This window comes from Nicotiana sylvestris, chromosome 11, assembly GCF_000393655.2.
Source record: "Nicotiana sylvestris chromosome 11, ASM39365v2, whole genome shotgun sequence".
NCBI classification, from domain to species: domain Eukaryota; kingdom Viridiplantae; phylum Streptophyta; class Magnoliopsida; order Solanales; family Solanaceae; genus Nicotiana; species Nicotiana sylvestris.
In genome coordinates this window covers 76,144,821-76,216,909 of record NC_091067.1, presented here as the reverse complement: position 1 = coordinate 76,216,909, position 72,089 = coordinate 76,144,821, and the positions used below count along the sequence as shown (strand labels likewise).

General features: G+C 40.4%; 2 protein-coding genes across 2 annotated transcripts; one reads left to right on the top strand and one right to left on the bottom strand.

Moving 5' to 3' along the window:
• The first annotated feature begins 28,906 nt into the window (after nucleotides 1-28,906).
• Nucleotides 28,907-31,174, top strand: LOC138881191 (uncharacterized). Its single transcript, XM_070161398.1, has 2 exons — nucleotides 28,907-29,162; nucleotides 31,101-31,174. Exons 1-2 carry the CDS (start codon nucleotides 28,907-28,909, stop codon nucleotides 31,172-31,174), a joined length of 330 nt encoding a protein of 109 aa, XP_070017499.1.
• Nucleotides 31,175-42,232: 11,058 nt separating this feature from the next.
• LOC138881190 (uncharacterized) lies at nucleotides 42,233-43,994 on the bottom strand. The gene is made up of 2 exons (XM_070161397.1): nucleotides 43,752-43,994; nucleotides 42,233-43,039 (listed from the first exon to the last, which is right to left on the bottom strand). The coding sequence occupies exons 1-2, from the start codon at nucleotides 43,992-43,994 to the stop codon at nucleotides 42,233-42,235; spliced, it is 1,050 nt and encodes a 349-aa protein (XP_070017498.1).
• Nucleotides 43,995-72,089: the final 28,095 nt, after the last annotated feature.

Genomic DNA, 72,089 nt, shown 5'->3' with positions numbered 1-72,089 from the left:
TCCCTTCGAATCCCGGTGAAGCGGCTCGAATTTCAGATCTAAGAATTTCTGGCCAAAACCCTAACCCAAAATATTGGTGATTTTAGACCATAATATCCTTAACCATGTGTTATCTTGTAAAAACACATGGTTAGGGATGTTATGTGCAAAAATCGGGAAAGATTCGGATGATAGCAGCTGGCCGGAGTTTCTCGTGCTTCAGTGAGTTTTCTTGTTTCTTTCACTTACATAGTTGAAGTGTCAGTTATAGTTTTGATTTCATTAAAGTATTCTGTTAATTTTACGATTTATTTTGTGTATTAGTATAGTTTAAATCTTCTAGTTTAAATCTTCTTTGTTCCTTGCTCCTTGATCAGTAAAGCATCTTCACATTTTTAATTTAGTTTGATGCATGTGTCATTTATTAGTTAATCACAATTTTAATTGCAGAATCGGCATAATTAATTAGTTTGGATTCAGTACCATCTTGTCCATTAATGTTGACTGATCCTGTTTTTTTTTTAAGTTGTTTGGGTTTGGGTGATTGAATAATTGAGATTGGTTAGTTCAATTGGGTAATTTCTAAGTTCTAATTAATCAGTCTTAGTTAGTTTTGAATTAATTCAGGGGATTGGTTATAGTTGTTGAGAATATAGGTAGAATCAGTAACTTTGAGAAGCTTTCGGGGGTAGTTTAGGCAGGGAAAATGGCAGTTTCTTTGGGAATAGTAATTTCAAAGTGAGGGTAAGGGTAGTATAGGTATTTTAGGGGGTAGGAGAGCATCCTAGGGCCTTCTAGAAGGGTATTTTAGTGTAGATTTCAGCCAACTTAGGATATTAGCTTGGGAAACAAGTAAAGAAATGAGGGGCTAAACTGAAAATATGGGAGGGACTAAAAAGAGAATCCAAATACTAATTAACCCTTGGGTATCACCTATAAAAGGGCATGAAGTGCCTTGAGGAGGGGGAGGGAATTTTTAGCGGAAAAAAAAATTCCAATAAATATTCTTCAGTCCCCAGATCTGAAATTCACAAAAGATTAGTTGATTTGCATGATTAGTTCAAGTTCTGTTAGCTGAAGTTCAGCACTTTTCCTGGGTTAATTTCAAGTGGTTTCTAAGTTCAAACAAGTCGGATTTGGAATCATCTATCTGGATTTCTAATGGTTGACATTCCTGAGTGTGTTTTAGGTTAATTCATTGAGTTTGCTCTGCATTTCAACTCATTTCTTCTGAACTGTTGAACCTGGGCGGACTGTATTACTCCTTCACTGACTGTCACTGGGTTATTACTTTAGTTTCTGAGCTACTGCTGAGTTGTTACTGCTGCTAATTTCCCCTTCTCTATTTACATTCCAATTTCCAGGTACACTTTCAAAATCACCTTGATGTAATCACAATGTGGGATAAAATGCAATCACCTTGGTCAATCTGTGCTCGTTGGATGTATATAGCTGTAATTAGTTGACTGGTAAGTGATTATACATATCTGATTCGTTTGGATTGAATCATATTAGGGATTGTTAGTTCAAACCATTTCCAGACTGTTCAGACTGTTGCATTCCATGTCTATGTACTTGTAGCTTTCAGTTTGTTTAAGTTTAGCAGTTTGTTAAAGTTAAATTTGCAAAGTTACAACTTATTTTGAGTTCAATACGCGTGATTGGTTCAATTTTGGTTTTAATCTGAATTGCATATTCAATAGCTTTGTACTGTGCCAGTTTTCATTTGGGCCTGGCGTATTAATAGGCAGCCCAGGTCCGTCGTGGTCGAGTAGGGACTTGAATTGGGCCTAAGTGCATTAAAAACCTGAAGCAATTAGTTAAACCGAAGGGTGCCCCAAGGGCTCGATCCTTGGGCTTCACAGATGCATGTCGTTGGGTTTAAAATTTTGGCCTGCGTTAGTCCCAATGCTTGGAGCTGTAGGAGTTTGAGCTCACAACATGTGCAATTATATGATTTGGGCCTTCTAGGCTCAAGACCAATTTTCTGCATTTTCTTTCTGGATATTTGAACTCGGATTTGAAAGGTATGGCCTTAACCAATCAGGATTCTTAGAAACAAATTAAGTAGATAACAATAGAATTATCAAAATGTTTAAGTTTGGAAAGGTTGTTTAGTAAATTCCACAACCTTCCCCAATAATAATAATACGTTAGAATCTTTAGGCACGATTTAATTAAATAACTTTCTTAAATTCGGGCGCGCATTGATGCGGCCTAAATCCCAATCTCAAAGAAGTTGAGGTGTGTTGACAACTACGGGCGCATTGATTGCGGCGCGGTTCGAATCGTATTTTAATGACGTTGGACTTCTTTTAAAAATAATTATAAAAGGCACATAAGCTAGCATGTATTAAGATCAGATAAAATTAAATACAACAGTTAAGCAACCGTGCTAGAACCACGGAACTCAGGAATGCCTAACTCCTTCTCCCGGGTTAACAGAATTCCTTACTCGGATTTCTGGTTCGCAGATTGTAACAGAGTCATATTTTTCCTCGGTTCGGGGTTCAACCGGTGAATTAGGACACCATTAATCTCTCAAGTGGTGACTCTGAATAATTAATAATTAAATCCCGTTCCGATTGTCCTTTAAATGGAAAAACGTCTTTACACCCTTACGGGTGTAGTGAAAAGGAGGTATGACAGCTCTGGCGACTCTGCTGGGGATCGAACCCAGAATCTCTGGTTCAGGGTTCAGAATTCGAGCTTAGATAAATTGTTGTATTTAATTGTATCTGATTTTCCTACATGTTTTGCGCTGAATGTGCTAAATGTTACCGCTTTGATATTATCTGAATTGTATATAAACTGTGCCGACACCTTTCTCTCTTCACCTCCGGGGATGTGCTTACTGGTTGAGACTCCCTATTCTGTTAGTGTCATACCTTGAAGTAAGAAAGAGGTCGGACAAGTTACGAAGCCGGATGGCCTTTTGGTTCCCAGTAAGTTGCCCCCTCCTCGACTCGAGTTGTCCGCTCGGGTACACAGTCTAGAACACTGACCCAAGTTTTGAACATAGAATAACGTGACTTCATGCCGGATCCCTAGTAGGAACGCTTATTTGCATCACGTTGCATTTGACTTAGGGGACTCAACACAGGGGTTGGGTCCGTCCAGGACTAGCAACCTGAAATAAAAAAGATCATCCTGATGCATTCTCTTATGCTGAGCATTTATTTGTTCCGAACCTGCATGTTGACCGGTTTCTAAATTTCAAAAATGTTGGAAATTTGAGGAAAGAAAAAAAAAGAAAAGAAAAAGAGCGAGAAATAACAGGTAGGGAGTTAAAAACCCAATGCCCAAACACTGTCGAAACTCTGCCGAAATTTTGAGAAAATGAAATAGGAAAATGCTTTATTTCTAAGAGTCTGTTTTACTAGCAGCAAAAGAAAAATAGAAAAAAAGAGTTTTTTATTCTTAAGTTTGGAAAGTAGGTTGTTTATTGTTTGTTGAAAAAGAAAAATTGAAAATGGAAAAGAGTATTGTTTTAAAATAGTTCGGTTAATGGGTCCGAACTACGCCGGTTTGATTCTCACAGGGTGTGGGATACGTAGGCAACCCTCATCAGGTCCAACCTTTCCTTTGCAAAAATAGCAAAAAAAATGTCAAAATTTTTATTTTTCGTCATAACAAAGTTCGGTGATGCTGTTTTGTCAAAAATTGCCAAATGTTCCCAAACGGAACGCCGGAAGGCTGACCTTGCATAAATGGCCACCTTTGGTCATGTTTTCATTTTTCGACCCTCACAGCCTTAAGTTTTCGTCCTCGAGGCGTTGAAAGGCCGTGTTGCAATACCGGGTCTTTTATCTTAAAAAAAACAAGTAAAGAGTTGTAAATAAGTCAAGTAGAGCCATCTTGTCATAAATAGCCGAATGTCCCCAAAAGGGACGCTGGAAGGCTGACTTTGCAAAAACGGCCATCTTGGTCAATTTTTGATTTGTGACTGGTTGATTTTCGCATCTTGGTTCCCGAAGTACTGAAAGGCCGCGTTTGAGAGTCGAGTTCTTCACTTGTAAAATTTGAAAATATATAGGTAATTTTGAGTCAAGCTATAGATAGTTTTTTTTTGAGTCAAATAAAAGTTTTTCTTTTGCTTAAACGCTTTAATAAATGTGCAGGATGAGTACGATGATAAATGAGCCCTTTTCAATAATGACCAAAATCCCTTTTGAGTTGCAATTATGGTGGAATGATTTAGGCAAAGAGGGGCAAGACGAAGTGAAAAAATATTTGAAAGATCTTCCAGATTTATTAGACATTCAGCCTCGGGGGGATATTATCAGGGCATTGGTCGCCTATTGGGATTCGGCACATAATGTATTTCATTTCTCAGACTTTGAGCTAACCCCGACATTGGAAGAAATAGCGGGCTACATTGGAAGTGATCAAGCTCCGTTGAGGTTCAAATACTTAATTGCTCCCAGGGCCATTACCATACACCGGTTTTTGGATTCCTTGAAAATACCCCGAACGATTCATCATCCAGACTTTGCAAAGGGTTTCTGCAGTTTTCGCTTCATATATGATAGATATGGTCACGTGGGTGGGTTCAATAATCCAGACTTTAAGCTATGCAACAGAAGTAACCGACAAAAATGGGAGGAACACAGACGGGTGGCTTTTATGATAGCCTTTTTGGGCCTCATAGTATTCCCAAGGAAAGATGGTACTATTGATTTGAAAGTAGCGGGGGTCGTCAGTACTTTGCAAACCATGGGGAAAAGCACTTTAGCACCTATGATCGTGGCTGACATCTTCCGGGCTCTCACAGCTTGCAAAGCCGGGGGCAAATTTTTTGAGGGATGTAACTTGTTGTTACAAATGTTGATGACTGAGCATTTGTGCCCACGCTCTTAGCTATTGAGTTATGCTTCATTTGAGAAAACTTGTATAGGAGAATTTTACACAAGAATCAAAGGGGATAGTCTACCTAAAGGAGTCACGGCCTGGACATCATTATTTCGGACCCTCACTGCTAGTCAGATATAGTGGGTGCTCGGATGGTTTCCTATCGAAGAAGTCATATATATGCCAGCAGCCCGGCTGCATTTTCTGTTGATGGGACTCAAAAGCATCCAGCCCTATGCACCATATCGGGTTCTGAGGCAACTCGGGAGGTATCAAGTAGTACCGAGAGATGAAGATCTGAGTACCCAAGTGGTCGAAATTAGTCCTGATGGTCGGTTCCCCGAAGAAGAGGTTCGCCAAATCTGGAGTGAGTGTCAACATTTGATGGCGAACACTTGTGTGTCAGATAGGGCTAAAGGGGAAGTTGCCCCGGGGTATCATGATTGGTTCAGAGGTGACGTGGCATGCGGGAGACCGGCTAAAAGACCTCATCTCAAAGATTTTGCCAAGTCGTCCCAAGAGCAGTGGGACTGGTTAGCAAAGGAAGAAGGCTATCGAGTTGGGATTGGTAAACTGAAGCAGCAAGTTAAGAGTCTGAAATTCGTGAACAGTGTACAGGTTGTCGCGGATCAAGGTGAAAAAAACAGACTGGCTCGAGAAAACGAAGTGCTTAGGGCCCAAATTCGGCAATTGAAGATAACCGTCGATAAGCAACCGAGGAGCCGATCCGATGAGCAATTGATTAAAAGATTGGAAAACGAAGTCAGGGAATGGCGGGATGAATTAGATAAATCAGAAAATATCATGGCAGAGCTTAAAGCACAGTGGGCTACCAGAACAGAGGAGCGTCACCAGTACTTGAATCAGTTGAAAAGGGACTATGAGAAAATTGTTGCCGACTTAAAGAGAAAAGTGGTTGCTCTTGAGGGTAAAATGGTTAGGCCGGCTAGAGATTTTGGAATTGAAAGTGGACATTGTTACGACTTGTTGGCCCAAATGGAGGTAGAAGTGCAGCAGTTGCAAGATCAACACCTGCAGGACTCTTGAGCTTTAAAGACATGCAGTGATCAGATAAGACGATTGCTTATAGAAAAGAAGAACACAAAAGACATGATTAGAGCCATTGCTCATGCCATTTTCAGGAGATGCCGGGTTTGTGAAGACATGACCCCCACTACTTTTATCTCTGCAGTGGTGATCTATGTGAAACGAACCATGAATGAATTAGAGCAGCTTGAAAGGGATCTGGATCCTAGGCCCGCGGCGAGGCCGAACGACGCCCCACTAACACCTAAGTTTGAAGCACTAGAGTATGCATAGGCCATATCTGTAGTTTTCTACCTTTTTAGTCTGTCTTTCGTATGTCCGTTATCTTTTCAGGTCAAGTATGTTTGCAGTCTTAGAGTCTGTGTTTGCTTTTAATTTGCGTCTGTTAGTTTCATTCTGGAAAAGGTTTAGTTTGTAATAGTTTGTTTTAGTAATGAAAAATGAAATTTTTAAAAATAATTCTTATTTCCACTCGTTATTTTTGCATTTATTGTTCACGAACTATGCTTGGTCTGATTCGTGCGGGGTCACGATACGTAGGCAATCTCCATAGGATTCGACCGTAATCGTAACAACAAAACGAAAGAAAGAAAGAGAGAAAGAAAGAAGAGAACGGAAAAACAAAAGAGAAAGCAAAAAATGAGCGGAAACACAAAAGAAAAAGAAATAAAAAAAAGCACAAAAAAATGTGAAAGAAAGGTAAAAAGAAACAAGGAACGAAGTGCCGCGATGACGCATGCAATCGAGCAGACACATAATTGAAATGATTAACTGTATAGGTGCATTCATACCAACGTGCGGTTGTCAAATCTGTTAAAACTTAATCGCTGACAAAGTGGTTGTCTAAATGTGTGAGTCCAGGCAGGTGGTTAGTTGATTGGCAATTCTGGCAACTCACCCGTACAACACCCGGTCGAAAGATAAAGTAAACATGACAGTTCAGGACTCGGAAATTAGCATCGTAGACCCTTCAAATGAAGTTGTGGTAACAGATATGGGTGCTATGAAAGAAGAGATGAGGAAACTAAAAGCACAAATGGCCGAAATGCATCGGGCATGGTCTCAGGGACATCCGGCACCACTATACCCCGCTAATCCATCTTACATCCCACCCCTGGCTCAAGCTCAGGAACCCACCACTCCCCACGCATCTTTAGACTTCCCCTATCATGCCCAGGGCTATGGTACCACCTCATACGCTCCCCCAGCTCCACCCCCAAACAGAACCCTTCCCCACCCATGGTTCCAGTCTTTGTGGCACCTCCCCCAGCCCCATTACATAGATCGTCCAGTGAACCGCTATTCCAAGATCACAACACCCAATATTACCCTCCCGAACCCACTTTCAAAGCGCCTGAGCCATATACTTATTCTCCCCATTTTGAAATCCTTGGAGAAGTTGAGAAACCGGTTAAGAATGCAGAACAAGAGGAAGTGATTCGTAAAGTCAAAAGCCTGGAGCAATCCTTCAGGAACATGCATGGTTTAGGCAACCAAGTCAGCGTTGCATACAAAGATTTGTGCCCTTTCCCCGATGTTCAGTTGCCTGCGAGGTTTAAAATGCCGAAGTTTAACTTGTATGAGGGGCACGGTGACCCAGTAGCCCATCTGCGTGGCTTTTGTAGCAAAATGAGAGGTACTAGGGGAGAGGATGAATTGTTCATAGCCTATTTCGGTCAAAGCTTGAGCGGGTCCACGCTGGAATGGTACACGAGACAGGACCACGGCCGATGGTATACATGGGATGATTTGGCACAAGCATTCATTGGCTATTTTCAGTATAACCTTGAGATAGTCCCTGACCGTCTGTCATTGTTGAAGCTGGAAAAGAAGCCTGGGGAAAGTTTTAGAGAGTTTGGTTTCCGCTGGAGGGAACAAGCAGCAAGGGTTGATCCTCCAATGAGGGAGAGTGAGATGGTAGATTACTTCTTGCAAACACTGTAGCCTACCTATTTTGGTCATCTAGTGACATTTGTCGGAAAGTCGTTTACTGAAGTGGTAAAGATGGGAGCCATGATTGAAGAGGGATTGAAATCTAACAAGATCCTGAGCTACTCGACATTGAAAGCAACCACCCAGGCCATCCAAAGCGGTACTGGTGGTGTGCTTGGAAAGAAGAAGAAGGAAGAAGTTGCTACGGTTGAAGCTAGTGCTTGGTCCAGGCCCAATAACCCTCCACCCTACTACAACCAACCCAGACCCCACCACCCAAACTACCAATATACCGCATATGGCCCACCGCAACACTACTATCCACCACCAGAACCACACTTTTCTATCCACCACGCCCAGACCTACACTCAGCCTCCGGTACACTCGCAATGGCGTGCACCGACTCCCCAAAACACACATCCACCCCCACAAAACACCTATCCACCTCCCAGGGCAAACAGGCCAGGAACCAGCTTCCGCCCAAACCAAGCTTTTAGAAGTGAGAAGGCCCCAAACAGAAAAACATTTACTCCGCTGGGAGAATCTTACACCGCTCTCTTCCATAGATTGAAACAGTTGGGAATGTTGACCCCAATTGAGTCCAAAGCACCAAACCCCCTTCCCAGAAACCTGGACCATTCTGTTAGCTGCGAGTATTACTCAGGGATGCCGGGGCTCGATACTGAAAAATGTTGGAAGTTGAAAATGCGGTACAAGAACTCATTGATAATCACCGTATTGAAGTACAGGCTCCAGAGGCCCCAAACATCAATCAAAATCCGTTACCAGCGCATTATGAAGCCAATATGATCGAACTGATACATAAGGGGACAGAGCCTAAAAAAACCTCGCAGACGGTTATGGTGATCTGTTCTACGGAAGCCAAGGTCAAAGAAAAGACAGTTAGCGCAAAGCCAGTGGTTCAGCTAAAAGCAATAAAAGATAAGCCAGTGTTGGTAATGGGAAAAGGACCATTTGTTGCTGCAAAAAAGCCAGAGTCAGTCAAGTTAGTGGTATCGGGGTCATCATCTGCGCCCGTGGTTGTTGTGAAAGGGGCCTACATAGAACCAGTTGTCATAAAATCGGTAGTCCAATTACCCGTGGTTGATAGCAAAGCCGTACCGTGGAAATATGACAAGGTAGTGGTGACATACAAAGGAAAGGAAATTGAGGAAGAGAGTTGTGAAGCACAAGGGCTAACTCGGTCGGGACGTTGTTTTGCTCCCGAAGAGTTGAGAAAGGCTAGGGGCGCTAAAGACAATCCAGTGCTAGTCAAAAAGGCTGTGACGGAAGAAGAGGCAGAAGAATTTCTAAAAAAGATGAAAGTGCAAGATTATTCCATTGTTGAACAATTGAGAAAAACACCGGCTCAGATCTCGTTGTTGTCATTATTGATCCATTCTGACGAGCATTGCCGAGCTTTGATGAAGATATTGAATGAAGCTCATGTGCCCGACAAAATTTCAGTGAACCATCTGGAGACAATTGCCAACAAGATCTTTGAGGTAAACAGGGTAGCATTTTCTGATGATGAATTGCCTGTGGAAGGCACATAACACAACAAAGCTCTCTACTTGATGGTCAAGTGTGAAGATTCAATGGTTACTCGGGCGTTGATCGATAATGGGTCAAGTACTAATATTTGTACGTTGTCCACATTGAACAAGTTGAAGATTGATGATGATAGAATTCGCAAAAATAACATTTGTGTTCAAGGGTTTGACGGAGGGGGAACAAACATAGTAGGGGATATTATACTCGAATTGACTATTGGCCCAGTCGAGTTCACTATGGAATTTCAGGTGTTGGATGCTGCAGTGTCCTACAATCTTTTGTTGGGTCGACCATGGATCCACGCGGCCAAAGCAGTGCCTTCCACACTGCACCAAATGGTCAAGTTCGAGTGGGACAGACAAGAAATTGTGTTATATGGGGAAGATCCCACATGCGCCATGAATGATGCCATTGTGCCCTTTATAGAAACTGAAGATGATAAGGGACCATGGGTTTATCAGGTCTTCGACACGGTCCCGGTGAGCAGAGTGCCCGAGGGTAAAAGCATTCCATGTCCCAGGGTGGCAGCTGCGACCGTCATGGTAGTATCAGAAATGCTGAGTAATGGGTTCGTGCCAGGAAAAGGTCTGGGGGCTGAACTTCAGGGCATTGCTCAACCTGTTTCTCTGCCCAAAAATCTAAACACCTTCGGACTAGGGTTCAAACCAACATCGGCAGATGTTAGAAGGGCTCGTAAGTTGAAAAAGAAAGCTTGGGTTCTTCCCAAACTGATTCCACGCTTGTCCAGGTCCTTCGTCAGGCCGGGTAGCAAGAAGCAGTCATTGGCAAAGGTGTCAGGTCCACTGATTGGGGCAGAGGGGAACTTGGATAAGGTGTTCGAGAGAGTATTTGCTGAAGTGAACATGGTTGAGGCCGGGGAAGGGTCAAGCGGAGCAGATATACAGTACATCGGACCACATGCTAACATCAACAATTGGGAAGCTACTCCTCTTCCAATTCGGAGGGAGTCGTGGTAGTGGGTTTTGTTTTCCTTTTGTCACCTGGATTATTCCAGAGTTTGTAATCCAGTTGCTATGTTCCGTCCGTTTGGATGAGTTAAAACCATGTTATCTTTACATTCAATGAAATGCAATTTTCTTCGTTCCTAATTTTGTTTCCATTTTTCTTTTCTTTTGTACAGTTCTTTTTATGCTGATATCAATGATATGACATGCATGCGGAATCTTTGGCCCAGTTTTAAAAGCCAATCTAGCTCAGAAATAAAAATACAAGAAATCGAGTGTGATGATGGGGTGGATTGTAACAACGATGAAGCTTATGAGGAAATTAGTAAAGAATTAAGTCACTTTGAAGAAAAACCCAAACCCAACCTAAATGACACAGAAGCAGTTAATCTAGGGGACCAATTCAATGTGCGGGAAACTAAAGTAAGTGTTCATCTGGAGCCACAACTCAAGGAGGAGATAATTAGAGTATTACATGAGTACAAAGATGTTTTTGCATGGTCGTATGATGATATGCCAGGTCTAAGCACCGATTTGGTGGTTCACAAATTGCCCACTGATCCGGCATTCCCGCCTGTCAAGCAGAAGTTGAGGAAATTCAAAACGGACATAAGTGTGAAGATCAAAGAGGAAATTACCAAGCAATTTGACGCAAAGGTCAGTCAGGTTACACGATATCCCACTTGGTTAGCTAATGTTGTGCCTGTGCCGAAGAAAGATGGCAAGACCAGGGTGTGTGTCGATTATCGGGATCTTAACAAGGCAAGTCCAAAAGACAATTTCCCACTGCCCAACATCCATATACTAATTGACAATTGTGTCAAGCATGATATTGGTTCTTTTGTGGATTGTTACGCGGGTTATCATCAGATTCTAATGGACGAGGAAGATGCAGAAAAGACGACATTCATCACGTTGTGGGGAACGTATTGTTATCGGGTCATGCCGTTCGGTTTGAAAAATACTGGGGCAACTTATATGAGGGCCATGACAACCATATTCCATGATATGATACACAAAGAAATCGAGGTGTACGTGGATGATGTGATCGTGAAGTCTAGACAGCAATCCGACCATGTCAGAGATTTGAGAAAGTTCTTTCAAAGGCTTCGCAGGTACAATCTTAAGCTCAATCCTGCAAAATGTGCTTTCGGGGTGCCATCTGGGAAGTTGTTGGGGTTTATAGTCAGCCGGCGGGGTATTGAATTAGACCCGTCGAAGATCAAAGCTATTCAGGAATTGCCACCTCCAAGAAACAAAATCGAGGTGATGAGTTTGTTAGGAAGATTGAACTATATCAGCAGGTTCATTGCTCAGCTCACGACAACTTGTGAGCCGATTTTCAAATTATCGAAGAAAGATGCTGCGGTCAAATGGACTGATGAATGTCAGGAGGCTTTTAATAAGATAAAGGGGTATTTGTCGAACCCACCTGTGTTGGTCCCTCCAGAGCCAGGGAGGCCTTTGATTCTATATATGACGATTTTGGATAATTTATTCGGCTGGGTACTGGGGCAACACGATGTTACGGGTAGAAAGGAGCAGTCTATCTACTATCTCAGCAAGAAGTTCACAACTTACGAGGTTAAGTATACTCATCTGGAGAGGACATGTTGCGCCCTAACTTGGGTGGCATAGAAGTTGAAACATTATTTGTCATCCTACACTACTTACCTCATATCTCGCTTGGACCCGTTGAAGTATATTTTTCAGAAGCCCATGCCCACAGGGAGGCTTGAAAAGTGGCATATCCTGCTTACAGAGTTCGACATTATCTATGTGACACGAACTGCGATGAAAGCACAGGCACTAGCCGATCATTTGGCTGAGAACCCCATCGATGAAGATTATGAACTTTTGAAAACTTATTTCCCTGATGAAGAGGTGATGCACGTTAATGAATTGGAACAAGCCGAGAAGCCTATATGGAAACTTTTCTTTGATGGGGCTACAAATATGAAAGGCGTGGGAATAGGAGCGGTACTTATTTCTGAAACAGGTCAGCATTACCCTGTTACAGCTCGACTTTGTTTCTACTGTACGAACAACATGGAAGAATATGAGGCATGTATATTGAGATTAGCTGTATATATGGTGTACGGGAAGTCTTGGTCATGGGTGACTCGGACCTACTGGTACACCAAATTCAAGGAGAATGGGAAACACGGGATTTGAAGCTTATACCGTACCGGCAGTGTCTGCATGAGCTTTGTCAGCAGTTTCAGGCTATAGAATTTAGGCACATTCCAAGGGTTCATAATGAGGTCGCCGACGCTTTGGCTACTTTGGCATCGATGTTGCATCATCCAGACAAGGCTTATGTTGATCCGTTGCAGATTCAGGTCCGTGATCAGCATGCTTATTGTAATATGATAGAAGAGGAAATCGACATCGATCTGTGGTTCCATGATATCAAAGAGTACATCAGGATGGGAGTATATCTGGTACAGGCCACCGGTAATCAAAAAAGAATGATTCGGCGATTAACAAGTGGGTTTTTCTTTAGTGGAGGAGTGTTGTACAAAAGAACTCCAGACCTCGGGTTGTTGAGATGCATGGACGCAAGACAGGCCACATCTATCATGACTGAGGTACATTCCGAAGTTTGTGGACCGCATATGAGTAGGTACGTTCTAGCAAAAAAGATTCTCCGAGCAGGTTATTATTGGCTCACTATGGAGTGGGATTGTATCAGTTTTGTGCGTAAATGTCATCAGTGCCAAGTGCATGGAGATTTGATTCACTCTACACCATCAGAACTACATACGATGTCCGCACCATGGCCTTTTGTTGCGTGGGGCATGGATGTTATTGGGCCAATTGATCCAGCAGCGTCAAATGAGCACAGGTTTATTTTGGTAGCTATAGACTATTTTACCAAATGGGTGGAAGCTAAAACGTTCAAGTCTGTGACTAAGAAAGTTGTGGTCGACTTCGTGCACTCAAATATCATCTGTCGGTTTGGGATTCCGAAGGTAATCATCACAGATAATGGAGCTAATCTTAATAGCCATTTGATGAAAGAGACATGTGAGCAGTTTAAGATTACCCATAGGCATTCTAATCCATACCGTCCCAAGGCAAATGGTGCGGTTGAAGCAGCCAATAAGAATATAAATAAAATACTCCGGAACATGGTTGAAGGGTCTAAACAGTGGCATAAGAAATTACCTTTTGCATTGTTAGGATACCGCACCACCATTCGTACCTCAGTAGGGGCGACTCCTTATTCATTGGTGTATGGCACCGAGGCAGTAATACCTGCGGAGGTGGAAATCATGTCTCTGTGAATCGTTGCGGAGGCTGAGATCGATGATGACGAATGGTTGAAAAGCCGCCTTGAGCAGTTGAGTTTGATTGACGAGAAAAGATTGGCATCAGTGTGTCATGGTCAACTGTACCAACGAAGAATGGCAAGAGCATACAACAAGAAAGTGTGTCGAAGGAAATTTGAAGTCGGACAGTTAGTACTGAGGCGGATTTTGCCTCATTGGGCTGAAGCAAAAGAAAAATTTGCCCCAAACTGGCAGGGACCATTTTTGGTAACCAGAGTGTTGTCTAACGGGGCATTGTATTTGACAGATGTAGAAGGGAAATATATAGAAATGGCCATCAATTCCGATACAGTCAAGAGATATTATATATGATTTCTTTATTTCTGAATGTATTTGTTTGTATTTGGCGTATCTTAAAGATTGAAATGACGAAGGCGTTTTGTCCTGCTAACCAAACACTTTTATCCCTTGTCATCCCCTTTGAGCCTTACTTATTTTTCATACCCCTCTTTCGGAATCAATGACACTATCAAGGAACACAGGTGCCGAACAAAAAAAAAGAGAAAAGCAAGGGAAAAGAAAAGAAAAGAAAAGAAAAGAAAGAAGAAGGAAAAAGAAGTAAAAAAAACAAAAAGAATAAAAATGAAAGGTGAAGGAAAAGAGAAAGAGAAGGAAAAGAAGAAGAAAAGAAAAAAAAACACAACAACAAAGGTAACTATGATACAGTGAACTACGTTTGACTTGATCCCGAAAGGCTACGTAGGCAGCCTTACTCCGAGGTTCAGTCATACCAAAATAAAAATCCAAAAATCCCCAAGCAAGAAACTGGGGCAGAAGTTGTGATTGTTGTGAAAAATTGGATTCCGAGAGTTGTAATTTAAACCCATTTGAATTGTTTTGAGCCTTTTATACCTTTATTTCTAACCCAATCCAAAAGCCTACATTACGGTCCAAAGAAAGACCTTCTGGTCAATTTCTAAGAAATGCCAGGTCGAACAGGTAGCGGTAATTCGTAGCAGTGGCAACACTCTGGTTCAAGCAAGAAAAAACAAAAGTAAAAATGAGAAAGTCTTATTGGTGAAAACCTTCACGGGCACCGTAAGGTGACGGGAGCTGAGAGAAAATAAAATGAGAGAGTCTTGGTGGTGAAAACCTTCACGGGCACCTCAAGGCGAAAGTGAGTTGAGAGATGGCAAACTGAGAAAGGTCTGTTAATGGAAACCGTTGCGTGGTACTGCAGGAAAACAAGGTTAAGGTCTGGGTAATTCAAACAATTGATGGAAGTTCTGAGAAATGAGGTATGGCAATTGAGAGATGTTTTAGTTGGATCGATTGGGTCGATTAGTCCGAAATGCATGTCATGACCATTGGCGTCAGCTATTCCGGTCAAATAAGTTTCTTTTCTTCACTTCATTTTTAGTAGTCATCCGGTTTTGGATTCTTCTTATCCCTAATCCGTAAAACCATTGCATTTCATTCTCTTTTGGGGGTTTTGTTTGTCTAAATGTTCTAATGTCAGTTATGTTCAAAGGCAAGTGGGAAGCGATCTCAAGGCTCACTACCAGCTTCCGGAATTGTAAAGTACAACGTGGTCAGAGCATGTCAAAAACAACATGATGTAAAATGGAATACAGGGAATTAACGGAAGTTTCATCGGTAAACTGATTGGGAGATGTCGTGGGAAATGCAAAGGTTCAAACAAAAGGGTCAGAAAAGCGAAATAATAGCATGGGTACAAAACATTTAGGTTGCCAGAGGTTGGGGAATTTAAAAGTTGGTTAGAAAGTCAAGCGGTTCAGGGTCAGTGCATGGAGGTCAGTCAACACAAGGCAATGCAGGGGAAGGATTTTTCAGCAAGAATGCCACCAACTAACCACCATTTTAAACTAACAGAATTTTCTTTGATTGGAACAGGGGCAGAGTTGGTTGTTCAGGAGGAATTCTCCATAAAGGGAAAGCAAGCGGTAATCAAGTTTGACCGCAAAGTGCGGTTTGATTAAATACGAGATAATCATGAATAGCGCAGGGGAATATAATTTGGTTGCAAAGTTTACATGTTTAGGATAAAATGCAAGTTGTCAGGACCTTCCTGGATAATAGGACATAATTCAAATAACCGGATAAGATAACATGGTATAGTGAGAAGTGACACCTTAGGTTCATAATTATTTGGAGTGGACGGGATCTTCCTGGATAAAAGGATGTAGTTTAAACCCTTGTAGATAACATGATATAGTGAGAGTAATATTTTAGGTTTGTAATTATGAGGAGTTGTCAGGGCTTCCCTGGATAATAGGATTTGGCTTTCAATTCTTAGTAATATGTGATAATATGATTCAGTTTAACACTCACTCATACACCCAGCTTCCAAACTGGGGCAGAAAAATTTCCGTTGGTTGATTATTTTGTTGAAGTCAGGAGTCCGCCTGAAGAACGGAGATATACAGTTTAAATTTTAAAAGTCAGGAGTCCGCCTGGAGAACAGAGACACGCATTTTGAATTTCGGTAGTCAGGAGTCCGCCTGGAGAATAGAGACATACAATTCAATTTTAGCAATCAGGAGCCCGCCTGAAGAACAGAGGTGACACAATTCAGATTTTAGTTTTCAATCAATTTCTTTGTGTATTCAAAGTCAGGAGCCCGCCTGGAGAATGGAGGTGTTAAATTTTTAAGTAGTCGAAGTCAGGAGCCCGCCTGAAGAATGAAAGTGTTAAATATTTTAAGCAGTCCAAGTCAGGAGCCCGCCTGAAGAATAGAGGTGTTAAATTTTTAAGTAGTCAAAGTCAGGATCCCGCCTGGAGAATGGAGGTGTTAAATATTTTAAGCAGTCCAAGTCAGGAGCCCGCCTGAAGAATGAAGGTGTTAAATTTTTAAGTAGTCGAAGTCAGGAGCCCACCGGGAGAATGGAAGTGCTAAATTTTTAGGTAGTTGCAGTCAGGAGCCCGCCTGGAGAGAACAGAGGTATACAATTCAAGTTTCAGAAAGAAGGAGCCCGCCTGTACAACAGAGGTATTTCAAGTCAAGCTTTAGTCAAGTTCCTATTAATATCCGGTAACGTGTGCCCAGTTTCCAAACTGGGGCAGAAAGTTTTCTTCGTTTTGTATATTTCTGTGAAGTCACCCGCCTGGATAATAGAGGAGTATTTTCAAGTTCAAGTTCAGCAATCAGGAGACCACCTGGATAACAGAGGAATACATTCGAGTTCAAGATTACTCAAGTTCAGCAGTTTGGAGAGAGGGAACATCATCTCAATTGACCAGTTGAAATAGCAACAAGGAATTTTATCGAGAAAATGCAAGACAATGAGGCAACAGGAAAACACAAGACAACAAGGCAACAAGGAAGTACAAGAGTAAAGTTTGAAGAATCTAGATAGGACTTTTGTAATTCATAGAGCATAGTTAGTTCAGCTTCTTTTATCTTTGACGTGGTGTAATAAGGGAAGTCAGCAAGCAGCAACAACAACAATCACAGTGAAATCACAGCTCCTGGTTGTCCCAACTACCAGACATTCCCGAACTACACTGACCTGATTCCTGTTTAGCCCAGGATATGTAGGCAACCTCTGAAGCAGGGTGCGGTCAAGCTTTTCAAAAATGCTTCACACAGAATTTCCAAACGGGCAAAAATCGCTCGTATTTGCTCACTTATCTTTGCCCGAAAACATTTCATGTTTTCAAGCAAAGAGGGGCAGCTGTGAGCACGTGATTTTTGCCCTATCTATGAATAATTCCCAAAAATTCCAACAGAATAATTTTTCTTTATTTTTACAATTTTTTGTGCATTTTGATATCATTTTCTGATAATGGTTGCATTTTATTTGTGCATGTTAATTCATATAAAATACAAAAAAAATGCATTTGCATTTAGGATACAAAATAGCTCACTTTCGCATTTTAATTGTTTTAATCGTAAATTTGGCGTATAATAGGTTTTAAATAATTTTAGAATTTAATTAGTTTAGTTTTGAAATATATTAGGACTTTATTTTAATTGTTGCAATTTTATAAAATCAGAAAAAATAAATACAAAATTACAAAGTGGAAAACAAAATACAAGAATAGATAAAAGAAATAAAAGAGAAAAAACAACAAACAAGAACAAAATTGGGCTCATCTCAAATTTAACCAAAACCCCAGCCCAAACCGTTGTTCCGACCCAAGCCCAGAACCCTCTCCCCATCCGGTCCGATGTGATAAATTCAAAACGACGTCGTTTGGCGTCGATTAATCCAAGTCGTCGAGGTTAACCAGATCAACAGCTCAGAGGCGGGGTAGGCGTATTATAAGACTGTCCGAAGGCCCCCCACCCCATTCCCCATCGTCTTCCTCACCCCCCCACAAACCCTAGCCGCACCGCCCTGAAACCCCTAGATCGCCGGTGGCAGCGCCGACGCTAATCACCCCCAAATTTACACCTCTCGTCCTCCTCACTCTCCTCTTTCAATTCCTACCATTAGTTTCCCTCGAATATTGCCGGAACTCGTCGAATCTCCGATTGAAGTTTCCGGCAAAGTCGCAATTTCTTCCAAACCTGCCCAAAATTATACTACATCATCCCCAGACTTCCCTCAACCCAAATCCATGACCATCTTCCTTCGAATCCCGGTGAAGCGGCTCGAATTTCAGATCTAAGAATTTCTTTCCAAAACCCTAACCCAAAATCTTGGTGATTTTAGACCATAATATCCTTAACCATGTGTTATCTTGTAAAAACACATGGTTAGGGATGTTATGTGTCAAAAATCTGGAAAGATTCGGATGATAGCAGCTGGCCGGAGTTTCTCGTGCTTCAGTGAGTTTTCTTGTTTCTTTTACTTGCATAGTTGAAGTGTCAGTTATAGTTTTGATTTCATTAAAGTATTCTGTTAATTTTATGATTTATTTTGTGTATTAGTGTAGTTTAAATCTTCTTTGTTCCTTGATCCTTGATCAGTAAAGCATCTTCGTATTTTTAATTTAGTTTGATGCATGTGTCATTTATTAGTTAATCACAATTTTAATTGCAAAATCGGCATAATTAATTAGTTTGGATTCAGTACCATCTTGTCCATTAATGTTGACTGATCCTGTTTTTTTTAAAGTTGTTTGGGTTTGGGTGATTGAATAATTGAGATTGGTTAGTTCAATTGGGTAATTTCTGAGTTCTAATTAATCAGTCTTAGTTAGTTTTGGATTAATTCAGGGGATTGGTTATAGCTGTTGAGAATATAGGTAGAATCAGTAACTTTGAGAAGCTTTCAGGGGTAGTTTAGGCAAGGAAAAGGGTAGTTTCTTTGGGAATAGTAATTTCAAAGTGAGGGTAAGGGTAGTATAGGTATTTTAGGGGGTAGTAGAGCATCCTAGGGCCTTCTAGAAGGGTATTTTAGTGTAGATTTCAGCCATCTTAGGATATTAGCTTGGGAAACAAGTAAAGAAATGAGGGGCTAAACTGAAAATAGGGGAGGGACTAAAAAGAGAACCCAAAGTCTGATTAACCCTTGGGTATCACCTATAAAAGGCCATGAAGTTCCTTGAGGAGGGGGAGGGAATTTTTAGCAAAAAAAAAATCCACTAAATATTCTTCAGTCCCCAGATCTGAAATTCACTAAAGATTAGTTGATTTGCATGATTAGTTAAAGTTCTGTTAGCTGAAGTTCAACACTTTTCCTGGGTCAATTTCAATTGGTTTCTAAGTTCAAACAAGTCAGATTTGGAATCATCTATCTGGATTTCTAATGGTTGACATTCCTGAGTGTGTTTTGGGTTAATTCATTGAGTTTGCTATGCATTTCAACTCATTTCTTCTGAACTGTTGAACCTGGGCGGACTGTATTACTCCTTCACTGACTGTCACTGGGTTATTACTTTAGTTTCTGAGCTGCTGTTGAGTTGTTACTGCTGCTAATTTTCCCTTCTCTATTTACATTCCAATTTCCAGGTACACTTTCAAAAGCACCTTGATGTAATCACAATTTGGGATGAAATGCAATCACCTTGGTCAATCTGTGCTCGTTGGATGTATATAGCTGTAATTAGTTGACTGATAAGTGATTATACATATCTGATTCGTTTGGATTGAATCGTATTAGGGATTGTTAATTCAAACCATTTCCAGACTATTCAGACTGTTGCATTCCATGTCTATGTAGCTGTAGCTTTCAGTTTGTTTAAGTTTAGCAGTTTGTTAAAGTTAAATTTGCATAGTTACAACTGATTTTGAGTTCAATACGCGTGATTGGTTTCAATTTTGGTTTTAATCTGAATTGCATATTCAATAGCTTTGTATTGTGCCAGTTTTCATTTGGGCCTGGCATATTAATAGGCAGCCCAGGTCCGTCGTGGTCGAGTAGGGACTTGAATTGGGCCTAAGTGCATTAAAAACCTGAAACAATTAGTTAAACCGAAGGGTGCCCCAAGGGCTCGATCCCTGGGCTTCACGGATGCCTGTCGTTGGGTTTAAAATTTTGGCCTGCGTTAGGCCCAATGCTTGGACTTGTAGGAGTTTGAGCTCACAGCATGTGCAATTATATGATTTGGGCCTTCTGGGCTCAAGACCAATTTTCTGCATTTTCTTTCTAGATATTTGAACTCGGATTTGAAAGGTATGGCCTTAACCAATCAGGATTCTTAGAGACAAATTAAGTAGATAACAGTAGAATTATTAAAATGTTTAAGTTTGGAAAGGTTGTTTAGTAAATTCCACAACCTTCCCCAAAAATAATAATACGTTCGAATCTTTAGGCACGATTTAATTAAATCACTTTCTTAAATTCGGGCGTGCATTGAAGCGGCCCAAATCCCAATCTCAACGAAGTTGAGGTGTGTTGACAACCACGGGCGCATTGATTGCGGCGTGGTTTGAAGCGCATTTTCATGACGTTGCAATTCTTTTAAAAATAATTATAAAAGGCACATTAGCTAGCATGTATTAAGATCAGATAAAATTAAATACAACAGTTAAGCGATCGTGCTAAAACCACGGAACTTGGGAATGCCTAACTCCTTCTCCCGGGTTAACAGAATTCCTTACTCGGATTTCTGGTTCGCAGATTGTAACAGAGTCATATTTTTCCTCGGTTCGGGGTTCAACTGGTGACTTGGGACACCATTAATCTCTCAAGTGGCGACTCTGAATAATTAATAATTAAATCCCGTTCCGATTGTCCTTTAAATGGAAAAACTTCTTTACACCCTTACAGGTGTAGTGAAAAAGGAGGTGTGACAGCCACGAGAAGACTTAAAGAAAGCCTTCGAGAGTTCCCTGCAACCACGTGGAATGATGTTTATAACAGGTATAGTACGAAGTTGCGAATTGAGGAAGATACCGTACCTCAGTTTCATCATGAAGAAAGGAGCAAATCCAGGAGATCAGAAACAGAAAAAAGATCAGGTAAAAACAGGTACGATCCATATATGGGACATGCAGGGAAAGACTCACGGTCAAAGCAGGATAGTCAACGATATGACCAAAAATCGAGGAACAGGGAATCTGGTTCTTCATCAAGGTTCAGAAATGAACGAAACAGACAAGAGTCACGAGATGATGACAGAAGTTTAAAGGCAAGGTTCGGCGGATATAACTTTAATGTCAGTACCTCCGAGCTCGTAGCTGTTTTGAGGGGCATGGGAGATAAGGTACGATGGCCAAAAGAGATGCGGTCAAATCCAAATAGATGCAATCCAGACCATTGGTGCGAATTCCACAATGATCACGGGCACAAAACTTCAAAATGTAGATTCTTTCAAAGTGAAGTGGATCATCTATTGAAATAGGGGTATCTCACTGAGTTATTTAGTGAGAAAGGTAAGCAAGCCTATATGAAAAATAGGCAGGAGCCACCAAAGACCCCTTCACCCAAGAGAACCGTGAATGTTATAAGTGGGGGAGAAGATATTCACGGTGTAACATATACGGCTACCAACAAGGTTTCTAAAGTAACGATAACACAAGGTAAACGGGTACGATAGGTTTTAGAAAATGAAAGTATTTCTTTCGATGATGCAGATACCGAATGAGTAATGACCCCACATAACGACGCACTGGTAATATCTTTACTTGTATATGATACTAATGTAAAATGAGTTTTGATTGATCCAGGAAGTTCCGTGAATATTATACAATTAAGGGTATTACGTGAAATGCAAGCTGAAGACAAAATGATACCTAAGGCGCATACCCTATCCGGGTTCGACAATTCAAGTGTGGTAACAAAAGGAGAGGTAATTCTAACAACTTTTGCTGCAGGTGCTGTTAAAGAAACTAAATTTCAGGTAGTAGATATGGAAATGGCTTACAATATGATCATAGGGAGACCTTGGATCCATGACATGGATGCTGTCCCATCAACTCTACATCAAGTTATTAAATTCCCATCACCGTGGGGAATTTGCCAAATTTATGGGGATCAACAGACAGCTAGGAGTATCAACACTATAACAGATACAAGCACTGTAAATAAAGAAAAATAGCAATTACAGGAAACAGTTGAAGGTATCAAGGATCAAACCTCAACCGAACAAGAAAAGATAGATTTAGACTCGAGACCTGATACAATTCAGGAACCTGAAGATAATGAAAATATCAAAACAACAATTGAAGAGCTCGAGGCTGTGATATTATTTGGCAATGGCTTGAACGGAAGGTTTATGTTGGAGCCAATTTAAGTTCATACATGCGAGGTATGTTGATTGAATTTTTAAAAGCTAACGTGGACTGTTTTGCTTGGTCCCATGCTAATATGACAGGGATACCACCGGATGTGATGACTTACAAACTAAATGAAGACCCATCCTTCACACCAGTAAAGCAAAAGAAAAGAAAGCAAGGATCTTTCAAAAATCAGGTGATTCAAGATGAGGTCCAAAAGCTATTAAAAATTGGGTCAATACGCAAGGTAAAGTAACCTAATTGGTTAGCAAACACAGTGGTTGTACCTAAGAAAAATGGTAAGTGGCGGGTTTGCGTGGATTATACAGATCTTAACAAAGCCTTCCCTAAAGATTCTTTCCCTTTACCGCATATAGATCTGTTAATTGATGCAACTGCAAGACATGAACTTTTGAGTTTTTTAGATGCATATTCGGGGTACAACCAAATTAAAATGGACCCCAGTGACGAAGAAAAAACTTCTTTCATCACAGACAGGGGGACTTACTGTTATAAAGTAATGCCCTTTGGTCTCAAAAATGCTGGAGCAACCTATCAAAGGTTGGTCACCAAAATGTTCCAAGAACATTTAGGAAAAACCATGGAGGTATATATAGACGATATGCTCGTCAAAACCCAGCATTCTCATGATCATATTTCTCATTTATCTGTTACATTTGAAATTTTACGAAAATTTAATATGAAACTCAATCCAGAAAAATGTGCATTTGGGGTTGCCTCAGGCAAATTTTTGGGCTTTCTCGTTTCTAACCGTGGTATTGAGGTAAATCCTTCTCAGATCAAAGCAATGGAGGAGATCCCTGATATCCTTACGAGTAAAAAAGAAGTCCAAAGGATAACGGGAAGAATTGCACCTTTGGGGAGATTTATTCCCAAATCTTCAGAAAAATGCTTTAAATTTTTCTCCGCACTCAAAAAGCAAGATCATTTTAAGTGGAACGAAGATTTCCAACAAGCCCTTAGAAATTTAAAAGCCTACTTGTCAAATCCACCATTATTGGCAAAACCAAAAGAAGGAGAAAAGCTACTCATCTATTTGGTCATGTCAGAAGTTGCGGTAAGTGCTGTTTTAGTCCATGAGGACCAAGGTAAACAATCTCCTATCTATTATGTAAGAAAGTCTTTATTAGATGCTGAAACACGATATCCACAACTAGAAAAATTAGCATTAGCTTTGATCATGGCATCTAAAAAATTAAGACCTTATTTTCAATGTCACCCCATTGTTGTAGTTACTGCTTTTCCATTACGAAATATTTTGCATAAACATGAATTGTCAGGGAGGTTAGAAAAATGGGCTATAGAATAAAGTGATTACGAAATCATTTATCAACCTAGGACTGCTATAAAATCTCAAGTATTATCTAATTTCGTAGTTGATTTTAGCCAGGGGATGCACTTAGAAGCAGAAAAAGAATTACAAGTTTTTAATGGTGCAAACCCGGGGACTTGGATTTTATTCACTGATGGTTCGTCTAATGTAAAAGGAGTAGGCCTAGGGATAGTTCTACCAAGCCTACAATGCTCAGCCATCCCACTATAATTGCCTCCCATACGTCAAAACTTCCCCAGACCTCGACCAAATTGTGACTGCAGACTTCCCAAACAGTGTACCGCCATTGCTAAACCAATTGACCAGCTATACAAAAGGCTCAAAGTTGTACGAAAGGCTCAATGGGTCAATCCAAATAAATCCTGTGCATACCATTCTGGCATAAAAGGGCATACCATTGATGAATGCCGCTCTCTAAAAGATAAGATCCAGACTTTGATTGATAACAAGATCATTGTGGTAAAGGAGCCTACTCCGAATGTCCGCAACAACCCTCTGCCGGACCATAAGGGTGGAGGTGTTCAAATGATTGAAATAGAGGATGATTGGGAGCCCAAAGGATCGATCGGTTTAATCATAGAATGTGACAAACCAAAAAAGGCAATAGTCACCCTTAATCCGATTGTAGTCCAGACTCAGCCTTCTGGAGATGCCAAGGTAAACATGTCCATACCACTTGAGTTTGAAGCACCATCCTCGGCAAATACACCAGCACCGATTGAGGTCGAGTTTAGGTCTTTAGCAAATGCACATATACCATTTGAAGTTGTTGTGTTACCTTCCAAAGTACATGCTCTGTTCGGAGTAAAGGTGCCCGTGCCGATTCCGATAGCAATGTCGGCTGTAACACCATTCCATACAAATACCATACCTTGGGATTACAAAGCCGAGGAGAGAAGGAAAGGGAAAGCCATGTTCGGGGAAATAGTTGTAGCACAGGGTATGACAAGAACCAGCAGGGTTTATACTCCGAAACATTTAGCTGAGTCGAGTAAGCAGGCCTCTGGTCGGCCGACCATCACTGAAACTAGGCCTGATGATCTCTGGAGAAGGATACAAGCCAAGGAATACACAGTTATTGATCAGCTGAACAAAACACCGGCACAAATTTCTATCCTAGCTTTGCTACAAAGTTCCGATGCACATAAGAATGCCTTGTTGAAGGTGCTGAGTGAGGCATATGTACCAAGCAACATCACTGGAGGAGAAATGGCAAACATGGTAGGGTAGGTATTGGAAAGTCACAAGATTACTTTTCATAAAGATGAGCTGCCACCAGAAGGATTGAGTCACAACAAAGCGTTGCAAATCACCGTGCAATGCGAAGATTATTTTATCACTAGGATCCTGATTGATGGAGGGTCCAACCTCAATATTTGTTCATTGGTAACACTCAGAACATTGGGAAAGGGGCCTCACGAGATCAAGGATGGGGCCATCAACGTCAAAGCTTTCGACGGTTCCCAAAGGTCCACTATTGGGGAAATTAGTTTGTGCTTGCAAATGTGGACTACTTGGTTCGATGTTGATTTCCAAGTAATAGATGTGCCGGCATCTTACAACTTGCTATTGGGACGACTGTGGATTCATGTCGTTGGGGCTATAGCATCAACACTACATCAGGCAGTGAAGTTTGAGTGAAATAACCAAGAGGTGATCATTCACGGCGACGGTAGCAATCCCATATACAGTCGCCAAACCATCCTAGTGATCGGAGGAATAAGAAAGATAGGCGGGGAAACCTATCACCGCATCGAGTGAGTCAATGCCGTTGACAAAGACAAATGGTGGGACAACAAAATTGAAAGCATATTGAACTGGAGCAGATATGAACCTGGCAAGGGACTTGGCAACAACCTCCAAGGAATCGCAAGCCTATCAAACTGAAGAAACATGGCACTACTTTCGGTCTGGGATATGAGTATACTTGGGAGGAATTCAAAAACTGGTCACCACCATGGCGCGGGCCATACTACCCGCTGGAGCAGCCAATACAACATTTGGAGCAGACTTTCCACCCGACCGATGTTATCTATGGGTCGGAAGAAGAGGAAGCACTGGCAGCAGTGAGGAATTTGTTCCTAGAAGAAGATGACATGGATTGTTGTGTCATCTTCAAGGAGGAGGGGGAGGAAGGCCCTTCCATACAGGCCGTAAGCCAAGGAGCATGCCTCAACAATAGGACCATCAGAACCACCAAAGCCTAGAAAGCCTCGGGGTAGCAAGGTTGAACAAAGCATCATGCAATATCTTTTATTTTTACTAGTTGATTTTCCTTTCGCATTTTGAATTTTCGCAATAAGATCTTCCAATGTTCAAAACAGTTATGAAATTTATCAAAGCATTTCATTTTCCTTACAAATATTACTCTTATTACTTTCTCTCATTACTTTATTTATACAGCATTACTATTACCTATCTTGATGAACCAATGACTGTGACATGCAACGAGACAACGCAACAAACGAACATAGATTCAGAGGAAGATGACATACCGGAAGAAATTGTTAAAGAGGTTGAGAATTTTGAGAACATGCCGAAGTCCAACTTGGACGAGACTAAGATTGTTAACCTGAGAGATGCAAAAAATGTCAAGGAAACACGAATCAGTGTTCACTTATCACTGTTAGAAAAAGAAGGGTACATAAAAATTTCTAAGAGAATACGAGGACATATTCGCCTGGTCATATGATGACATGAGTGGTCTGAGCACATCTATTGTGGCCCACAAACTGCCAACTGATCCGACATGTCCACCGGTAAAGCAAAAGCTCAGAAAGTTCAAGCCTGATATGAGTGTGAAGATCAAAGAAGAAGTCACTAAGCATGTCAAAGCTAAGGTCTCAGGGTAGTAGAATATCCGACATGGTTAGACAATATTGTGACGGTGCCGAAGAAGGATGGGAAGGTCAGAGTCTGTGTCGATTACCGGGATCTCAACCGGGCCAGTCCAAAAGACGACTTCCCTTTGTCGAACATACATATCCTGATTGACAATTGTGCCAAGCACGAGTTGCAATCATTTGTAGATTGTTTCACTGGTTATCATCAGATCTAGATGGATGAAGAAGATGCTGAGAAAATGGCTTTCATTATGCCGTGGGGAATGTACTGCTGCAAAATGATGCCGTTGGGGTTGAAGAATGCAGGGTCCGCCTACATGAGGGCCATGACTACTATTTTCCATGATATGATACACAAGGAGATTGAGGTGTATGTAGATGATGTCATCATAAAGTCCAAGAAAGCCACTGATCACATGGAAGATTTGAGGAAGTTCTTCAACAGATTGAGAAGGTAAAACCTGAAACTGAATCCCGCGAAATGTGTATTTGGGGTTCCTACCAGAAAACTACTTGGGTTCATTGTGAGTCGCCGAGGGATAGGACTGGATCCATCAAAGGTCAAAGCTATTCAAGAACTACCACCGCCAAAGAACAAGAAGGACGTAATGCGTTTCTTGGGGAGACTCAACTATTCAGCCGGTTCATAGCACAATCTACAATTATCTGTGAGCCCATCTTTAAGATGTTGAAGAAGGATTCCGCTACAAAATGGACCGATGACTGCCAAAAGGCCTTCGACAGAATCAAGGAGTACTTATCAACACCACCAGTTTTGGTCCCGCCCGAACCAGGTAGACCTCTATTACTCTACCTTGCAGTATTCGATGGAGCGTTCGGTTGTGTTCTGGGTCAGCATGATGAAATGCGGAGGAAGGAGCAAGACATCTATTACCTCAGTAAGAAGTTCACCCCGTACGAGGCTTGGTATTCTCTATTAGAGCACACTTGTTGTGCTTTGACTTGGGTGGCGCAGAAGCTGAGGCACTATTTTTGTGCCTATACTACATATCTCATATCAAGGATGGATCCTTTGAAGTAAATCTTTCAGACGCCCATGCCCATGGGCAAGCTAGCCAAGTGGAAAATCTTGTTGAGTGAATATGACATTGTCTACGTGACTCAGAAGGCGATCAAGGGACAGTCACTAGCAGATCACCTCACTGAAAATCCCATGGACGGAGAATACGAAGCCTTGAAAACGTATTTTCCCGACGAAGAGGTATTATTCATAGGAGAAGACATTATAGAATCCTATGATGCTTGGAGGATGTTTTTTGATGGAGCAGCAAAATTCAAAGGAGTTGACATAGGAGCAGTCCTGGTATCAGAAACCGATCAGCATTATCTGGTCTCTGCCAAACTCAGATTCCCGTGTACCAACAACATGGCCGAATACGAAGCCTGCATCTTAGGGCTCAAGATGGCTATTGACATGAATATTCAAGAGTTGCTAGTGATTGGGGATTCAAATTTGCTTATACATTAGGTCCGAGAAGAATCGGCAACCAAGAACTCCAAAATACTCCCTTATCTGCATCACGTACATGAATTAAGAAAGAGGTTTATAAAGACAGAGTTCCAGCATGTTCCCAGAGTCAAGAATGAATTCGCCGATGCACTAGCTACCCTATCATCCATGATACAACATCCAGACAAGAATTTCATTGATCCCATTCTGGTAAAGATCCATGATCAGCCAGCTTATTGTGCTCATGTCGAAGAAGAAACAAATGGAAAACCTTGGTTTCATGATATCAAGGAATACTTGGCAAAAGGAGAATACCCATAACTCGCAAACGCTACTCAGAAGCGCACGCTTTGGAGGTTATCCAACAATTTCTTTCACAACAGAGAAATCCTGTACAGGAGGACTCCTGATTTTGGATTACTAAGGTGTATCAACGCAAAGGAAGCATCCAGGCTATTAGAGGAAATCCACGCAGGGACATGCGGTCCACATGTGAATGATTTTGTCTTAGCAAAGAAAATACTCCGAGCTGGTTACTTTTGGATGACTATGGAAACAGACTGCATCCAGTATGTCCGAAAGTGTCACCGTTGCCAGATACACGCAGACATGATAAAGGTGCCTCCAACGAGCTTAATGCGACAAGCTCGTCGTGGCCGATCGCCGCATGGGGAGTGGATGTTATTGGACCAATCCAACCCGCCGCATTAAACGGGCAAAGTTTCATCCTAGTAGCAATTGATTATTTCACCAAATGGGTTGAAGCAGCATCTTACAAAGCAGTGACTAAGAAAGTCGGGTAGACTTTGTCTGCGACCGCATTGTTTACCGATTCGGGATTCCGGAGTCAATCATCACTGATAATGGCTCCAATCTCAATAGTGACTTGATGAAAGCTATGTGTGAAACCTTCAAGATCAAACACAAGAATTCTACAGCCTAAAGGCCTCAAATGAATGGAGCTGTAAAAGCCGCCAACAAAAATACCAAGAAGATACTAAGGAAAATGATAGAGAAGCATAAGCAGTGGCACGAGAAGCTATCATTTGCTTTATTAGGGTACCACACCATAGTCCGCACATCAACTGGGGCAACTCCCTACATGTTGGTTTATGGTACAGAAGCAGTCATTCCCGCCGAAGTAGAAATCCCTTCCTTGAGGATCATACAGGAAGCAAAACTCGACGATGGAGAGTGGGTGAAGAGTCATTACAAGCAACTGGCTCTTATAGATGGCAAGAGAATGAATGCAGTTTTCCATGGTCAGCTTTATCATAACAGAATGTCCAGAGCCTTCAACAAAAGAGTTAAGCCAAGACAATTCACACTTGGGCAGCTGGTATTAAAGATGATTTTCCCGCATCAAGATGAAGCCAAAGGGAAATTCTCTCCCAACTGGTAGGGTCCGTACATGGTTCACTGGGTTCTAACAGGAGGATCCCTCATACTTGCAGAAATAGACGGGGAAGTTTGGCCAAAGCCGATCAATTCAGATGCAGTCAATCGATATTATGTGTAACCATTATGATTTCTTTCATGATGTAATTTGAACTACGCCTGACCTGATTCCCGTTTAAGAGGGGATACATAGGCAGCCCTATGGGATTGGTCACAATTCAATAAAATTTTCATTTCCCCTCGCAATTGGAAACTGAGCTAGAATTTTTAGGAAGACCCTCAAAATTCCGAAGTGATTTCAGCCATTCGCCGCAAGCAGCCGTCAGAAGTAGCAGCCCAGTAAATTGGGGTAGAATTTTGATGAGGACCCTCAAAATTCCGGATCAAGAGAAGTTGCATTGTCTTGAACCACGTCGCAATCGTCGGTTCATCTAAAGAAAACTATTCTCAATTATGTATTTATGTTACATTTTTCTTTACTAAAATCATGCATGTTTATTTCTAAAATCGCTCTGCTTAGCAACGCTACCCCAATGATACAGGCAGTATCACCAGATCAAAATAGAGCAGGTCAAGCAAAGCCAGCGGGGATACGAACTAACCTCCCCCTTTACAAAACTCACGATTTTCTTTGGATGCAGGCACTTGAGTTGCAAAATCATCAAGTATACCATATGTGCACTCACAAAGTTCAGGAATACAACTCTCCGAACCATTGCACTTGCTTATGACTATTATCCGCACACAACAGTGTCCCCAGCAGGCATAATATCCATAGCAATCACGATACCGCAATCCGCTTTTAGCTAAAAAAACTCTATTGCCGTTTGCCCTTTTTACTTCCTGCATAAGGCTACCATTCTGCCTTCCGAGACTAAGCTCTGTCTCAATATGCATTATCTGGATTGCATAAGGCTACCATTCTACCTTCCGAGACTAAGATCTGTCTCCATTTGCATTCTCTGCATTGCATAAGGCTACCATTCTGCCTTCCAAGACTAAGCAGTGTCTCCAATTGTATTTCTGCATTGCATAAGGCTACCATTCTGCCTTCCGAGACTAAGCTCTACCTCCGTCTGTATTTTCTGCATTGCATAAGGCTACCATTCTGCTTCTGAGGTTAAGCTCTACCTCCATTTGCATGGCTGAAAGATCGCCATCTTTACATCTTGCATGGCTGAAAGACCGCCACCTTCTGCATCTCATGGGCTGAAATATTGCCACATTACTTACATCTTGCATCAGCTAAAAGATTGCCACTTCATTTACATTTTGCATCGGCTGAAAGATCGCTACCTTCTGCATCTCATTGGCTGAAAGATCGCCACCTTATTTACATTTGCATGGATGAAAGATCACCGCCTTCTGCATCTCATGGGCTGAAATATCGCCACTTCATTTACATCTTGCATCGGCTGAAAGATCGCCACTTCATTTACATCTTGCATCGGCTAAAAGATCGTCACCCTATGCATCTTATGGGCTGAAAGATCGCCAATCTATCCAAAGGTATCATTGTTCGGAGGCACCATTTTTATAGCCCGAGAACTCCATGCCATGGCCTGAGGACCCCTTTTATCTTTTGCATATCATTATTCAAAGGCGTCATAGTTCGAAGACATCATTCTCATAGCCCGAGAGCATCATTTCATGGCTTGTGAATCCCTTATCATATGCTTCATGGCCTAAGACGTCATGGTCTGAGGATGTCATCCTAACCAAAGACAACATTCATGGTCCGACGGAAATTTGTATCACGTTTAAATTTTCGCACAATATACACTTGTATTGCTTATTTGCAGGTAAACCGGCGAGCAACGGCCGTCTCAGCAGGAGAAGTCCTGCTCCATTTCCTGGAAGCCCTATTAGACCTTAACCGCTCACCCCATTGCGTCCGTTTTTGAAAAACCTCCATCGACATACCTCACCGACGGATCCTGAACTACATATGGCCTGATTCATGTAAGACCAGGGATATGTAGTCAGATCAGGAACCAGATCACGGTCAACCTCTTCAAACCATTTCGCTCGGTCAAAATTGGCCATCATATCTTTACCCGACAACTATTTCATCATTCCCGAGTAAAGAGGAGCAGCTGTTGATACCCAATTTTTCCCTGTATATTTTTTATATGCAAAATACTTTCAAAATAGCACATGTATGCATATATAAGTATTTACAAATATTTTTATTATTTTTCCTTAATTTTAAAGGCTTTTAAAATCAATTTTATTGCCTTATTTTATCAAAAAAAACCTAATAAGTGTTCCCAAAATTATAATTATGGTAATTTATTTATTGAATTCTCATATTTATACTAAAATATAGTTAAGGTAATTTTCGCACATTTTTTACAAATTTATTTAGTATTTTAAAACTAAATTGCATATAATTGCAATATTAGCCTATTTTAGATTTAATTGCGTTTATAATTACAAAATTAATTCTAGTATTTTTAATTTAATATTTATATATTATTAATAAATTTAGTACCTTTAATTTGTTTCCAGAAATTAATTTGCTATTTTTTATAAAATAAATGGGGAAAAGTGGCTATTTAAAACCTAGCCAGATTTCATTTTCAATTTCAGCCTAATTTGCACCCCTATTCCAACCCAATTTCAATTTACAAATCGCCCAGCCCAATTCCTAAAACTACCGGCCCAACCCGGATCAAATCTTGGCCGTTGATCAATTTTGATCAACGGTCTTGATCCGCCCTTACCTTTTTTAAACAAACGACCCCCCCAATACCCCTCATTTCCCCTCACTCGTCTCTATCTCTCTAACCCCTGGTTCTCTCTAGAACCTTCCCTGATTCTCTCCTCTTCGATGAATCCTTTTCACCTTCTCCGGCCACACTCTAACCTAGATCTATGGTGGTTTCACCACCCACCAAGCCACCTATGGCTCCTTACGCCTGGTTAACTGAAGCTCCTTGACTCGACCATGAAGGGTTGTGTCCAGACCTCTAGCGATTCGAGTTCCACGGTCATCTCCGGCCTTGCTCCGACGTACCATGGTTGTGTGAGCCTAATTCTAACCTCTCCGACTCAGATCTGTGACTTTTCAAAGCTTTTTCATTTCTAGGGTTCTTCTGAAACCCTAACCCTTAGAGGTTTCTCCGATTCCTTTAGATCCGTTGTGTATCTATGCTTTTCTTGAGTTTTCAAATGATTTTCCTGACTCTTCTTTAAAAAAAGCTACTTTTAAAATCTTTCTTTTCCGATCTAGGGTTTTTCTGAGAGTGTTTAAGTGTTTTTCTGATTTTCTTTGTCTTTCTTTCATGTGTATTTGCCTCTACTGTGGTCTTGTATTTTTTTTTACCATGTTCTTGTATGCTTTTCCTACTGTGTTCTCGTATTTGCCTCTACTTTGTTCTTTTATTTTCTTCTACCATGTTCTTGTATGCATCTCTTACTGTGTTTTCCTATACTATGTTTTCATATGCTTTTCTACTGTGTTCTGGTATTTTCTTCTACCATGTTATGGTATGTTCTCCTACTATATTTTTTTCTACTGTGTTCTTAAGTGTTTTTACTATTTCCTTCTACTGAGCTCTGTTTAGGTTTCTTCTAAAAGATCTTCTTAAGCATGCTTCTTCTACTGTTCTTATCAGTCTTTTTATACTTCGAATTAGTTTCTTCACTCTGTTTGCTTTGAACCCTTCTACTGTGTTTGCATGTTACTCAGGAGTTCTGTTGCTGAAAGAAGCATGTTGGAAGATTCAGTTCTTTTCTGAAACCTCCAAACATGTTTCGATTCAATTTCTTGCCTTCTCATCTCTGCTTTGTGGTTTGTTTGAACTAGAGTCTTATTTCAAAAAACCCTTAATTCTTTCAGACTAACTTCGAGTCTCTGAACTGAGTTTGGACATCTTTGTTTTCACACAATTCTGGCTTTTTACTAAACTCTTCTACACTGGATTTTCCTACTGATTTCACAATGACACGATAATCCCTTCTTTTTTTTCATGCTTAACATGCTCACATGCTCCTTATATAAGATGCATTTCTCTCTCAAGTGACTTTCAAATTTGCAATTAGTTAAAACCTCCTTCAGCATAGGGCTTGATTGATTTCTTTCCATTGTTTGCTGATTTTCTCTGTTACTCGGCCTAAGTTAAAACACTTCTTCATCTTTTCTTACTGGGTTCATTCATGGATCAGTAATTACAAGATCCCTGACCATTTGATTTATTGGCTACTAATTGATTTTCTTACCTTATTTGTACAACCGTGTACTTCAAAACCCTGTCCTTAAAATAACCTTTTATGTATTTGCCCCTAATTGCATGCTGTGCACAAAGTGCTTACTCAATTTCTTTCCTTAAATGGTTTTTACCTGTTCGAATCTGAATCCATTAATTAAGGGAAGTCTTGTGTAATTGATTCTTAATTGACAATCAGTTCCTCAACTATTTTCTTACCTTATTTCTGCCTGATTTTTCACTATAAGAGGAACGACCCTCTTCACAGACAGAACACACTTTCAGAATCCTTCTGAACTCATACTCTCTCGTAATAATATTCTCTTCTTGTCTGCATTGTGGCCTGTTTTACAAGACCTACTGCTTTTCTTTACTTGTTTCCCTGAAAACTGGTATGTTTAGGTTTAATTCTTAGCATCATCACAATGTGTTCATTTACAGCTTTTATATCCATGTCTACTGTACTATTTCTGTAAAGTTTAATATTTATGTTAGTATGCTCATATCTTTCTGCTTGTTTCTGCTGTGAATCCTTGCTCCCTACCCCCATTACCCCTATGTGTTTGAGAGTTATGACTTAAGGCATGGCAATGTGAGTTGTTGCCCATGAATTATGTTTGAACCAATAGGGTCTTAACCTCTAAGTAAACAGGCTGGAGGGTGTGCCAGCATCTCCCATTGCTGGGTGTGCCCATCAGCCTGCTTTTCTTTTGCTCTTGCAACTTCCCTCATTCCCCTACACCCTTATGTGTACTAATTTTAAGTTATTCCCCTTTTCCCTTTCCCCTTTCAGAATTATACTTTTGCACTTGCACTCTCTCTTAGTTCATAAGTTCGTCCCCCCTCTGGTAAGCCTTGCCTTGGGACCTTGAGTTCCCTCTGAACTTGGACACCTGAGGGCTGGCCCTTTGACACTGCACTATGTCCTAATCTGGTGATACATTTGGGTGTAGCACTGCCTGGAGTTCTTATGAAATTCTTAGGGAACTTTGACACATCCAAATGGGAGAAAGGCTTTAAAATATGATCTCTTAGAATTGGTTTATTTCATATTTTAGACAGGAAGTCTGAATCAGGCTCTCCTTGGTTGTACTTTTTAATTTCTGATGTATTTTTCTTTTTTCAGGGTTGTAATAATTTTGTAATAAACTCTTGGGGATGGCTAGTTAAAAGGGAGGGATAACTATGTGAAGGTTAGATATCCTGTCTATAGGTTATTTCTGAATTTCTGCACTCTCATATAGATATCCTGCCTATAGATTACTTCTTGAATTCTGCATTTCTCATATAGATACCATGTCTGTAGGAATTCTACATTCTCTCATACAGATACCATGTCTATAATTACCTGGAAATCCGAATCCTGCAAATGCATATAGAAAATATGCCTGTAGGTCTTTCAGAATCTTGCATATACATTCTTCATTAGGCAATCATGTTTATAAGTCTTAATCAATTAGCCACAATTAGATATCATGTTCATAGGCCTTAAATGAAATTCAGCACCTAAATATCATGTTTATAGTGTTTCAGCATTTTACCATGTCTGTTAAAAGGGGTTTAAAATCAACAACGCGTAGAAAGCATGCCTATATGAGCTATTAATCAAGTTTGAATCGTTTCACTCGCTTATAAGTCTAAAACCAGTAACAGTGACACATGCTCTTTTGCTAAAACTCACATTTCTTTAATAACAGATGATTTTTCTTAAATTAGTATGTATTCATGTTTACTTCATTGTTTCTGGAATCAGTAGATATCATGCCTATAGGTCTTCATCCAGCACTTAGGCAAGCCATAGGGTAAACTTAAAAACAGAATCAGACTTTTTATCAGCTACAACCAGCAAGCAGGCCTGATTCGGGCTTCTTATCTGACCTATGTAATAAATCAGTCTGCCTCGACCCTTTAAGTTTTAATCAGACCTTAAACAGTACATGCAATTCATGCTACATTATGTGTTTTCTTTGGTTTAAAGGAGGTCTGTTTGAGCCCTTTTTATTTGTTTATATTCTTCCCTAAACTTGCTATATGTGTTTCATTTGTCGCCTTAGTATTTTACCTTTATAAACCACAAATAAGCCCAATACCTCCTCCATTTAGGATTAGTAGTCCCAAGTACCTCCGGGGCTGATAGGATTGGGGCGGGTAATAGAATGCAATAAGTAAATTAGACAATTCCACACTTTAATACCTTAACGGGGTAGGAAAGGGTAGATATTGATATGATGACCATGCAATAACATCACGTGTAGGCCCTCACTGAGGAGTGATTATCGGATGTTGTGTGGGGTGATCCATATTATTAATAAACCTAGGACCCCCCTTTCCTTTGTTTTCTTTATTTCTTTTAAATCTTTTTAAAACATCTCTTTTAAGAAAACCAACTCTTTTTAGTTCCTTTTCTTACTTTTGTTTATTTGTAACCATTAGGTGAAAATCCCCTCTTATTTGAAGCCTTTATTTGCCTATGTGTTATTTGCACTAAAGTCACAATAATTGCCTGGCCGGGAACCACACTAGTGGATCCAGAGGGGTGCCTAACACCTTCCCCTTGGGATAATTTCAAGCCCTCACCCAATCTTCTGTTGTCCAAATCAAACCTTTCTAGTGTCCTAATGCAGTTAAATCATTAGGTGGCGACTCTTCTATTCAAACCTAATTCCCAAAAGGGAACGAGTTGTCCTCCCAAATGTCATAAACCTGATTTCGCGAGAAAAAGGGGGTGCGACAAAGGGTGAAGAGGTTGGGGACATATAGTTCATGTCAGGGGGTACATGAACGGGGATGTATATAGACAACAAATGCACAGTATACATAGAAGTTTGTTGACTCAGAGACTTAACAAGTTAGCCATGATAATAGGCAGTGAGAACATAGAGAAGGAATGCAAAAAGAAGTCATGTTGAAAATAGGGGTGCGTTGGACAAGATTAGTCATACAATTAGGGTTAATCAAGTTCATTAGGAGGCTAAGTTGCTAACATGATCACATCAGTTAATGGGGGTAAGTAGGGACTAAGTAACCATGCTAGGAAAGTATCAAATAACCAAGTGAAATTAGACATGTTGATTACACATAAGGCAGAATTTAGACATGCTTAATAAAACAGCAAACAAGGAAACAAATTGAATAACATAGCCAATTGAACTAGTGCAGGAAAAGAACCGTGGAGTTTGAGTTTTAAAATTTAACTAGAGACATACCAGTTAAAGAAGAAAGTGCAGAATATAAAGCAGGCGTAGTTCCAATGTCTAGCCTTGGCTTTCAGCCGGCTAGACCAATAGCTATCATAAGTAACAGAGAAAGAAGAGAGAGTTTGAGTGTGAGTGTGTTTATTCTGACTTAGTGTTCGTGTTGAAGGAGCAGAATGAGAGTGCTTATATAGCAATTCAAGAGTAGAGCCAATAAGAATTAGAAACCAGCAATTAAGGGTTTATAGAATCCAATCACATAAGGAGTTTAGAATAGACTCCTTTAATTCGAGGCAATTAGCCAAACGGTAACAACAAGGGTTCTAATTAAGGTAATGAGCCCAGACCATACCAATTAAGAAATCAGTAAGAATCCCAAAGTTATACGGGAAAGCAATTAAGGCAGAGATGACCAATCAAGGTTATAAACAAGGAAACAAATAAAGTCTATGCATACACATCTTTAACGGAGTAAATCAATCAGCTAGAATTTCAAAGTAATTCTTATTTATGGAAAGAAATATCAACTTCCACAAATAGAAAATAGACTAAGTAAACTTCACAAAAATACAAAAATTAGTCGGAAAATAGATGCGAACCCTAATAGAGATTAATTAGGGCAAAAATCATAGAATGAGGGTTTTGACAAAGAAAACGTTTAAGTCCCAGAAATAACGCAAAGTAATATGACTGGTAACATAGAAAGTACCCAGAATCGAAGAAAAGGTTAGAAAAATCACAAAATCAACTAATGTTTGAATACTTTGGCAAAAATCAGTCAAAAAGATAAAAGGAGAGTCGATTAAGTACTTAGAAGTCAGAAAACCTTTGAAATATAACTCGTAATGAACCCTACTTTTAAGGAAAAGCAAGAACAATCGATTAAAACGAAAAAATTTCAGAGAAAAACATGTAATAGTGCTCAATTTGTCTCAGAACTATATAGATCTAGAAATGATCGAAGGTAATAGACTAGGGTTTTTAGAAAACATAACAGAGATGAGAGCATAGGTTTAGAAACCATAGATTCGTAACAAAATAAAGAGAAATCTCTTACTCATGGTCGAACAATGGCATGAGACTGGCTATCAAGCAAAGTTTCAAACCAGAACCAACTAGGTTCTTTGAGATATTCTCAAGGGTCCAAGAAATCAAGGAGCCATGTCGTGTAGAAGGCCAAGGCTGGCCGGAGAAGCCATAGGGGTGTCATAAGGTGAAGGTTTATGCCGGTGATGGCGCTAGGGTTTGGGAGAGTCTCTGAGACAAGAGGGAGACGAGGGATTTAAGGGCGGAAGGCGTGACAAATGAGCCGGGTTAGGGGGTTTGGTTGAATTAAAAATGGAAGGTCAATCCTGGACCGTTGATCTTCTAAGATCAACGACCAGAATTGATCCTTTGGATGGGTCCGGTTAAGGACTGGGTCATAGGTATGGTTTAAATTGGGCTGGGTTTAATTGAATTGAATTGGGGGTCCGTTTTAAAAAGGGTCATTTGTTAAATGCTCTTTTAATTGATTAAAAACAATTTTAAAAGATAGTTAATAAGTTATAAAAAATGATTTTTATGCCTAGAAATGTTTTAAAATAATTACTTAATATTTAAAAAAACATAAAAGGCTATTTTCCGGTAAAATAATTTAATAATGCATGCATAGGCTATAATTGCAAAGTAATTGCAATTGTAACCAAAAAATACAAATGTGGCTATTTGTGCAATAATTAAAACTTAGTACGAATGCAAAATGATAAAATTAAGCCACAAAATTATTAAAAAACTATTTGTGATGCAATCAGTGATTGTTTTATAAATAAAATGCTGAGATAAATTAATTAAAATCTTTTAAAAATGCAGAAATTGTATGAAAATACTAATTGATGCCAATGCATAGTTTTGAAAATATTATAAGGAAAAATTGGGTATTAACAGCTGTCCATCTTTACCTGGGAAGGATGAAAGAGTTTTTGGGTAAAGAAATGATGGCCAATTTTGACCGAATGAGATGTTTTTAGAAAAATAGAGTCCGAACTCTGGTCTTTGAGCTGCCTACATATCCTTGGATTTACAGGAATCAGGGCATGTGTAGTACCGAACCCAACGACGAACGGGAGCCGATGAAGTTATTATAGGAATGGTAGCCAGTTTCAACAAAGGTTCTTTTGTGAAGGGAAATGTTGGATGGAGTTATGATTACGGGTCTGGAGTGTATCGGATGTATTATAGGGCAGATAGCTAGATATCATGAGGTAGGATGGGTAACTGATGAGAATCGGTCATGAACGGTGAAGTGAAAATGGTATGAGTGGAAACCAGAGTGAAGGTTGCTCCTGTTTAAAAAACGGTTACCTCCGAGATCACCTACAAACTCAAAAATACAATGCATTTAAGTACGTAGATTATTGCGAAGATTTAAACGTGATGCAAATTTCCTTTGGACCATGAAATATTGCCTTTGGACGGTGAGGATGACGTCCTTAGACTATGATGTCCTGGGCCATGAATTGTGAGATAGGAGATTCGCCGGCCATGAAATGATGTTCTCGGGCCATGAAAATGGTACCTCCGAACCATGACGCCTTTGAATAATGATACACAAATTTGAGAGATCCTCAGGCCATGGCATAATGTCTTCCAACTATGAGGATAATGCCTTTAGACAATGACGCCTTTGGACAAGTTGGAGATATTTCAGCCCATGAGATGTAATAATATGATGCTAAAATCACCAAGACGAGGCTTAGTCTTGTGAGGTTGAGGGTAGAGCTTAGCCCAAAAGAGGAGCAAATAAATAGTGCCAGAATAGAGAAATGTTTATGCAAGGAGGGACAATGCTTAGTCCCATGAGAAGGCAGTGCTTAGCCTTATACAAAGTTGGAGACAGAGCTTCGTCTCATGAAGGTGTGGGACAGGGCTTAGTCCCATCCAGATGGAAGGCATGGCTTAGCCTTATGCAAATATGGAGGCATGGCTTAGCCTCACGCAGATGGAGATAGGGGTTAGTCTCATGCAAAGAGAAGGCAGTGCTTAGCCTTATGCAAATATGGAGGTAGGGCTTAGCCTTATGCAGATGGAGACAGGGCTTAGTCTCATACAGGATGCAGGATAGGACTTAGTCTCATGCAGATGGAAGGCAGAGCTTAGCCTTATGCAAATGGAGGCAGGGCTTAGCCTCATGCAGATGGAGATGAGGCTTAGTCTGATGAAGGATGCGGGATAGGGCTTAGTGATATGCAGACGGAAGTTAGAGCTTAGCCTTATGCAGATACGGAGGCAGGGCTTAGCCTCATGCAATATTGGAGACAAAGCTTAGTCTTATGCAAGAGAAGGCAGTGTTTAGCCTTATGCAAAATGGAGTCGGGGCTTAGCCTCATGCATGATTTGAGACAGAGCTTAGTCTCATGCAGGATGTGGGACAGGTCTTAGTCCCATGTAGATGGAAAGCAGAGCTTAGACTTATGCAAATGGAGGCAGGGCTTAGCCTCATGTAGATGGAGACATGGCTTAGTCTCATGCAGGATGCGGGAAAGGGCTTGGTCCCATGCAGATGGAAGCTAGAGCTTAGACTTGTGCATATATGGAGGCAAGGCTTAGCCACATGCAAGATTGGAGATAGAGCTTAGTCTCATGCAAGAGAAGGCAGTGTTTAGCCATATGCAAAATGGAGGCAGGGCTTAGCCTCATGCAAGATTGGAGACAGAGCTTCGTCTCATGCGAGACAGGGCTTAGTCCCATACAGATGGACGGCAGAGCTTAGCCTTATGTAGATATGGAGGCAGGTCTTAGCCTTATGCAAGGTTCGGGACATGGCTTAATCCCATGCAAATGGAAGGCAATGCTTAGCCTTATGCAGTGAACAGTTGGTAAATAAGAGTACAATATTTCTTAGCTAGAGATATATTTGGTGGTTGGTGGCCTGATTGATAGTGATTCTACTGCGTGTATATATTTGTGAATGCTATGGTTACGCCAGATGTGCCTGCGCTCAAAGAAAAATTGTAAGTTTTGTAAGGGGAGGTTGGTTCGTACTTTCGTCTGTTGACTTTGCTCCTTTGTTCTGGAGGCCTTGTTCGAGTTTCCTTGGGTAACACCTGGCTTTTATAAAGTTTTCGAAAATATGCAATTATTGATGAAAATAGAGTTATTTTAGAAAACATAGTGAAATATTAAGTAATTTTAGATGAACTAGTGACTATAACATATTTTAGAGACATTGCAGCTTTCTTGTGTTAGAATTTTGAGGGTCCTCCTCAACATTCTGCCCTAGTTTAGTAGATGATCCTTCGGTCATTTGCGAATGACAAAACTTGTTGAACCTTCTTTAGAATTTCGAGAATCCTTCTCAAAATTCTGCCTCAGTTTCTTAACCAAATTCTGACTTTCTAGCATGTGATAGCGTCGGCTGGACTTGCTCAGGAATTTTAAGGGTCCTCCTCAAAATTTTGCCCCAGTTTCTAGCTCTGGGGGGGGGATGAAAATTTTATTATGATATGACAGAACCCACAGGGCTGCCTACATATCCCCTCTAAAATGGAAATCAGGTCAAGCGTAGTTCAATTACATCAGATAAAGGAATGTAAACAATCTAAACATAGTATCTCTTGACTACATCTGAATTGATTGGTTTTGGCCAAACTTCTTCGTCCATTTCTTCAAGTATGAGTGCTCCTCCTATTAGCACACTATGAACCATGTAGCGACCTTGCCAGTTGGGAGAGAATTTCCCTTTAACTTCATCCTGATGTGGGAAGATCTTCTTCAGCACCAGCTGTCCTGGTGCAAACTGTCTTGGTTTGACCCTTTTGTTGAAAGCTCTGGACGTTCTACTCTGATAAAGCTGGTCGTGACATACTGCGTTCATTCTTTTCTCATCTATAAGGTACAATTGCTCATAGTGGCTCCTTATCCATTCTATATCGTTGAGTTCAACTTCCTATATGATTCTCAAAGAAGGAATCTCTACCTTGGCTGGGATGACAGCTTCAGTTCCATAAACCAGTAAGTAAGGAGTTGCCTAGTTGATGTGCGGACTGTATTGCGGTATCCCAATAGGGCAAAGGGTAACTTCTCGTGCCATTGTTTGTGGTTTTCTACCATCTTCCTTAGTATCTTCTTGATATTCTTGTTGGCGGCCTTTACGGCTCCATTCATCTGAGGTCTATATATTGTGGAGTTCTTGTGCTTGATTTTGAAAGTCTCACACATGGTCTTCATCAGATCACTGTTGAGATTGGAGGCATTGTCAGCGATGATTGATTCTGGAACTCCAAACCGGCAAACAATCCGATCACGGACAAAATCTGTCATGACTTTCTTAGTTACTGCCTTATCGGATGCGACCTCTATCCATTTTGTGAAGTATTCAATGGCCACTAGATTAAACTTGTGCCTGTTTGAAGCAATGGGCTCAACCGGACTGATGACATCCATTCCCCAGGCGGCGAATGTCCAAGGCGAGCTTGTTGCGTTGAGCTCATTTGGAGGCACTTTTATCATATCGGCATGTACTTGACATTGGTAGTATTTTCGAACATACTAAGCGCAATCTGTCTCCATGGTCATCCAAAAATAATCTGCACTGAGTATCTTCTTGGCCAAGACAAAACCATTCATATGCGGGCCACAGGTCCTAGCATGTATCTCCTCAAGTAGCTTAGAAGCTTCCTTTGTGTTGACACACCTTAGCAATCCCAGATCAGGAGTTCTTCTATACAGGTTTCCTCCACTGTGGAAGAAGTGATTGTACAACCTCCGAAGTGTGCGTTTTTGAGTATGGTTCGCATGATCCGGATATTCTCTTTTTGTCAAATATTCTTTGATATCGTGAAACTGAGGCTTCCCATATGTTTCTTCTTCAACATGGGCACAATACGTCGGCCGATTATAAATTCTCACTGGGATGGGATCAATGAAATTCTTATCTGGATGTTGTATCATGGATGACAAAGTGGCCAATGCATCAGCAAACTCTTTCTGAATTTTGGGAACATGCCGAAACTCTATCTTTGTGAACCTCTTTCTCAATTCATGTACATGGTGCAGATATGGCAATATCTTGGAATTCTTTGTGGCATATTCTTCTTGTACCTGGTGCACAAGCAAATCTGAATAACCGATTACTAGCAACTCCTGAATATTCATGTCGATTGCCATGTTGAGCCCTAGTATGCAGGTTTCATACTCTGCCATGTTGTTGGTACAGAGAAATCTGAGTTTAGTAGACATCGAATAATGCTGGCCAGTTTCCGATACCAAGACGGCTCCAATGCCCCACTCCTTTGAAATTTGCAGCTCCATCAAAGAATATCCTCCAACCGTTGTAAGCTTTGGTAATGTCCTCTCCTATGAATGACACTTCTTCATCAGGAAAATACATCTTCAAGGGTTCGTATTCTCCTCCCACGGGATTTTCAGCAAGATAGTCTGCCAATGCTTGTCCTTTGACCGCCTTTTGAGTTACATAGACGATATCGAACTCACTTAATAGTATCTGCCACTTGGCTAACTTCCCAGTCACCATGGGCTTCTGAAATATGTACTTCAGAGGGTCCATCCTGGATATAAGTTATATGGTGTAGGCACAGAAGTAATGCCTCAATTTCTGAGTTGTCCAGGTCAAAGCACAGCAAGTGCGTTCCAGCAGAGAGTATCATGCTTCATAAGGTGTGAATTTCTTACTCAGGTAGTATATGGCTTGCTCCTTTCTTCATGTCTCGTCATGTTGTCCCAGAACACATCCGAAGGCTCCATCTAATACAAAAATATAGAGTAGCAAAGGCCGCTCCAGTTCCGGCGGGACCAAGACTGGTGGTGTGGACAGGTACTCCTTGATTTTATCGAAAGCTTTCTAACAATCTTCGGTCCAACTTGTTTTGGCATCTTTCCTTAACATCTTGAAGATGGGTTCACATATAACTGTAGATTGTGCTATGAAGCGACTGATATAGTTGAGATGTCCTAGGAAGCTCATCACATCCTTTTTGCTCCTAGGTGACGGTAACTCTCGAATAGCCTTAACTTTGGACGGGTCCAACTCGATTCCCCGACGACTCACAATGAATCCCAATAACTTTCCTGTGGGAACCCCGAATACACATTTTGCGGGGTTCAATTTTAAGTTGTACCTCCTTAACCTGTCAAAGAACTTTCTTAAGTCTGCTATGTGATATGCATCCCTCTTGAATTTGATAATGACGTTGTCAACATACACCTCTATTTCTTTGTGTATCATATCATTGAAGATGGTTGTCATGGCTCTCATATATGTAGCCCCAGTGTTCTTTAGATCAAATGACATCATCTTGGAATAGTACACCCCTCATGGTGTAATAAAAGCTATTTTCTCTGTATTTTCTTCATCCATCTAGATCTGGTGATAACCCGCGAAGCAATCTACATAGGATTTGAGCTCATGCTTGGCGCAATTGTCGATTGGGATGTGTATATTTGGCCGTGGAAAGTCATCCTTGGGACTTGCTCTGTTTAAGTCTCGATAGTCAACACATACTCTGACTTCCCATCTTTCTTTGGAACTAGTATGATGTTGGCTAACCAGGTTGGATACTCAACCACCTTGAGAACTTTGGCTTTGATCTACTAATAACTTCCTCCTTGATTTTTAGGCTCATATGTGGTTTGAATTTTCTAAGTTTCTACTTCACTGGCGGACACATTAGATTGGTGGGCAACTTTTGAGCCTCTACGGATGTGCTCAGACTGGTCATGTCATTATATGACCATGCAAATATATCCACATATTCTTTCAAGAAGCGGACGTACTCCCCTTTCTTTGGCGGTGATAAGTGAATGCTTATGCGAGTCTCCTTGACGGTTTCGGCATCTCCAAAATTTACTGCTTTGGTTTCGTCCAGTTTGGATGTAGGATTATTCTCAAAGTTCTCAACTTCTCTGAAAACCTCCTCAAGTATTTTATCTTCTTCCTCCGAGTCACTATCTTATATTGTGTTGTCTCATTACACGTCACAGTCATCGGTTCATCAGGAAAAGTAATAATAATGTTGTAGAAAGAAAAGTGTGGAAGATAATAATGAATAATAAATAGCAATGCATTGATTAGAACTGAAAACATCCAAAACAAGTACGGCTCGATGAATCGAGCGTTTATTTTAAACAAGTAAGTCTTTAAAACAAAATTACTGAAAATATCTTAGATGCCTAGCATGGCTATAGAAATAAAATTAAGCTGATTACCAAGCTACCCAGGGATTCGGCGGGCCCGGAATGTTGTGGCAGTCCAGTTCTTGAGAATAGGTCCTTTCTCCACATTCTGAATGGTGAGGCCTTCTTCCTCCTCCTCCTCAATTATTGCATTGAAATTCATATCCTCGTCTTCTAGGAACAGATTTCTCAGCCCGACTAATGCTTCTTTCTCTGCAGTTCCCCATATTGTATCAGCCTAGTGAAAAGTGTGTCCCAAATATGGCACTGGTTGCTTGAGAGGGTAATAAGGTCCATGCCATGGAGGCGACTAGTCGTCATATTCCTTCCATGTATACTGGTATCCGAACCCGAAGGTAGTACCATGACGTTTTAGCTGTATATGTTTGGTAATGCCCTGGAGATTATTTCTAAGCCCTTTGCTGGGTTCTTACCCAAACCATGCTATTATGCCTTCTATTTTGTTACTCCACCATTTGTCTTTCTCAACATCATTGACTTATTAGATGCGATGATAAGTTTCTCCTCCTAGTCTTCTTCTATTTCCGATAACCGGGATGGTTTGACTGGTGCAAATGGGGTTACTCCCATCTCCGTGAATGATCATCTCCTGATGGTTCCATTTGAACTTCACGGCCTGGTGTAGTGTGGAAGCCACAACCCTAACGGCATGTATCCAAGGTCGGCCCAACAGAAGATTGTATGAAGCTGATATGTCAAGCATTTGGAATTCAACATCGAACCAAGTTGTCCCCATCTGCAGATAAAGATTAATCTCCCTAATCGTGGCCCTTTGAGACCCATCAAAGGCTTTCACGTTCATGCTTCCTGCCCATATTTCATAGAAACCTTTGCCCAATCTTTTCAGAGTATCCAGCGGACAAATGTTCAGGCTTGAACCTCCATCGATCAGGACTCTGGCAATGAATTTATCTTCGAATTGTACCGTGATATGCAATGCTCGATTGTGATTCAACCCTTCAGGTGGTAATTCATCCTCGTGGAAGGTTAACTTATGACTTTCCAGCACCTGCCCTACCATATTGGCTATCTCTCCACGGGTGATATTGTTGGGTTCGTAAGCTTCGTTTAACACCTTAATCAAAGCATTATTGTGCACCTCTGAATTTTGTAATAGTGATAGGATGGATATCTGAGCGAGGGTTTTGTTCAAATGATCAATGGTGGAGTATTCCCTCGCTTGTACCTTCCTCCAAAGATCATCCGACCCTATTTCAATGACAGGCTGCTTGGTAGTTGCCTTCTTACTTGATCCTCCCAAGTGTTCAGGTGTATAGACCCTTCTGGTCCTGGTTATTCCTTGTGCAGCATCAGATTCTTCCATCTTTGCCTTTCCCTTTCGCGTAGCTTAGGCAACATAATCCTAGGGTATTGCTTTTGAATCGAAAGGAGGTGTGGTTAATATTGTCACTGTGAAGGGTGTGGCCACTTCTACTTCAAATGGAACAGGTGTGGCTGCAGGTGGAGCTACCTCTACCTCAAACAGAACCGATGCGGCTACCTCAACCTCGACTAGCAACTGCGTCTGTACTACAGTAGGAGTAAGTGTGACTGTAGGTTTAAAGTCATCGCCTTCTTGAATAAGCCCGATTGACCCCTCAAGATCCCATTCTTCATCTATCTCTATCACATGTATTCCACCACCCCTATGATCTGGGAGAGGATTATTGGGGACGTTAGGTGCAACTTCTTTTGCATGTATGACCTTGGTGTCAATCAACAACAACAAACCCAGTAAAAATCCCATTAGTAGGGTCTGGGGAGAGTAGAGTATACAGAGACCTTACCCCTACCCCAAAAAGGGTAGAGAGGTTGTTTCTCGGAGACTCTTGGCTCAACAAGAGAGACAATAATATTAGAAAATAAAAAAAAATGGCATGTAACAAAAAAATATCCCAGAAAGAAAATATCAACAACGAATAAGTGAAAGGACAATAACACAAAACTATGCATAACAACAATGTGAACATAATATAGACCGCCAACAATCCTAAACAAAACTTTATCAGACTATCTGGTATAAAGATGGAAGAACTCACGACTACTCCCTAGCCTACCATAGTAATGCCCGACCTCCGCATGTTCCTATCAAGAGCTATGTCCTCTAAAATCTGAAGTCGCGCCATGTCCTACCTAATCACCTCGCCCCAATACTTCTTAGGCTACCCTCTGCCTCTCCTCGTACCTGCCAAAGTCAACCGCTCACACCTCATAACCGGTGCATCTAGGCTTCTCCTCTGCACATGTCCGAACCATCTAAGTCGTGCTTCCCGCATCTTGTCGTCCACGGGAGCCACGCCTATCCTCTCCCGAATATCTTCATTCCTAATCTTATCCAACCTGTTGTGCCCACGCATCCATCTCAACATCCTCATTTTTACTACTTTCATCTTCTGGATATGTGAATTTTTTATTGGCCAACACTCAGCTCCAGACAACTGGTCATTCTAACCACTGCTCTATAGAACTTACCTTTGAGTTTCGGTGGCACATACTTGTTATATAGGACTCCAGACGCTAACCTCCATTCCATCCACCCCACCCAAATATGGTGCGTAACATCCCCGTCGATCTCCTCATCTCCCGGGATAATTGACCCTAAGTACTTAAAACTTTCTCTCTTGAGGATGACCTGTGAGTCAAGCCTGACTTTCACATCCGCTTCCCCTGTCACGTCGCTGAACTTGTTATCAATCAATGTCTGGCTTTTATCTTTTAATGTTCGGCACTCGTCGATGGTATACCCCTTCATACCGGAGTAATATTCACAAGTTTTGTTTGGGTTGACCCATTGAGATGGGTTCTTCACTGCCATAGTAGGAAATTGAGTCACGTAACCAGCAGCCTTCAACCTTTAATATAGCTGGTCGATGGGTTCAGCAATAGCGATGTATTGTCTGGATGGTTTGCGATAAAAGTTAGGTCGGGGTCTTGGGTAGTTTTGACGAGTTGGAGGTGACTGGAAATGAGAATGTTGGGAATTATATGTGTGATAGACAGTGGTCGGTTGGGAATATCTGGGAGATGAGGGTTGGTATGTGGGTGAAGGTGCTTGGTATGTGGGCGGAGGTGCTTGGTATGTGGGCAGAGGTGTTTGGTATGTGCGTGGATATGTTTGGTATATGAGTGGATATTTTGGGCCTTGGGCCACCATTACTGCCCCCACATCTTTCTTCTTTGATATGCCGCCTAATTGTAAAGCTTTGTTCGTGGCCTGTAGTGCCTCAAAGTTTGTTACCATCCCGTTTTTTATGCCTTCTTCAATTCTTTCACCAAGTTTGATGATATCGGAGAACTTATGGTTTTCAATAACCATCAACCTTTTATAGTATTGTGGATCCTATGCTCTGACGAAGAATTTGTTCATTTGTTCCTCTTCCAAAGCTGACCTGACTCTGGCTGCTTCTGACCTCCAATGAGTAGCATACTCGTGAAAAGTCTCAGTGGGCTTCTTCTTGAGGTTCTGAATGTAGAAAACATTCGGTGCATTTTTTGTGTTGAACCTGAATTGGTCCATCAAATCAAATGCCATATTCCCCCAGTTGGGCCATTTCTTAGGATACTGGTTGATGTATCAGGATAAAGCATCTCCCGTAAGACTCCTCATAAAAAGCTTCATCCGGATCTTTTCATCCTTTCCGAGACCGACAAGTTTGTCACAATAGGTCCTTAGATGAACCCTGGGATCACCTGTACCATCAAACATCTCAAACTTGGGAGGTTTGTAACCCTCTGGCAGTTCTACATTCGGCTGTATGCATAGGTCTTCATAATTCAAACCTTCTATCCATTTGCCTCCTTCGACACTCTGAACCTGACTTGTCAATTTCTTGAGTTCCTCAGCTATGATCTTTATGAGCAGGTCCTTCTCATCGAATTCTGGTGAATAGGAGATTAGTTGGGTAATGTTAGGTACAGTTTCCACATATATAGGGTTGTTTTGGTGAGTTCCAGGGACTTGGGTGTAGTGGTGGTCGTTGGTTGAGTTTTGAGGATCAGAAATAGGTTGGGGTGTATTTTGAGGAGTATGATAGGTAGCGGTTGGTCGGTACTGGATTGGTTTATTATGGTGCTGCGGTGGAGTTGGTATCGATAAAGGATTGAGATTTTGAGGTGGAGTTGCATATTGATGCGGTGCAAGAGGGTTTTGTGGATGCTAGTTTGGTGCATTTTGGGGAGGTGCTGGGTTTTTGGTGTTTTATTGGTTGATATCGGGGACGTTCAGGTTAAGGGATAGGTTTGCTAAGTTTCGGACCTGCTCAAGTTCTCCCTGTATCTCCAGTATCTTTTGTTTCAACTATAAAACCAAGTCATTTGGTGCTGGAGTGCTCCGACCGTCTGAAGTTTCCGCATTCTCCGCATTTTCCTTTCGAATACCACTTAAGTCGTCCATTATAGCTTTCCCTCTGCTCTTTGTATTACTTGGAGGAGGAGGAGGTGGAGGGTCTTTAGATATAGTGTGATATGCTGATGATGCCAGTATGTACGAACCAACCTTAGGGGATGGGAATAAAGAATAAAGAAAAACAAAAGGCAAACAAGTCAGTAAGGGTTCTGAAATATTTGGAGTATTTAAACACATATTGCGGGAATGTAAATTCGTTTCCTAATTTGGGAGCCTCATTGTGCCTGAGGTAGGCCAGCGACAAATAGATTTGGAGAATTTCAGTGCCAATAATTGCTTCATTTCATTAATATAAAAAATAAATGACCCAAACGACCCTAAATAATGTTACTAATGGCACTTGGCCTTATTACATTGAAAAGAAAAGTAGGTAAACCATATTTTTGGTCCCAGAAAGACCCTCTCCAGACTGGATGCTATTGTCGATCAGTTCTCCCAGCTCGCGCAGGTTCAACAGTAAGCAAGCCCTTGCCAAATGCCCTCCTTCGTTTCCCGCAGCATTCTGGCAGTCCGTGACTCTCTTTCTTATCTTCCCCTCCAATTACATCAAACGGTACTCCATATATTCCAGCCTTTCATTGGATTTAACATCCCTCTCTTTCCACTCATTAATCATTTCCATATCGGCCTTATGCTACTCTATATGCTCAGCGTCGTACTCTCGAACTTTTTTTGCGCAGCTAGTTATACTTTACCTCTGCTTCAGCAAATTTGTCTATGACCCTGTTTCCTGGACCAACCATTGGCTCGAAGATTCATGATAGATTATCATCCAACCATAAGGGGTAAAAGTATGAGTGACCCGCATGATATCGGTTTGGCTCGATGTTATCCTTTTCCTCGATAATCTTTAGAATCCACATGTGTTGTGCTGCATTCTTATATGGGATGGCGTCACCCTGGAAATCAGCTTTGAAGTGACTCATTTTAGTGACCCATGGTATGACCTGTCTCCTGCCTACCTGTCTCATAACACTGAGGGAGCATAAGGGTATATCCCCCTTAACCCAATCAACACCAAGTTTGGAACATCTCTGGATCTGATGATGAACTCGTCGGTGGGGAACCACTCGAACATCCATTGAACCTGGTCCTCAGTTAACTTGTTGAAGAACTGCACCCATCCTACAACATCCTTAGGTCGAGCAAACATGTCCGAAATGTAAGTTATTCTCTTAGGGTGATGGAAAGCTATGTGGTCATTCAACGGCATTCGTGGAAACTCTTGGCGGTATTGACCCCTTTGGAGATGCTCCAACAACCAAACCTGTAACAGGAAATCGCAACCCTCAAAGAATCTGAACCCCTTCTGACAGTGTTCCAAGGCCCGGTACATATCTGCAATGATCATAGGGACAATGGTATTGTTGATACCCAATTTTTCCTTATGTATTTCTATACAAAATACTTTCAAAATAGCATGTACATGCATATATAAGCATGCCCCAAGAGTTTTGGTATTTTTCCTAATTCTTAAAGATTTTTAAAATCAATTTATTGTCTATTTTAGCAGTACAAAATCCATAATTATTCCCAAAATCATCAATTTTCGTGAATAATTTATTTTATTCCCATATTTATACCAAAATATAATTAAGGTGATTTTTGCATATTTTTACAAATTTATTTGGTATTTTTGAAGTTAAATTGCATATAATTGTAATTTTACCGACTTTAAGATTTAATAGCATTTTATAATTGTAAAACTTGTCCCAATAAATTAATATATATATATATATATATATTATTAATTGGGTCAGTACTTTTAATTTGCTTTTAAAATCATTTTTATTATTTTTATAAAATAAAAAGGAAAAACTGGCTATTTAACATTTAGCCTCATTTCATTTCAATTACAGCCTATTTACATTTCAATTTTTGCCCTCAAATTAACCCAATCTTAACACCCAATTGGACCGACCCAATTTCATTTTAACCCAACCCCCTTAACCCATTCACTAACCCGCCCGACCTTTCTTTTAATCCAGGCCGTTGATCGTTTTGATCAACTGCCATGATCCTCCCTTACCATTTTAATTCACCTAACCCTACCCTAATCCCCCCATTTTCATTTTGATATCCGCCTTTGGATACTCTCATCTCTCAAACTGTCTCGAACCTTCCTCTAACCCTAGCAGTCTCCCATCATCCTCACCTCAAAACCCATCGGAATCCATGGCTTCTCAGGCCATGGAAACCTTATACTCACCTCCCTTTGCTCTTACACGCCTGATACCTGAGGAATCGAGGCCAGACTTCGAAGGTTTTCACCCAGATCTCTGCCGATTCAAGGTTCTAGAGTCATCGTCGGCCTTGCTCTGGCATATCATGGTGTTTTGAGCCTAGTTCTGACCTCTCCGACTCAGATTGGTGACCTTTTTAAAGCTTTTTCTAGGGTTCTTCTGAAACCCTAACCCTCCGAGGTTTTCTCGGATTTTCTTTTAAATCTGTTGTGTATCTATGCTCTACTTGAGTTTTCAAACGATTTCCCCAACTTTTCTTTCAAAAATTACTTTCAAAATCACTTCTTTTCGATTTAGGGTTTTCTGAAAATGCTTAAAATATTTCTCTAACTTTTCTTTTCCTTTTCTTTGTGTGTAGTTGTCTCTACTATGTTCTTAGGTTTTATTTTTAACACGCATGTTCTTTTACTATTTTCTTATGTTTCCCTTTTATCGCGCATGTTTTCCTTCTGTGTTCTTATGTTTCCGTCCTTTCTTCTACTGTGTTTTCTATACTATGGTCTCATATGCTTTTTCAATATGTTCTGCTATATTCTGATATGCTTCGCCTACTGTACCCTTCTACCTTGTTCTTAAGTGCTTACTGTTTTCTCTTCTACTTTACCTTGTTTTAAATTTCTTCTAAAAAGACCCGCTTAAGCATGTTTTCCTCCACTGTTTCTTCTACTCTCATTATACTTCGAATTAGTTTCTCCACTCTTTTGCTTTGAACTTTCTACTATTTTTGCTTGTTTTCTCATGAGTTTCTGAAAGAAATCTCTGAGCCTGCTTCGACTACTTGCCTCCTCATCTATGTATTTGATTCGAGGTGGAAACCCTAGAATTTGGGGGTTCTGCCGAGGTTTGATCGTGCGATTGAACTAGGGTTCTATTTGAGAACTTTTGACTCTTTTAGACTAATTTTGGAGTCTTTGAACTGAGTTAGGACCCCATTGTTTTCATACAATTCTGGACTTTTAAATTCTCCTACACTAGATTCTTTCTACTGATTTCACAAGAGCATGGCAATCTTTCTTTCCCATGCATGTATGCTTTTATATGTGACGAATCTTTCTTCAAAAGGGTTTTCAAGTTAGTGATTGATTCAGAATTCCTGTTAAAAAAGTTTAATTGATTGTTTGCTAATTTTCCTTAAGTTGAAATCTTTCCCCTCTTTCTGACTTGGTTCATTCATACAAAATCTTCGACTTCTGATTTCTTAGCTGTTAATTGATTTTCTTTCCTTAAATGTTACAACCATGTACTGTCAAAACCCTGTCCTTAAATAGCCTTTATGTGTTTACCCCTTTTGTGCTACTTTGAAAAGTTTTTAACCAAAATTCTTTCCTTAATTACCTTCTACCCATTTGAAATCAAATCCCTTAACTGAAGGGAAATTCTATGTGATTGATTGCATGTTATTTTCTTACCTTTCTTACTTGTTTCTCTGCACTATAAAAGGGACTACCCTTCCGCATTTTTAAGACACTGACAATTCAATACTTTTTCAATACTTCAAATTGCATATTCTTACACACACTACTACTCTCAAAACCTGCATTCTCTCTTGCTCTTTTCTCTACTGCTATTCTCTGCTCCAGCTTATTATTAGCCGGCTGAAAGTCAAGGCTAATATACTGCTACTACTTTGTCTTTGCTCTGTTCTTGCTTTTTTATTGGTATGTCTTGATTTAGTTCCTAGCAATCATCCTAATGTGTTTACTTAGAACCTTTACATTTATGCCTATTACCTGCAAAGTTTGACATGTTCATATGCTGCTATTTGCTTTACTTTCTTGCGAAGCTTGATCCCTATACCTTTACCTTCTATGTGTTTGTAAATGGGGATTCAGGGTATGGCAACATGAGTTGTTGTCCATGAACTGAATTTTAACCCCAAGTAAAGGGTGTCAGTATGTTTTATTGCTGATCATGTCCTTTGCCCACTTTTCCTTTGTCTACTGTTTCTGTTATGAATCCCCTACCCTTACTCCCTATGTATGCTGAGTTAAGGCTCATGGTCTGGTAGCCTCTTAAATGGCCGCCCAGGCCTGAGCCTGGCTTTCAATAAGCCCTAACTCCTCAACTTGAAATGACAGGTTGGTCAGGGGTGTGCCAGTACTTCAAGTTGCTTGGCATGACCACCAGCTTATCACTCCCCCCCTGCACCTGCACCTACTCTTAGATTTTATGTTCTACCCCTCTCTTTTGAGCTTTGCTTTGGGACCTTGAGTTCCCTCTGAACTTGGACATCTGAGAGCTGGCATTTCCACACTGCACTATAATCTAATTCCGTAATATATTTGGGGTGTAAGCACTGCCCTGAGTCCCTTTGAGGCTCTTGGGGAACGTTGACACATCCCAAATCAGAGAAAGGCTTTGGAATTTTATCTTTGGAGTTAGTTTACTTCATGCTTCAGACAGAAGTCTGAATCAGGATCTTCGTGGTTGGGATTTTTAGCTTTCAGATGTAACTTTATTTTACTTTTCTTTATTCATTTTGGGCTGTAATAATTTGTAATAACTTATGAGGTTTTAGTGAAAAAGGGGAGGGTCACTCATGTATGCATAAGGGTAGATATCATGCTCATTATGTCTTTATTTCTGCAAATCATGGAAAGTTCTGCATTTCGAAAATCCTGTTTTAGGTTCTGCACTTCTACATTTTCATGTAGAAATCCTATATATAAACTTATGCACTTTGCATTCTAGAAATCTTGTCTATAGGTCTCTGCATTTCATACATAGATATCATGTCTATATCTTCTGCATCTCATATAGAGACCATGCTTATAGGTTTTCTACATTTCTGCCTATCATATAGAGGACATATATATAGAGCTTCCTGAATCCTGCATATGCATCTATCATTAGGCAAACGTGCATATAGGTTTAAATAACAATCAGTATTTTAGATACCATGTCTATAGGACTTTTGCACTTCTATAAACGTTTAAAATCAATAACGCCTAGAAAGCATGCCTATAGGAGCTATCAACTAAATCAGAATCGTTCAACTCACTTATAAGTCTAAAATCGGTAAATAGAAATGCTTGAACATCTGCAGAACTCATATTTCTGCAATTAACAAGTCTCTCTCTGTAAAGTTAGTATATTTCTCTCCTGCATTCTTAGTTATCATGCCTATAGGTTTCACCTAGGCAAGCTTTAGGGTAAACCCATAATTGCATCAATCTTTGATAATCCCAACCAGCAGGCAGGTCTGATTCGGATTTCTTATCTGAAATATGTAATAAATCAGTCTGCCTCATGCATTTTTTTCTAAGTTTAATTCAGACCTAATCAGTACATACAAGACATGCTAAACAATCTGTCTTTAAGTGAGGAGGTTTGTTTGAGCCTTTAACTGCTATTTGTTTTCCCCTAACTGCTTATGTGTTTTTTTGTTTGTCGCCTTAGACTTTTACCCTTTTTAACTCTGAAAAGCCCAAAATCCCTCCCCTTTAGGATTAGTAGTCTCAATGCCTCCGAGACTGATAGGATTGGGGCGGGTAATAGCATGCAATAAGTAAAGATACCATTCCGCGCTTTAATACCTTAACGGGGTGGGAAGGGTAGAATATGGATAAGATGACCGGTGCGCTAATATCACGTGCGACCCCTCTTCTGAGGAGTGATTGCTGGATATTGCATTGAAGTGATCCATATTAATCATAAACCTAGGACCCCCTTCCCTTTATTTTCTTTCATCTCTTCTTGTAAAACTATTCAAATCCTTTTTCATAAATCTCTGCCCTCTCTACTTGCCTTCAAAAGTTTTCAACCTAATTGCAATGTTATATGCGAGTCCTTATTTGAGCCTTGATTGTTTACTTGTAAAGTCACAATTGTAACATGGCCGGGACCACACTAGTGGATCTTGAGGGATGCCTAACACCTTCCCCTCGAGATAATTTCTAGCCCTTACCCGAACTCTGGTTTTCCAACTCAAACCTTTCTTAAAAGTGTCCTAATGCACTATAATTATTAGGTGGCGACTCTTCAACTTCTAAGACCCAATTCTCGAAAGGGAATAGAGTTGTCCTCCCAATGTCATATACTCAATTTCGACCCACGCGTAGAAAAAGGGGGCGTCGACAGGTATATGTCTGCCCCTCAATCCCATCCATCAAAGTTTTGGCCACCATGGCCAGCCTGGTATGGATTCTATCCCCTTGGATCGGGAATACCAACATGCCCAAGAAACACACAATGAACACGAAGACCCTACGATGAACCGAGCCCAAGGAGATGATTGAGAACTCTTCATCAAAAATACGGTAAGAGCTACTATAACCGTATCTTTCATAGAGAAAGTCAAAAGGTATGTAGGAGTTTTTCAGGGACTCCAAATCATCATTTTTATTCAACCCCATCATCTTAAGAAATCCTCTAGCGGTGTGATTTTCAAGTGCTAATAAACCAGGGTTATTCCAAGGCAACCCAGCAAATCCTCCTATTTCTTCTAGAAGATGAGTCATTTCTATGTCCCCAAAGTGGAATGCGACCCTCTCTTTGTCCCAAAATCTAGTGGCACCTCGATCAACATTTTGTTTGGCTGAAGATCCAACAGAGAAGGTAAATTCCCTAAGACTCATTTCACGTGATTTTGGTCACTTGAGGGAAGATCCCTCCACCAATCTAGCAAAAGTGAAGAGCATGCTACTGACCATACCAAATCTGGGGACTTCGTGCCTCATTTTCTGCAAAACAAAAGGTGGTTAGCCCTTTCCCCCTCCAGGTTCATCTATTTATACAACAATGATTAGCATATTGACACTTATTTCTCCAAAATTAATGCACACAATCGTGGTTGCATCCGTTGGGATTATGGAAAACCCGATGGACTTTTGGACGAGGCTTGTCTTAAAGGGTTATTATGCGGATAACATATTAACCCGGCTAGGTTTGACCATGATGCATGCACAATTAATCAAAGTAGAGTTGTTATAGAGGTCTAGACTGGGACCCTCAAGCGGAAAACTTGAAGGGAAAAGGCAAGGAACCGTTGAATGCACCACTGATCGACTAGTTTTACCGCAAATACGCTTTTCCTAATTTAAAGGGTGATATATAGGAAGAGCGCAAACACTCATCAAGCGTTGCTATAGGATTGATTATGCACGAGTGGAGTATGATGTTGAGCATGATTTATGCAACAATAAATAACATGTTGTCAAGTATTTGCACGTAAAAAAACGATAAATGCGGTATTTAAATAATTGAAAGATAGTTACAAAAAGAAAACAAAGAGACAAGTGAGTTTCAGGAAATAAAGGAAATCATAAATAAGCAATTAAATTCAAATAAGGGGTAGGGTGCACGGGATAAAGCATGCTTAAGACTAATTCGAAAAAATAAGTTCATTATGGTAAGATCCTAAAATATCCCCAGCAGAGTCGCCATGCTGTCGCGCCCCTTTTTTCCTTCGCGGAGTCCAGGTTTCGACATTCATTGGGAACAACTCATTTCCTTTATGGGAATTGGGTATTTGAAGAGTCGCAACATAAAGGATTAAGGTGCGTTAGGGTACCTAGAGCAATTAACTCATGTAACCAGTTTGCATTAACAGAGATTAGGGTAAGGGCTCGAAATAACCTTGAGGGGAATGTGTTAGGCACCCCTTGCGGTCCACAACGATGGGTCCCGGCTGAACTTAGTTATGTAAATTAGTCATTTAACAGGTAAGCAGTCTAAGCACACATTTGCAAATAAGGGAAGTTTATACAGTCTAAGAACACATATATAATCAAGGAAGTTTGGATAGTCTAAGCATACATACGTAAATTAAGGAAGGGAAGTCCTAAGTTGGTTATCCAATAGGATCACATTTGTACAATACCCGGTAAGCCTTCCTCAAATAGAGGGGTTACACTTGGCATTACCACACAGGTCATCATATCTTTTTACTACCCATTACCCTCCCCTTAATGGTTATATAAGCGCGTTTAATTAACGAACTCTAAGCGTGCTTTACTCGTCCATTCCTTGTGGTCCCGGAGGTATTTTAGGACCTCTACACTTAGGCAGTTCTAGACACCTGGGTATTTAAAAAGGTAAAATTTAAGCGACAACAAAGAACACGTAGGACTGTCAAATAGGGAAGCAATTAGGGGGCTCATGTTTACCTCCACATGTAAACAAATAATTAGCACGTCTCAAACAACTGATTTTACAGAATTTTAGAAGGCCCTAGAACATGATATCTAGATGATCATCACAGAATATGCAACATTATTTTAAAAATGAAGTGATATAACCTGATCAATTGCCTACTGATTTAGAAACCTGTTAGACCTGGGTAGTTTCACACATAATAAAACATAATTTCATAGTTTTAGACCATTAATTACCTAAGGTTTGCCTAGGTGCTGGTCTGTTATGCAATCATAGTCTAATTAAAACGACTTGAGGTTATTCCATCCTATAGGCATGCTAATCTAGGAGACTAATGTTACAAAACTGATTTCATGCATGTTTACACTAGAACATGATATCTATGTGTTGGACTGTTTTTAAAACTTTTTATAGACAATTATTCATTTAAGCGGCGTAGACATGATTTAGAGCCAATGCAAACAGAGTCCTAAAGAAGGATATCTAATGCACAGAGAGAGATGGTCATTTATTAAGCATGATTACAACAGTAGTTTAATGATAGAGTTTCTAGGTGATTATGACTTTAACCAGAATCAGAAATAAATTGATAACTACAACATGTTTCCTAATATGCAAAGCAGTAAACATGATTATCCTAAGGCAGGATATCTAATGCACAGGTTTATGGCATGGTTTTTAATACAAATAGGTATAGCAAACCTCTAGGCATGACATCTATTACAGAATGTAAACATAGTATAAACCTAAAGCATGATTTCTACTATGAATCAACATATAAAAACCTAAAAAACATGATTTATACACGGTTTCCCCACAAAAATCATATATGAACCCTCCCTTTTTACTAATTACCCCAATATCTATTTACAAAGGATATTATTAAAAGTATATAAGTAAATGAAACTATACTATAGGGAGCCTAAATCAGGCCCAAAGTAAACCTGGGGATGACAGGCCTTCGATACAGTCTCTGAAGCCAAAGATCTCTCAACCAATAGTGTGTCTTGGTGTGTTAGAGTTCCCTAAGGACCTCAAGGATCCCGGGCAGTGCTCACACCAAAACCTTTCTCAAATAGGGATTGGTTATATGCAGTGTGGAAGGGCTAGCCCTGGTGTACCAGAGTTCAGAGGGATCTCAAGGATCCCTAAGCAGTACACACACCAGAGGGGCAGAACTTAATAGTCTAAGAGTGGGGTGAGAGTGTTTGACATAGTTTGAAACACTTAGTAAAACAGTATAGAAATAACCTTTAGGAATGGAAAGATTTTCAGAAAAAGTTTAAGAAATATTAAGAGAGGAAAACAGTTTTAAAATCAGTTCTGAGAAGAGCAAGGATACAATCACACAGACTTAGAACACTTAGAATCACAACCATTTATCAGACAGTTTACACACAAGGGTGAAGGGGTTGGGGACATATAGAGTTCATGTCAAGGGGTACATGAAGGGGGAAGTATATAGACAACAAATGCACAGAATACTTAGAAGTCTGTTGACTCAAAGACTTAACAAGTTGGACATGATAATAAGCAGTGAGAACATATAGCAGGAATGCAAAAAGAAGTCATGTTGAAAACAGGGGTGCATTGGACAGAATTAGTCATACAATTAGGGTTAATCAAGTTCATTAGGAGGCTAAGTTGCTAACATGATCACATCAGTTAAATGGGAGGTAAGCAGGGACTAAGTAAACATGCTAGGCAAGTATCAAATAACCAAGTGAAATTAGACATGTTGACTACATATAAGGTAGAATTTAGACATGTTTAATAAAATAGCAAACAAGGAAACAAATTGAATAACATAGACAATTGAACTAGTGCAGGAAAGGAACCCATGGAGTTTGAGTTTTAAAATTTAACTAGAGACATACCAGTTAAAGAAGAAAGTGCAGAATATAAAGCGGGTGTTGGAACTAGCATTGGATTTCAGCCAGCTAGACCAATAATTATCACAACTAACAGAGAAAGAAGAGAGATTTTGAGTGTGAGTGTGTGTATTCTGAACATAGTGTTTGTGTTCAAAGAGTAGAATGAGAGTGCTTATATAGCAGTTCAAGAGTAGAGCCAATAAGAATCAGAAACCAACAATTTAGGGGTCATAGAATCCAATCACATAAGGAGTTCAGAATAGACTCCTTTAATTAGGGGCAATTAGCCAAACGGTAACAACAGGGGTTCTAATTAAGGCAAAGAGTCCAGACTATACCAATTAAGGAATCAGTAAGAATCCCAAAGTTATATGGGCAAGTAATTAAGGCAGAGATGACCAATCAAGGTTATAAACAAGGAAATAAATTAAGTCTATGCATACAAATCTTAACAGAGTAAATCAATCAGCTAGAATTTCAAAGTAATACTGATTTATGGAAAGAAATATCAACTTTCATAAATAGAAAATAGACTAAGTAAACTTCACAAAAATACAGAAATTAGCTGGAAAATAGATGCGAGCCCTAATAGATATTAATTAGGGCAAAAATCATAGAATAATGTTTTTGAGAAAGAAAACATTTAAGACCCAGAAATAAGGCAAAGTAATATGACTGGTAACATAGAAAGTACCCAGAATCGAAGCAAAAGTTAGATAAATCACAAAATCAACTAAGGTTTGAATACTCTGATAAAAATTAGTCAAGAAGATAAAAGGAGAGTCGATTAAGTACTTAGAAGTCAGAAAACCTTTGAAAAACAACTCGTAATGAACCCTAGTTTTAGGGAAAAGCAAGAACAATCGATTAAACCCAGAAATTTTCAGAGAAAAACATGTAATAGTGATCGATTCATCTCAGATCTATACAGATCTGGAAATGATCGAAGGTAATAGACTAGGGTTTTTAGAAAACATAATAGAGATGAGAGCATAGGTTTAGAAACCATAGATTCGTAATAAAATAAAGAGAAATCTCTTACTCATGGTCGAACAATGGCCTGAGTCAAGCTATCAAGCAAAGTTTCAAACCAAAACCAACTAGGTTCTTTGAGATATTCTCAAGGGTCCAAGAAATCAAGGAGCCATGGCGTGTAGAAAGCCAAGCCTGGCCAGAGAAGCCATAGGAGTGTCATAAGGTGAAGGTTTATGCCGGTGATGGCGCTAGAGTTTGGGCGAGTCTCTGAGATAAGAGGGAGATGAGGGATTCAAGGAAGGCGGGCGTGACAAATGGGCTGGGTTAGGGGTTGGTTTAATTAAAAATGGAAGGTCAATCCTAGACCATTGATCTTCTGAGATCAATGGCCAGGATTGATCCTTTGGATGGGTTGGGTTTAAGGATTGGGTCATGGGTATGGTTTAAATTGGACTGGGTTTAATTGAATTGAATTGGGGGTCCATTTTAAAAGAGGTCATTTTTTAAATACACATTTAATTGATAAAATAATTTTAAAAGATAGTTAATAAATTATAAAAAATAATTTTCGTGCCTAGAAATGTTTTAAAATAATTACTTAATATTTAAAAAATATAAAAGGCTATTTTCCAATAAAATAATGTCATAACGCATGCATGGGCTATAATTGCAAAGTAATTGCAATTGTAACCAAAGAATACAAATATGGCTATTTGTGCAATAATTGAAACTTAGTACGAATGCAAAATGATAAAATTAAGCCACAAAATTATTAAAAAATTATTTGTGATGCAATCAGTGATTGTTTTATCAATAAAATCCTGGGATAAATTTATTAAAATCTTTTAAAAATGCAGAAATTGTATGAAAAATACTAATTGATGCTAATGCATAGTTTTGAAAATATTATATGAAAAAATTGGGTATCAACATACACATCACCAACTGATCAGTTGGTATACGTTGATGATTTTGCCCACAGTGGCCGAGACGATATGATGGGATGTCCTCAGAGGCTTGATGATGTTATGTACACCTATACCTATGTATGACACGATATTTATACGCACGTGCATGACATTATAAATGTTTCAGGATTTACAAAGTTATTCAGACTTACAGGTGGATTTCTTTATTCATGTTTCATATATGTCTTTTATGTACTGATTTTCATGCCCTACATACTGAGTACATTATTCGTACTGATGCCATATTTCCCAAGGCATGCGTTTCATGCCCGCATATGCAGGTAGACAAGCTGACGGTCCTCCTCCTTAGGATCCTTCATCGTATTAACATTTAAGCATGATAATCAATTTACTCATTCCCCATAGAGCAATTATCAGTTAACCCATTACAGTTTAAACCCCGCATGGTTGTAAAATTGAATTCTACTGACAAATGGCCAAAACTAACTAACAAATTGTAAATTAAACTAAAAAATTGAAAAATTCTACAAGTAATTGGATCATACCAGATATGAAGTAATGCAAATCAGTGATCATAGGGTTTGATTGTGTGTGGCAAATTATTTAGCATATGATTTAAATATTTTAGATATGTGAGTGCTTAGAGAGGAAAAAATGAATAGTAGCTCTAAGTCTACTATTTGTACTTGGACGGTCTAACTAAGGGACAACGGGCTGAGTGCGGCCGCAAAAATCCTTCTGCAGTCCGCATTATATTACCTGGGGCTCAGAAGCCCTTGATGATCTGTTGTTCACAGAATTTGTGGTGCAGTTGCAGATTTTTATTGCGGACCGTAGATTTTGGAGTGCGACCGCACTTTGGCCATTTCTCTGACAAATCAAACTTCAGAGAGTTTGAATTTTCCCTTTTCAATTTGTGTGATCCGCACTGTAATTGTGCGGCTGTAATTCCCTTTTACTGTAGCAATCACAATTGTGCGGTCTGCACAATATACATGCGGTCCGTACTTCTTTCCACACTTAGCCAATTTTCTGAGCACAGTTCCTGTAAAGCACACTTCCCTGCAACACAAACACCTAATTATAAAATAAGAAAAGAAAAGAAAAAGAAATATGGGTTGCCTCCCGAGGAGCGACTGATTTAACATTGCGGCACGACGCAGATTACGATCACTTGAAATGAATCACCGCCACAACGTGGCCATCACCAACTTTTCCTAAATAATGCTTCACACGGTGACCATCGACTCGGAACAGCTCATCATTTTTATTCTTCAAGTCTAATGCACCAAAGGGTGTCACACCCACAACTTCAAAAGAGCCACTCCATTTAGACTTTAACTTCCCGGCAAACATCCTCAACCGTGAATTGAACAACAACCCAAGATCACCCTCTTTGAACTCTTTGTTCCAAATGTACTTGTCATGGAGATATTTCATCTTCTCTTTGTATAAGGACGAACTTGTGTATGCATGGTACCGGAACACATCTAACTTATTCAAATGTACCACCCGCAAGATAGCAGCTCCCATTTATTCAACTTCTTAAGAGCCCACATGGCTTTGTGCTCAGGTTCCATCGGAAGATGACAAGATTTTCTGAACACCAATCGATATGGAGACATTCCAATAGGTGTTTTCTAAGCTGTCCCATAAACCCATAAAGCATCATCAAGTTTCTTGGATCAATCTGTCCGGTTAGCATTCACTGTTTTAGACAAAGTACTCTTTATCTCCCGGTTAGATACTTCCACTTGACCGCTTGCTTGTGGATGATAGGGAGTCGTGACTTTATGAGTGAAACCATACTTGGTGAGTAATGTGTCAAAGGCTTTGTTGCAAAAATGTGACCCCCATTCACTTATGATAGCCTGCGGAGTACCAAACCTTGTTACAATATTCTTATTCAAGAGCGCCACCACACTTCTCGCCTCATTGTTGGGTAGAGCAACAACCTCAACCCATTTGGACACATAATCAACCGCGACCAAGATATAGGTGTTTCCACAAGAGCTCACAAAAGGACCCATGAAGTCAATACCCCACACATCGAAAATATCAATCTCCAAAATGGTGGTAAGGGGTATTTCGTTTTTCTTTGAGATTTCACCGGCGCTTTGACATTCATCACATCGCTTGACTAGATCACTTGCATCTTTGTAAAGAGTGGGCAAATAAAAACCGTAACTTAGCACTTTGGACGCCATTCTTACTCCACCATGGTGACCACCATCTGGCGAACAATGACAAGCCCCAAGAATTTCACATTGCTCTTCCTACGGTACACATCTTCTAATCACCCCATCCGTTCAAATCCGAAAGAGATACGATTCATTCCAATAATAGTCTTAACAATCCCATTTGAGCTTCTTCCTTTGATTTGAAGAGAACTCATCTGGTATGATACCACTCACAAGAAAATTTCCTAGATCCGCGAACCATGACACTTCTTTCATTGAAATAGCCAAAAGTTACTCATCGGGAAAGGAGTTATTGATTTCAAGGCCAGCATGCAGCCTCCCCTCCTCCTCTAAATGAGACAAGTGGTTCGCCACTTGGTTTTCACTTCCTTTTCGATCTTGGATGTCAATATCAAACTCTTGTAAAAAAAGCACCCATCACATCAATCGGGCTTTGGAATCTTTCTTGCTCATAAGATAATGAAGTACCGCATGATCCGTGTAGACAATCACTTTATCACCCATCAAATATGGGCAGAACTTCTCAATAGCAAACACAATGGCAAGGAGCTCTTTCTCCGTAACGGTATAGTTGACTTGGGCACTATTCATGGTCTTACTAGCATAGTAGACCGGATGAAAAATCTTGTTGATGTGTTGTCCTAAAACATCCCCAACCGCTACATCACTAGCATCACACTTGAGCTTAAAATAGATACTCCAATTAGGAGCGGTGATAATAGGAGTGGTTGTCAACTTGAAATTTAACAATTCAAAGGCTCTCATGAAATAATCATTGAAGTGGAACTTAGCATTTTTCTTCAAAAGCTTGCACAACGGGCTCACCACTTTAGAGAAATCTTTGATGAAATGCCAGTAAAATCCCGTGTGGCCTAAGAAACTCTGCACGCCCTTCATTGAAGTTGGAGATTGAAGTTTAGAAATCAAACCAATCTTTGCCTTGTCGACTTCAATGCCATTCTTTGATATCTTGTGGCCAAGGACAATATCTTCCTCGGCCATGAAATGACATTTCTCCCAATTTAGCACCAATTTGTTTCTTCACATCTTGCCAACACTTTATCCAAGTTTGCGAGACAATCACCAAAAGAATTCCCGACAACTGAGAAGTCATCCATGAAGACTTTAAGATAATCCTCCACCATGTCCGTAAAGATAGCCATCATACACGTTTGAAAGGTCATCGGTGCATTGCATAACTCAAAATGGCATCCGCTTGAAAGTGAAAGTACCATAAGGGCATGTAAAGGTAGTTTTCTCTTGATCCTCCGGAGCAATAAGAATTTAGTTGTAGCCGGAATACCCATCGAGGAAATAATAGAAAGTATGGCCGGCCAATCTATCAAGCATTTGATCTAGAAAGGGAAGTGGAAAATTTTCCTTCTTTATGACTTTGTTGATCTTACGACAGTCCATACACACTCTCCACCTGGTCACCGTTCTTGTAGGAATTAACTCATTCTTGTCATTGGTGACCACTGTCATGCCCCCTATCTTTGGGACAAAATGAACCGAAGAAATCCATTTACTATCGGAAATGGGGTAGACAACCCCGACATCCAACCACTTGATGATATCTTTTTTAACAACCTCTTGCATGGCTTCATTGAGTCTCCTTTGATGTTCAATCTATGGTTTGGCACCTTCCTCCAAGTTAATCTTGTTCATGAAAATGTGGGGCTTATCCACCGAATATCCGTCAATGTCCATCCAATAGCCTTATTCCTCTTTTGTAGCACCGCCAATGTAGAGTCTACCTACACGTTAGTCAAACAAGAGGAAATAATAACCGGTAAAGTAGAAGAAGGGCCAAGGTATTCATACCGAAGGCATGGAGGCATTGGCTTCAACTCCAAGATAGGAGGCTCTTCAATTGAAGGCTTTGTAGGAAGAGTTGACTTATTTTCAAGATCCAAGGACAATTTGTGGCTTCGTAAGTGTATGCCCCATTCCTTGTAAAGATTTCACACATTCCACGAAGCCATCCATATCGTCATCATCAAAGTTGAGCAAGATGGCCTCCAACATATCATTAACATTTATCACGGCACTTGTTTCATCCACAATCACATCGGTCACCAAGTCCACGAAAGAGCGCACCTCATTGCTATTGGGTTGCCTCATGGACTTACACACATGGAAAACCACTTTTTCATCACCAACCCGAAAGTTATGTTCTCCGGTTTCAACATCACAAAGAGACTTACCCGTAGCAAGGAAAGGTCTACCAAGAATAATTGACACGTATAATCAACCTCACAATCAAGAATGACAAAATCCATCGGGAGAATGAATTTATCAATATGAACCAAAACATCCTCAATAACTCCCAAGGGTCTCTTCATAGTACGGTCAGCTATTTGTAATCTCATAGAGGTGGGCCTTGGTTTCCCAATTCCAAATGTCTCGAAAACGAATAAGGCATAAAATTTATACTTGCTCCAAGATCACAAAGAGCTTTTGCAAACTCGGCACTTCTAATTGTACATGAAATCGTGAAAGCACCGGGATCCTCCAACTTGGGAGCCATTGAATTCACAATTGCACTTACTTGACGAGTCATTTTTATAGTTTCAACATTCATCGACTGCTTATTTGTCACAAGATCCTTTATGAACTTTGCATAACCGAGCATTTGCTCCAAGGCTTCAACTAGTAGAACATTCATTGAGAGACTCTTCAACATTTGGATAAACTTCTTGAATTGGTTTTTACCATTTTGCTTTGCAAGTCTTTGAGGGCAGGAGGTGGAGGCTTAAGAAATTGTGCCTTAGCCTTTTGCACTACTGGTTCTGGCATGTCAATAATGTGATCCCTAGACGGGTTCATCTCTTCTTGAGTCTCTTCCACACTATCATCAATATCAATCCAAACCTTATAATTGGATTGCTCAACATTGTTAGGGATCTTCTCTTCTTGCACTACTTGATCTTCATCCACAAGTTGCCTTTTGCTTGAGGTGGGTGCATTCCCGCCTTTTCCACTCCTTGTAGTAACGGCCATGGCATGCCCCCTGTTGTTCCCACACTTTGGGTTCACCATCGTGTCACTTGGTAGTGCCCCCTTAGGACGAGTATTTAGAGCTTGAGAGATTTTCCCCATTTGAACTTCCAAGTTATGGATTGATGTATTGTGGGAGGCAAGTTGGGCATCGGAATCGGCATTCTTTTCCATTATTTGCTTGAACATAATCTCAATATGCCCCATTTCATTGTTGGAAGAACTTTGACCATGGGAAGGATAAAGAGGCGGATTGCTCGGTTATTGATACATCGGGGGTCTTTGAAAACCTGACCCCTGATTGCCTTGGTTATTATTCCATCCCCCTTGATTGTTACCTCCCCAATATCCTTGATTGTTGTCACCCCAATTACTTTGGTTATTTCTACCACTCCAATTTCCTTGGTTGTTGTTATTCCAATTTCCTTGATTATTGCCACCATTTCAATTACCTTGATTGTTGTTGTTATTCCAATTACCTTGATTATTGCCACCACTCCAATTACCTGGGTTGTTAGAATTTCAATTACCTTGATTACCTTGAGGTCACCATTGTTGTTGATTCGGGCCTTGAGAGTTGTTTCTTTGCCCTTGGTAGTTGGTCACATATTGTACCTCCTCCTCTTGTTCATTGTAAGATTCATCTTGGTCAAACCCACTATCTTCTTGCACATAATTTCCACTCGATTTTGCACTTATAGACCCTTGGTTCTTCTTTTGTTCACCGTCATGCTTACTCCCTCTATGGAATTGACTTGATTAGGATTTTGCACTTTTTGAAGTTGAGCCTTTGCTAATTGATTCATTGTGGTGGTCTATTCGGCAATGGCTTGCCCATGGTCATGCAACTCTTTATAGAGGTGAATCACATTCGGATCACCTTGAGGAACATTTGCCCGACTTTGTCATACCGATGATGTATCCGCCATTTCATCTAAAATCTCATAAGCTTCCACATACGGTGTTGTCATGAAATTTCCATTGGCAAGGTTATTTACCATGCACTATTGGTCGTATTGATCCCCCGATAGAAAGTTTGTTGAATCATAGCTTCTGTCATGTCATTATTGGGGCACTCTTTGACCATTGTTCTATATTATTCCCATATCTCATGTAACGGCTCATGGGGATCTTGTTTGAATGCTAGAATCTCGTCTCTAAGAGGAGCCATATGTCCGGGAGAAAAGAACTTGGCAATAAATTTCTTCGCTAACTCATCCCAAATACGGATGGAATGGTTTGACAATCTTTCCAACCAATCTAAGGCTTTTCCCCAAAGAGAGAAGGAAAATAGCCTTAACCTTAGAGCATCCTCGGAGACGTTTGTTTGTTTACTCCCCCAATAAGTTCCCACAAACCGTTTCAAGTGTTTGTATGTATTTTGACTTGGAACCCCGGTGAAGAATCCTCATTGCTCTAGCAATGTGAGCATTACATTTGTGATTTGAAAGTTGCCCGCCCTAATATGGGGTAGGACTATGACACTTACATACCCTTCATTCGGCAACACCTGGTGTAGAGCCTCTCTTGGTGGAGGTGGGGGTGGAACTGGGATGTTGTCTTAAGGCCGGGCGTATTCTATTTGGTTGAGGTTCAAGAGGAACCTCTTCAACTTGGTCATCATCAACGTCCACATCCCCAAATGAATGTTTCCAAGTTCATTGGCCACCATAACTTTACCTACAATTGATTCACATAAATTAATAACACGGATGGAAAAGAAGACAATCCACACACACACCTAAATACATAGCTAAAAACGTTTTTTAGCTCCCCGGCAATGGCGCCAAAAATTGATCTCGTCCAATTCACACCTCAAATCAAGGATATCAAACGGTCGATTGCAATAATAATACCCAATAAGAGTCGGGGTCGAATTCCACAGGGAGCTATATATGGGATTTAGGAGTATATATTGCAGTACGTGAGTATGAACTATCTCAATTTACTCTTTCACAAATTGGGGTTGTTTCTATGACTATTTTAAACTAAGACTGCAAAATTAAAAAATGAAACTAAGAAATTATTTTTGTTTTTTTTTTCAAGTTTTGTAAAAAGCCTAGGGCTATGACCATCACCTAGGTGTTTTCCTAATGGGATATAAACCTTAATGCTTATTTTGTTGATTGGGGTATATTATAGCTATCAACACTCAATTACCAACTCAATACCTCTCGATCAGAGAGTGATTTTGCCTTATTTGGCTTTCTCAAGTCCAAATGGGTATTTCTCAAAACGGTTGATAAAATCTCAAGTCGGGTTATTATTATCTCAAGGTTGAACCCTTTAATTAGGATTATCAATCTCTCGATTGACCCAATTTCTTGTTAGCCAAGTTTTCCTAGACTAATCCTCTCTTTCTCAAGTAAAGACAAAGTCACATAGGCATGAACTAATGTTTACAACTATTAATTCCACAAATTAAAGCATGAACAAGGCTAAATAATAAATACCCAACCATAAACAAGCATTAAATTAGACACCCATAAGGTTTACACACTAGGGTTGGGTGACAACCCTAGTAAAAATCTAGCTACTCATACTTGAAATTGAAGAAATAGAAGAAGAAATGCTAATTAAACTCATATTGTAAAATAAGAATAACAAAATCTATGTTAAAATATCACAAAATATGAAAAACTACTAAAAGAAGGAAAGAGAAAGGACTATTGTAGTTGCTGATGTTAAAAGTTGACCTAAAATTGTGAAACTCGTCTATTTATACATAGCTGGAAATTTCGAACAAAAATGCCCTTCGGAAGGTTCTGCAGCCACACAATTCCATGTGCGGTCCACAGATTTCTTCAAGTTGTCAGGAACTGGAGGTCTGCGGCCGCAAGGCACTCTTTCTGCTGTCGCACTTTTACACTTGCGGTCGCGTAGCTCTTCTTCTGCGTCCACACAATTCCTGTGCGTTCTGCACTTCTGGGGGACTTCAAATGCACATTCTCTGAACTTTTAATCCTAGCGGCCGCACAATTCATGTGCGGACCGCACTTTGCACCAAACTCTGCTGGCTTTCTTTCATCATATGCGGCCGCAAATGATATTCTGCGGTCCATACTTTTGGGCTTCGGTGCCTTTTATGGCCTTGAGTTCTAATTGTTTCTTTTTGAGTTCGATTTCATCTCAGGAGTCCATCTTCGAATATTCCTGCAATTAAGCACATTTCATCAGTTTTTGGGAACATAATTAAATGCTTTTGAACTAAAACAAAAGCTAAAAGGCGCTAATAAGTAATCAAAATCCCCACTTATTTACCATTTCCGATCGAGATTGGCACTCGGGGCATGAAGTTGGTTGACTAGTCTCGGGCTCGAATTAGATCCACCTGCCCCCGAGGACGAACTTTTCCTTGGTAATTCTATGTCACCCAATCCGGTGACATCCTCCGTGGCGGTAGAGTCCACGCCATCAAAAAGACTTTGAAGGGGATCGTCCACTCCATGGACCCCCCCTCGTTCGACCGATGCTTCATCGTTTGAGCTTCAACAAACATCGAGTCCGTATACGAAGGCAACCCTATTATGTCAATAACATCGGGTGGGGCAGAGACGACGTCTTGAGGGTTCTCGACCCCTACTATTGCATCGGCCTATTGTAAGGGATTGACCTATGTTTTTCCCTCCCCGGATGACACCCGTTCCTCGAGGGCCGCTGGCTCTCAGGTTACTAAAATTTCATCCTCCTCGGACTCGTCCTTGAGCCGGTGGAGTAAGCTCGAGTCAAGCACTCGAGAGTTGGAGGTTTCTTTTGGCTTACGGACCAGACTCCTCCTTTTTTTTCCTAGCTTGGGGAGCTCGGAGCCCTCCTCCTTTTCTTTTCTCCAGCCTGCCCCGGAGAAGGAGACTCAACAAGAAAGTCCTCATTGCCAACCAGGATCTAAGCTCGACATCCTTAGGCAAACCTGAGATAGAAAGTAAAGGGAATAAGGAATGGATAGTAAAAGGAGAGGCTTAGCACGACCTGATCAGAAAGAGGATCTTAACATGGGAACGGGCCTCCCAACGGCCCTTTGAGAGTTTGCTCCATGAGCACTCGAAGTAGGGAATCTAATAAACGATACCCTCGACCCACTTCTTGAGTCGAGGAACTGCATTTGGAACCCGAGCAACGGCTGCACCATCACGAACACCAATAAGAAAAGGGGAAGTAAACATAAAAAAACAACATTAGTTCCACTTACGTCTTGTATTCCACTTCTCAGGAAATGGCATGCATTCCGCCGGAATTAGGTCTGAAGTACTCACTTGGACAAAATAGCCCTGCGAGCCTCGATCTCGGCCCTCATCGATACTAGAGAACGGGGACTTGCTGGCCTAACGTACAAGCTTTATCAGTCCCCTTCGGAATAGTCGAGGACTGTACAGATAAAGTAGGTGATATATGGTGAATCAGTAGCCATCGATTTTGCTCACGAAGAACTGGAGGAGGATCACGAACCTCTACATTAAAGGATGCATCTGACCAAGACAAACTTCATACCTCTTGCATAAATCTATGATGACCGGGTCCATCATTCTCATTGTGAAGGGATAAATGTAAACACTGAAGTATTCCTCGACATGGGTGGTAATGGCCTCCTCGGGGTCGGGAACCACTACAGTTTTGCTAGCCCAGTCGCAATCTATCCGGACCCTTGGGGGATCTCTTTTGTAATCAAACAGATTTATCTTGAGAAGTCTTCGCACAGACCCGTTACGGAAGAAGTTTTTTCAACCTTAAAATTGTTATTTACCGAGCATCCTCCGGGGATGAATATTTACAAAGGGGGTTCTTGTACTAGTTCATCAATGGCAGTACGCGAAATAGTTTCTTCGGCCTCAGTAGCCGCCCGCGAAGTAGAAGGTGTTCCTTTTTGGGGATTGGTTTTTGAGTTCTTCGTCATTTTTTAAAAAAATAGAGGAAGAGATGAAGTTGAAGGAGTGCACTTATTGGCTTGAGATGGAGATATATAAAAGTTCTTGCAAAGGATCTCAGATGAACCAGAGTATAATTGCAAGAAAGTATTAAAATTTCAAAGATACGAGGGAAAAACATTTGGATGTAAAGTTAAATGAACCAAGGAAGAGGTATTTATAGTACTTCAGCAACGGTTCGCATCCAGGAATGGCCGACCGGCAACTAACGTGCATTTAATGCCGCTAAGACTTGACTGACAAGACGTTTCATTTATTTTTTCGTTTCTGTCTAGGGTATCAAAGTAAGAATCGGAAGCTCATGCCATTTCTCGTTTTCTACTCTCTGAAAAACGAGGAGACTATCTGTATACGGTCAAAATCGAACTCGCCTATGACACGGTAAGTCAGGGTCAGAACATGGCAATAAAGGATTGAAGATCAACCCCAAGTGTACGCACGTGATTTTTGCCCTATATGAATTACTCCTATAACATCCCAAGAAAATAGATTTTTTCCTAATTATTTGCCATTTTTAGGAATTTTTGTAGAATTTTATTAATTATTTACAT

Excerpts from the sequence above, each read along its gene's own strand:
- LOC138881190 (XM_070161397.1), bottom strand. The coding sequence starts at position 43,994 with ATGTCATTTGATCTAAAGAACACTGGGGCTACATATATGAGAGCCATG. Across the intron at positions 43,040-43,751 it reads GAAAGTTATTGGGATTCATT|GAGAGGACATTACCAAAGCT; the intron begins GTGAGTCGTCGG and ends TGTCATTCATAG.
- LOC138881191 (XM_070161398.1), top strand. The coding sequence starts at position 28,907 with ATGATAGAGAAGCATAAGCAGTGGCACGAGAAGCTATCATTTGCTTTA. Across the intron at positions 29,163-31,100 it reads AATGAATGCAGTTTTCCATG|GTAAACCGGCGAGCAACGGC; the intron begins GTCAGCTTTATC and ends GCTTATTTGCAG.